This window comes from Zea mays, chromosome 2 (assembly GCF_902167145.1).
Source record: "Zea mays cultivar B73 chromosome 2, Zm-B73-REFERENCE-NAM-5.0, whole genome shotgun sequence".
Classification (NCBI taxonomy): Eukaryota; Viridiplantae; Streptophyta; class Magnoliopsida; order Poales; family Poaceae; genus Zea; species Zea mays.
The window spans coordinates 221,917,489-221,989,577 of NC_050097.1; the positions used below are offsets into that span (position 1 = coordinate 221,917,489).

The following is a 72,089-nucleotide window of genomic DNA, read 5'->3' on the forward strand; positions in this document are numbered from 1 at the left end:
GACCGTTGGCGCACCGGTGGCGCACTGGACTGTCCGGTGCGCCCACGCGCAGGAAAATGCTGGTAACAGCTAGTTGGTGGGTGAGGGCTATTTATACCCCCTCCACCCACCATATTCAATGTCTTGCACCCCACATTTATTCCAGCACATTGCTAGAGCATTGCAAGCACCAAAAGCCTAGTGAGGAGATTAGAGAATCTTAATCCGCGTTTGTTCCTCATTAGCGCTAGCGAGAGCCACCTAGAGCACACACCACTTGCATTAGGCTTCTCTTGGTCAAGCGAAAGTCTACGGCTTGTTACTCTTGGTGATCGGCATCACCTAGACGGCTTGGTGGCGTTGGGAGCTCGGTGATCACCGTGAAGATCTTGTTGGTGACCCGACTCAAGTTTGTAAGCGGTCTCGAGGGATCCACCGCGCCGGAGTGGCAAAGGATCATCTCGTAGTGAGCACTTGGTTCTTGCGAGGACCAAGGGGGAGCGATACCCTTGCGCGGGTGCTCCAACGAGGACTAGTGGAGAGTGCCGACTCTTCGATACCTCGGAAAAAATTGGAGGAGTCTTCTAAACCTTGCTTTACATTCCGCACTTAATTGAAGCACTTTACATTGTGTGTTTGTTTAGCAAGTATTTGAAGTATTGTCTTAGCATTATTGTATTTCTAGTATTATTATCTTAGTGCTAGTTGTTGGGGTGAAGTTGGGCTCTTGCTTAGCTCTTGTTTAGCTTTTAATTAGTGTTGATTTTTAGAAAAGCCCAATTCACCCCCTCTTGGGCATCGTGATCCTTTCATTATCTCAACAGCATATTGGAGCAAGAGGTATTTCTTACCTCTTTGCTCTACAGTCAATGGCCAACTGAGGTCTAGTGCTGTCTACGGTCGTTTTTTCTTTTGTAACAGGTATGTGCATATGTGTATCTAGAATCTTGGATGAGTGAGTTTTGTCAGGATTCTTGTCCCCCTTTCCTTCTTAGTATAATGATGTGTAGCTCTTGTGCGGGTTTGAGAAAAAAGCCTTTAGCCCTAGGCATGCCCCCCTTTTGTGTTATATGCTTGACTTAAGGTTATTAATTCAACTATATTGGATTGGATTATTAGTAGTTTATGTCTGCCTGATAGTTGAGATGATACAATTTGTTGATCTATTGTCTTTTTTCCATCGAATCGAGTTGGTCATGTAAGTTTTGTCTTCTTCAGAAAGCAGTGAACCTGCAAACTGGTATATAGTTCTGTTTATCTTGCTGTTTCTATCAATATCTCAGTCTTACCCAGGTTTCCTTTGATTGGCCTATCAAACAGCGCACTAGAGTTCTTATTGACATGCAAGATTACGAATTTGACTATCAGAGCAGAACTTGGATGCTCTCTGCTAGATCGAAGCGGCGGATTAACCATCCAGGAGTGTTTCTGCAGTGTGAGCAAAGCCCTCACTACTTGTCCTTTCCAATAATCAGCACGACGATAGAGTGTAGTCCATTTTCATCCACCAACGAGCAAGGACATGGTGTGACTGTCGTTCGCACCCGGATCGAAGGGGGCGTGAAGGCTATCAGCACGAACGGGACACTCGCTCTGCAGCGCGTGTGGGCCATCTATTCTCGTAGCTCTGTTTTCTTTTGGTTCGAAGGAGAGAAGTAGAAACGCATGTACACTATCATAGCATTTGGTAAATTCAGATGGTTGTCTCCTATTTGTTGTAATCTTATGATAACTCAGTGATGTTTGAATCAACAATGAACATGTTGCTTTTTGAAAGTGAGACTTGAATTGAAGAGTTCGTAGCGTACAAATTCACAGGTGGTAATGGCATCAATAAGACTTTCCTCCAATTTATGGATCGGCCGTTCATGTTATTGATTGGCTGGTTGTGATGTTTTATGTCTTGAGCGTTGGATGGTGTATTTGAACGGAGGACACGATGCATGGGGACCAATCTGGATTTTAACCTGTGCAACCAATTTCCTCTGGACCATTATAAAAGATGCAACTTTTTCTTGTATAATACTGGAAAAGTTCATCTTCCTTGGCGATCACCAGTTCATAAATGTCATTCCCCACAATCCATCATTGTGAATTTTTTCTCTAACGGCTATACAAGTATGCTAAGTTTATTGTATATTATAAGACAACGATGTAGATTATACAACAACAACAACAACAAAGCCTTTTGTCCCAAGCACGTTGGGGTAGGCTAGAGATGAAACCCCGTATGAAAACCTCAGAGCTCAACCCCCAAAGAAAACAGGGGAAACAAAGGCAAAGGAGAACCGAAAACGACGAAACGGGGGAACACATAAAAGAGATAAAACCCACAAGAACCAGCAAGGTTTAAATGGGCACAAGAAAAGGTCAAACGATTAAGGAGGAAAAGCGGAACTATAAATCAAGGTTCTGGCACGTGAATTGCACACTTCCACCCCTTCCTATCCACGGCGAGCTCTTTATCAATATTCCACTCCTTCAGGTCCCTCTTCACTGCCTCTGTCCACGTCAAGGTTGGTCGACCTCTACCTCTCTTCACATTCTCGGGACGCCTAATTATTCCGATATGCACTGGTGCCTCTTCAGGTCTTCGTTGGATATGTCCAAACCATCTCAAACGATGTTGCATAAGCTTCTCCTCAATTGGCGCCACTCCTACTCTCTCTCGTATGTCATCATTCCGGACTCGGTCTCTCCTTGTGTGGCCACATATCCAGCGCAACATACGCATCTCTGCCACACACAGTTGTTGGACATGTCGTCTTTTAGTGGGCCAACATTCTGCTCCATACAACATAGCCGGCCGGATTGCTGTCCTGTAGAATTTGCCTTTTAGTTTGTGTGGCACCCGGGGGTCGCATAAGACACCCCCCGCTTGCCGCCACTTCAACCATCCAGCTTTAATTCTATGACTGACATCCTCATCGATGTCTCCATCCTTCTGAAGCATTGATCCTAAGTAACGAAAAGTGTCTTTCTTGGGTACCACTTGCCCATCAAGACTAACATCGCCATCTTCATACCCCATGGCACTGAAATCACACTTCATATACTCCGTTTTAAACCTACTAAGCCTAAAACCTTTTGCTTCCAGTGTCTGCCTCCACAATTCCAACTTTTGCGAAACACCACTCCTACTCTCCTCAATAAGTACCACATCATCGGCAAAAAGCATACACCACGGTATATCTCCTTGTATGTCCCTTGTGACCTCATCTATCACCAAAGCGAAAAGGTAAGGGCTCAAAGCCGACCCTTGATGTAGTCCTATGTTAATTGGAAAGTCATCGGTGTCCCCATCACTTGTTCGGACACTTGTCACAACATTAGTGTACATATCTTTAATAAGATTAATGTACTTTGTTGCTACTTTGTGTTTTTCCAAGGCCCACCACATTACACTCCTGGGTACTTTGTCATAAGCCTTCTCCAAGTCTATGAAGACCATATGCAGGTCTTTCTTTTGTTCTCTGAATCTCTCCATAAGTTGTCTTAGTAAGAAAATGGCCTCCATAGTTGATCTCCCGGGCATGAAACCAAACTGATTTTGGGTCACGCTCGTCAGCTTTCGCATGCGGTGTTCAATGACTCTCTCCCATAGCTTCATTGTATGGCTCATGAGTTTAATTCCACGGTAATTAGTACAACTTTGAACATCTCCTTTGTTCTTGAAGATTGGTACTAATGTACTCCGCCGCCACTCGTCGGGCATTCTGTTTGTCCGAAAGATCGCCGAAGTGTATAATCACAATTGTTCTTTTAATATAGGACTATAAGTTTACATAACCCCTTGGTTTTTAGAGGGGGGGTCTACTTTACCCACTCACGTTTGTACCGGTTGTTTACTTCTCTTAACTTTACAAAAACAAATAAATAACCCCTAAATAATTTTAGTTGGTAGTTTTGATAATGTTGCATTGATTTAAGTGACACTTGTCGTTTTCAATTTTGTATTATATCGGTGCCCAAAATTTATATAATTTCAAACAAAAAAATATATTCGCCCTAATTTTTCTAAATTTAGGAGTAAAAGATTAATTATTAAAATAAAAACTACATAAAAAGCTTAATAATTTTGTGTGACATTGATTTTTTATCTTCTAAGGCTAAAAATTTACTAGAGCTAAAATTATTAAATTACTCATTTTTGTTGATTTTATTAAACAATTTAGAAACACCTAGCAACCAATAATAAAATGTCTCCAATTTTTACATGGACCTTTTCTTAGCTGAACTAGCATATCTAAATAGTTTCAGAATTTTCAAGAATTTTAAATCTAGACCCATATAAAGTTCTTAGAAATATTTATGTAAAATATGGGTCCTAATTCAAAATTCTCTGAAAATTCTAGAAATATTTATATACGTTGATTTATGTAGGTGAAAAATTATGTAAAAACTAGAGAGCATTTTATTACTGTTTGGTAAGTTTTAAAAAAACACATATGTATAATTAATTTAGTTACTAATAAAAATGATCACTTAACTTTCTTAATAAAATTAACAAAAAGTATACTAGTTTATTAATAGTATTATTTAGCTCTAACAAAAAATTTATTCTTATAAGATAAGAAATTAATAAGACACAAAAATATTAAGTTCTTTTTACGTAGTTTTAAATTTTTAGCAATTTATCTGTTACTCTTAAAATTTTAAAAAATCATGGAAATATAATACCTAATTACCTTTTTTAAAATTATATACATTTTGAACACCAACAGAAAACAGAATTGAAAAAGGACAAAACTGGTACCTATTATTAAATCAGTGCTACATTTAAGTGTTTGGCCATCACCATTCATACACAGGATTAAAAATTCAATTGGGCCATCATCATACAACCCTAGAAGCATACTTACTGAGCATAAGTGGGGCAACCAGGGGAAAGTAGGCCTCATGCAACTTCGGACTACCAGATGACTTGTAGAATGGCTGAGCACCTACTAAGCTGCACCATAGAATATATATAGATCATGACATGTCAAAGTGTAAATGATAACACCGTGGTGTCAAACTATTGTTTGAAATGTATATAACCACCCACCTAATTATCACCATTTCTTATAACCGTACCTCATTCAGTACATTGTCTCAGGGAAAACACTATGGAATCGATAAGTATCCGATAATTCCATCGCATTTCACTATTATGCTCCCGGCTGCAACTTTTTGTTGCCTCAAAATGAGAACATGCATTTCTTTCATCTTTTACATCAACACGGTAGAAAAACGGCACAAAACACATCGAGAGGGAGGGAGCATAACGGAACCATATTTCAATATATTACAATGTAAAGCATAATTTATGTATTGAGATTTAACTATAGATCATTGTTGAGAGATCACAAAACTGAACAGGCAAAACTTCCTCGATTGATCCTCTTGGCAGTTCACAAGCCACCATGTATTTGTGTTGCTGTGATGGTGTCAGAAGGATATTCAGTGTAGCTGTTAACAATTCCATAAGTCGCCTCTAGAGTCCTGGCATTACCTTTTAAGGCATATAATTCAAAACTGTGATCCAGGTGAGGTTGCTCTTTATTCCTTTTTGTTTTGGAAAAAGAATTTCAATTCCTACGGAGATCCACCATTTATAACTATATGGAAGCTGAAATTCACTGGGAACGGTTATGCCAAAATGAACAAGGTTGTTCGCATCATCTACTTCCTTCAGCTACAGCAAAGGTCCATGCCCAGTAGGGAAATGACTAGGATGAACAGCACGTTTTGGCCTCTCATTACCATACCGTCTAATTTCAACTGGACCCCAACCAAGAATACCTGCAGAACTACTAGATTCCTGCAACCTATTTCCATTTGTCATAATTGGAGGTTGACACAAAGGCTGGGTGTCAAATTGATTATCTGTGTCAGCTCTCCGTCGACGCTTCCAGGCTTCAGAACTTCCAGAGCTCTCATTATGGAAAGACTCAGAATTGTACTGGAGAGACCTAGTTGGCCTTTGGTTTCTCGAAGGATGAAGTTGATTTGAGTTACCTCCCTTATTGGGAGGAATGGATGTGAAATTGCCACCATGAGATGGGCCAACTCCACCTTCCAGTTGGTCTTGACTAAGTTTCATATAGAGATCATGCAGTTGCTCCCCAGACATGTTTGAAAAGGTGGCAACATAATTCCATAACCTCATGACCATGCCTGCATCAATACAATAATTTAGACAGGATCCATCAAGCGATGCAAGTAATCAAGTATATGGCATCCAAAATTGTCTGCACAATGTTAAGACAAAGAGTCTTGTCTGGAGACTGGTTTTGGAGAAGGGGGCATACACATTTACGGGAGGTGCGACTACACTTACGGGATTGCCTATAAGATTCACTGTGTTGCCGGACAACTTCTCCAATTTTGTCCCCAATTATCAGGAGATACTTGCGAATCCTTGAAAGAACCTGAAGACAGTAAATTAAGGTAAGATTCGGATGGAAGAGTGGTTTGAGAATATATTGTCCACAGAAAAAGCAGATACCTTTTCCTTTGGGAGGTTTACACTTGTATTCTGCAGCCTATCCAGGCGCTTCAAAGTTTCCTGCTCCTCATCTAAAACTTCAGAGCACCATTCAAGCCACTTCTCCTCTTTGTCCTGACGATACCTGGTCTCTGCCTCCGATTCAGAAATTTCACCTTCTTCTCTTGCTTCAGCTTCCACTATTACCCTACGCTTCTGAATGTCATCTTTGTTCGGCTTATTATCATCTTTTTCTGGTACATCCTTTTGCCGGCCCCTCATTGATCGAACTCCACTATTACTGTCGTTATTGACTGTCTGGCGGGTGTTTCCTTTGACTTTTAAGCTCTTACCGCTAAACTTAGCATACTCCTTGACAAATACAGCTTATTGTCAGCATAATAGAATGCAAAAAAATGTAAACACATTAGAATATGCTTTTGTTTTAGCAAACAAAGGCATGAAATTCAAGGTGAAACATTCAATTGTACTCTTTTAAAATAAATAAACTCAAACATCTCGTCATCTCAAAGCAACTAAAACATGTGAAGCAAACAAATAAACAAATCTCTGTATTATTTTTCTTGGTTGTCATATTCGCTGCAGCATTACAAATGCATCATTTTAAAATAGTTGGATTAGAAAACAAAAATAGGATAATGCATTTAAACAAGCCCTTAAATTTTAAAAAAACGGCCGGGGAGGGAAAGACCGCCCTCCCGGTATTATATTAAGAAGAAACCAAAACATGGTCCCAGACGAGAAACTCCCCGAACCCTGACCCCCATCACTAGCGGGCCATCACCGCTCACTCTACAACGGCCCAGCCAGAGGGTGGCGCGCAGGACGTAACCCGGGAGCGGACGGGACACAACGAGGGGATTTTTTTAAACAAGCCAAAATTCGTCCCCGATGGGGATCGAACCCAGGACCTAGAGGTGCTACTCGGAAGCCTTAACCATTACGCTAGAGGCCCTCGCCCCTTAAATTTACAATCTCAAGGTAACACCTAAACGCCACTCTACTTGATCCATCCTATGAGGCATTCAGGATTGCAACTCAATGACCGTTCAAAACATAAACGCATTCAATGATCAGAACATGAAAGAAGGCTTCAACTATTAGTTGTCCATAAATTAGATAACCACACACTGGAAACCAAGAATTGAACAATGTCCAGAAAGTAAACTGATCCCATGTACATTTTAAAATAAACCAGAGGTTCACCTCCAGTTAGAAAGAGGTACCTTTTGCAGGAGAGCACTAGCGCGGTTATCCAAGTTGGGAGCACGTGGTAAAAATGTCTCCCTTTCTCCAAGTGTTGCTGGCGCAATTTTTGTTGTCAGGCCAAGCTTTGGATCCAACCTTATTTTCTCCCAATTCCCGTAGCCATACCAATGAATTCCAACCATCAATCTAGCGTCATCAGCTATAACCATACAAGAAACAAACTATAAGATCCCAGTGTTTTATAGGATGCCTAAGCAACTAGGGTTGAAGTGCAATTACTTTCAGTCCATCCACAGCTTGCTGACCACTGAGGCTTTTTATAAGGTAGCTGGATGCGGTACTGCTTGATTGGATCTTTGTAACGTGCAATTCGCTTTGCCAAGAACTGAAGCTCTTCAACACGAGCTAGCAATTCATAGGCCTTTACAGCTACACCGAAAAAATCCAAAACTGTGCCCTATATTGGAAGTGCACAAGTGAACTTAACAAAGATGATGTCACAAAATAATCTTTAGAGTTAACAAAAAGGAGAGTTATTACCTTAATGTCTGTATTCTCCTTAACTGCTTCCTGACAACCATCAACCAGCAAATCAAATAGTTCTATCTGCGCTTCATGCGGTACCTTCGCAAGTACACCACCAACATCATCCACAATTAATCCAATCTGGGTTGCATTCCCAAATTTTTTGACCTAAAAATTTCACAGGTCAGAGTGAGAGGACATCAACACACATATTGCTTCACAAACAATGCCAGATAAAGTGCAACTAAATCAGACTAACTGATCCCATACAAAATCTTTCCATGAAAAAACTTGAAAAATCAAACTGGCAATCACATGTCAATAGAATTGGACTAATATAGTTACTTGTTCTATAACCATCATAATGCAAAAGTATTACAATCAATCAAAGCAAAGCAAAGGAGATGGTGCAATGACATATTGATAGCATGCTTCCAGGCACTTGTATATACAATTAAAAATCGATTACGAGAAGTACACGGTTCAACTGAAAGACAGAAAAACGATAGATAGATATAACATGCATATTACCGCTCGTACAAAACGAGAAGCGTCCTTCTTTGGAACATTACCAAAAGACCACTCTCGTACTTGAGCTACTGCTCCATCAACCAATGGTAATGAATTAACTGTTTCCACAGTTCTGCCAGAAAGCCTCCTTGGCTTTTCTTGTGTTTCAACTGCCCGTCTTTTCCTGTTATTATTTTTGTCAAGCTGAGGATCTTCAATATAGCTCTTTTTATTTCGTGCAGCACGAGGTGCCAAAGTTTCCTGAAGAATATCAGTCATCACTATCTGATAATGTCTACAGAAAGAAATGACTAAAGCAGGTTATAATAACTGGGCAATCTAGCTAGCTAATCAATACCTGAACTATATCTGCAGGATCTGGCTGTATTAACCTACTCCAGAACGTTGCATCATCTTCGACACTGGAAAAGTTTGCGACCTACCCAAAATATGAAGAATAATAAGTGTGAATACAGAATAGGTCCTGTTCAGCATCAGTAACTTGGGTATAGCATACACATCACATGCCTTGAAAGCGCTAAGAAGCTCATTTCCTTCCTCCCCTTCACCACCCTTTGTCTCGACTTTCTCAGCTCTCTCAAGAATTTCATCAATGTCCAAACTTTCAAGGTTCCTCTTGGTCTCTTCATCAGTCTTGTCTTCCTTGAACAATTCCTCTGCACCGAACCTCAAGATAGCTGAAAGTTCGTTCTGTCGAGTGATGCAGCTTACATCAGAATAGTAAAACAGCGTAAAAGGAAAATAGGGGAGAACACGAAAATACAGTATCTTTTTTTCCTTCTCACAAGTTTATTGTGTCATGTATCCTGATAGAAAGCAAAAGGAACAAGCAAATTCATTTAACTTCTAAACTGAACAAAATTATTATGATAGACACTTCAGGTTTCAGCATTTAATAAGCTGTATATAAATTTCTTCAAGCAACATGTTACAGCATGTTTCAATCAGAAGCTACATTCGATAGCCACCCTACAAAACTTCGAGAGTAATTCATGCCAAACAGTTGGCCTAAAACAAGGAAACAAGATATTCGGAACCAAAACCTACCTTGTCAAATATGGGGCCACCTTTTTTGGATTCTTTCTTCTCAAGCCTGCCCTCAGCGTTTAGCTTCTGAATGACCAAGTGATCAAGAACCTGAAATATATAAAAAAGGTAAAAAGTACAGTTCAATAATCCTACTAAGTACATGAACTATGCAGTTTGACAACCATCTTTTTCTTTGCGCGTTCCAAAATATCCTCCTCAACACTTTTGCATGTGACGAAGCGGTAGATATTAACTGTCTCCTGTTGGCCAATCCTATGTGCCCTACTCATGGCCTAGCAAGAAATGAGCCATATTAAGAAACATAGGAAAGATAAGGAAATCTTCACAAGTTAAACACAAACTCACTTCCAGGAGCGAGGGGAAAGAGAGAGAAGAGAACCTGCAAATCATTTTGTGGATTCCAATCTGAATCAAAAATTATCACTGTATCTGCAGTTGCTAGATTAATACCAAGTCCTCCGGCACGTGTGGATAAAAGAAAACAGAAATCATCACTTCCAGGAGCATTAAAGTGTTCCATGGCTTGATGACGAAGATCTGCTCTTGTACTACCATCAAGCCTCTGAAACTGAAATCCCCGAAGAGAGAGGTATTCTGCAAGGATGTCCAACATCTTAACCATCTGCAAGGAATCATGAAGTAAACCACCTGAGGCGCAGATGCTTTAAAAAATAGTTTTCTTTCCAACATATTGATGATAGCACAATAAGAAAATAGGTATGTAATTTTTAACTTCGAAGGAAGTCACGGACAAGATTCTCTAAAAACGAATCTACTCAATCACAAAGAGAACTGCGCAAATAAAAAAGAACCAATGCAGCGAAATAAGTAGACTACTTTTCCACAACGGCCGAGACAAATTTCATTACCATGAAGAAGAAAAATTAGATTAAAATGTTTAAGTTAGAGCTTAACAGAGTTACTAAGAAAAATAAGAAAGTGTCTGCCTCTGAACACGAAGGCTTCATTCGGCAAGGCAAACATTAAACAAATTCATTGTTTTGGTTTCCAAACGCATGTCATTTAGAAATAACTTTAAGTTCATTCAAGCACTTTTATTTGGTTTCCGATTCTTGACATTTTGAAACATGCCCATTCTTTTGTTATCATACCATGATGTTGATATATTCTGGAAACCAGCTGCCTCTAACTTAAGTTTCTGGTTAAAGACTCCGAATGGTTCCTGCGTTGTTCGAGAAAAAAGACTCCGAAAGGTGTATTCGGTAGGTTGACATCCAAGTAACACTCACTTTTTTGCTTTCTCTCTTAGGGCACCCGTAGTGCGGGTTTGAACCAAACCAAACCACACTGAAGAGGCCCTTCAGAATTGATTTGGTTACAGTTTCGAATGTTCAAGGCCTCTAGAAGTCTAGAGTTGCGCTTGGTTCGTGGGACCGTGGCAGAGAAAAAAGGAAACCAATTGTTACCACTATATAGAATTTGAATAACCACATCGTGTGGTGATAAACTGGTAGATACAAACCTGTGAGAATATAAGCACACGATGGTTAGTCTCCCGCAGTCTCACCAATAGTTTGTCCAACAAGACAAGTTTCCCACTACTCATAACAATACGTTCAACTTTATTCCGATCACCGATGCTATCTCCACCATAACCATGATCGGCACTTTCAAACAAGAATGGATGGTTGCAGCATTTCTTCAATTCAACAACAATGTTAAGAAGTGATACCTGCATGTCATTAACAAGTCAGTCACATAAAACATGATAGCAGGACACTAATTTTTTGGAGGGCAGATTTGGATGTGCCTTAAGAACAATTGTTACCAAGCACACTAATTATTTGAATTTAGTAGATCAGACATGAAGTTATAAACAATCAATCCTTGCCCACATGGGAGAGCAGATTTGGCTCACAACAGCCAAGTCTTGCCTTGTGGCCTTGCCCATGCTCCAGTTTGATAGGTAATGCACGGCCAGGTGAGAAACTTCTTGAGCTAGCAATAGCAGGTGAGGAACTGCTTGACCTAGCAATAGTAGGTGAGAAAGAATAGTAACATTGTTCCAATCAAGATCCTGGCAAGCACCACAGCATTTAGCAAGAAAAATGGTCTTAGACTAGCAGCAACGGTATATATACATACTGAGACATAAGGTTCAATTTGCTACATACTGAGACAGCCAAATTGCATTCAATTCCAAGATGTGCCAACTGAAATAACTAAAGGCACGGAAAATATAAAACATAAGAACTTGATTAGAAGAACAAGATGTAACAAAAACCTGATTCCCACGAACACCTTTATTCAGATTCTGAAAATTCCGCTCTAAAATCCACTTGTAGTACCTAGTAAAAACCAAAAAATTAGCCTCAGTGTACAATAAGGGCATGTTTGGCAGCTCCAAGGTCCAGGGAGGGTTTGGAGCTTGGAAAAAAGATTTAAGAATGCGGGTTCCAATTCCATCCAAACTAATAAGAAAACTTGTCAAAAAAGATTGGTTCAAGAAAATTAGCCCGGAGTACTCACTGTTTCTGGAGGGGTGACATCTCAACACGTAGAATCCTCTCGATTTTAGGAGGTAAAGACTTCTCAACATCTTTTATAACCCGCCGTAGAATATGAGGCCTCAATTCCTTATGCAGATTCGCGAGCTATAAGAAAACCAGCAAAAGAAGTTATGGGTTTCGACTTTCGATTAACAGAAAACCAACATATTCTATGCTGATCAGCGAAGATAAAGCTTTTATTTGGAACACTACCTCAGTTTCGTTGAAGGAACTCAAATTTTTGTATCTCTCAACAAAACTATCCTTGCTGTTGAATTTGACTGGATCAAGGAAATGAAGTAATGCCCTACAAAAAAAGGTCAGAAACAAAGGAAAATGAAGGATTAAAAAAGGATAAACAAAACTGAATCAGCCCAGATGTAGCAACTACAAACAGAATGCTGTTTTTAAAAATAATATAACTCTACTATTAAGCTGCATGCACCAACCAATTCAACTCAAAAGCTTAAGCTGATAGGTGGAGGTGGGCAATTCATTTATATTATATTTCAACACTTCCCCTCACGTCGAGCCTCTCTTGGGTCTCCGGCGTGGAATAGAAGAGAGCAACAATTATTTTATTTAATTGCGATAGTCAGGATCCAAACTCGTGACATCTAGCTTTGATACCATATTAAGTTGCATGCACCAACCAATTCAACCCAAAAGCTTAAGCTGATAGGAGGAGGTGAGCAATTCACTTATATTATATTCCAACATCCACACAAGAGATGACATATTCACATATAATATAAGTCAACTATTAACTGCACATAAAAGATGCCGTACCAAAGCTCTTCCACACTGTTCTGCAAAGGTGTTCCCGTGATAAGCAGCTTGTTCTTAGTGCTGAATTCCTGTAGAGCAGTAGAGGCAATACAAAATTAGTCTAATCATTATCCCAGTAAAAGTTACATGATGCAGAAACTAAGAAATTGTTTCATACCAAAAGGGTTGTATACAGTGACGCTTCACAATTTTTCAACCGGTGGGCTTCATCAACCATAAGATAGTTCCATTTTATCTTGGAAAGAACCGCTTTGTCTTTGAGAATCACCTCGTACGTAGTTATCAACGTGTGGAATTTTACATGACGCCCACCTTTTTTGTCTGAAAAAAATTCATGCTGCTGGCACATCTGTGGCAAATAGCAAAAGGATGCAACCAAGGTGAATAAAACAAAAATAGAAAGTGTATTAGTTAGAATTTTGTGCCTTATGATCCTTCACGCTAACTAATTCATATTTTTACCTAAAAAAATATAACACAATCAAACAAAATGAAAAGGGAGCCAAGAAAAAGAACACAATTCCATACCCTAAAGAAAAGGCAAAATGCTACGCAGTACGCACATCAATATATAAAGTTTTTGTGCAGAGATCCATGTTATGAAAAGGTTTCATCTCAACAACATGTGAGGTTATTATAACATAGATGGAACAGTCCTGTTTTGAAGGAAGATAGGAAGCCCTGTGAGGGCTTTAGAAAGTAAGGAAAAAAACTCCGGGGAGGGAAAGACAGCCCTGCCGGTATTATATTAAGAAGAGACCGAACCATGGTTCCGGCCGAGAAACCCCCCGAACCCTGGCCCCCCAAAATCACCAACAAGCCGATCAACTGTCCACTCTGCAACGGCCCAGCCGGAGGGTGGCGCGCAGGATATCGATCCCCAAAAGCGGGCGGGGCAAAGTGAGGGATTTGCCCGAAATTCGCCCCCGAGGGGGATCGAACCCAGGACCTAGAGGTGCTACTCGAAAGCTTTAACCATTACGCTAGATGCCCTTTCGCATTTTAGAAAGTAAGGAATGCTATGTGTTTTCAGAAGTTGATCTGGAAGGAATATAAATATGGCGCTGCTAAAGATTTTTGTCATGGTGCAAAGTTGGAAACTGCTTTGCCCTTAAGACAAGATCCAGTTCTTAAACTCTAAAGTTGGAAGAGCTAAAGAGGTTGGCATCTATGCCAGCCAGGAATTTCTGGCTGGACAAGGTATCAAGGCTTGAAGAAAGCTTCACGTATGAGAACACAGGTGACTGGCAACCCCAAAGGAGATGGACTTACTGAGCAGTGATACTTTTTTAAGAGATAGTCAAGTCAGGGAAGTGGCTCAATCTGGTGGTTTTTGGTCTTTGTGGAGCATAGGAAGTTCTGTGAGATTCTTAGTTGTTTGTCGTAATCAGTCTTTTTGGTTAAGGGTTGGGGAGGTGGATGGTGACTGTCCTGCACTTTTTGAATGGTAAATTGGTAAACATTGACGGTCTTCAGCTTTGCTAAGACTGAGGTTGATCCCTTACAACAACAACAACAGCATAGCCTTTTAGTCCCAAGCAAGTTGGGGTAGGCTAGAGTTGAAACCCAACAAGATGTCACCAAAAGGAGAAAGAGAGAGAGAGGTGGGAAAAGCTTTTGAGAGCACTAAAAGGAAAAAGGCCTAATCACGGTTCGGGCACGTGAATAACTTCTTTCCAAGCACTTCTATCCAAACACAACTCCATTGGGATATTCCATTCCTTCAAGTCCCTTTTGATTGCCTCCTCCCATGTCAAGTTTGGTCGACCTCTATCTCTCTTCACATTATTGTCCCGTCTTATGATGCCTCTATGCACCGGTGCCTCTGGGGGTCTCCGCTCTCCGGTGGACATGCCCAAACCATCTCAACCAGTGTTGAATAAGTTTTTCTTCAATTGGCGCTACTCCTAACCGATCGCGTATGTCATCGTTTCTCACTCGGTCCAATCTTGTGTGCCCACATATCCAACGCAACATACGCATATATGCAACACTTAGTTGTTGGATAAGTCGTGTCTTAGTAGGCCAACACTTAGCCCCATATAACATAGCAGACCTAATCGTTGTCCTATAGAACTTGCATTTCAACTTCTGTGGCACTCTCTTGTCGCATAGGACTCCCGATGCTTGACGCTATTTCATCCACCCCGCTTTGATTCTATGGCTAACATCTTCATCAATATCACCATCTCGCATAGGACTTCTGAGGTTGATCCCTTAAACTCTAAAAAAAGATAAGAAGGTCTGACAGTCCTTTTCCTTTTGGACATTCGATTTTCTCCGGCTTGTCATATTGATTTCTCTGAACTTATTGAAATCATAAATATTGAAATGGAGGTAATAAATGCAGATCCATCATAGAAAGTGATCTAGGTTAAAAGTCATGATATTGTTGAGTTATCACAAAAAAATATGAAGCAGGTAAATTCTACAAGATATTATTCTATTGAATCAGCCTTTTACAATACTAATACTTCTTTTCTACGAAGGGTGAAAGGGCCTCTAGTTGAGTTAGTTAAGTGGTCTCGGTAGCACTCCTCGGTCCTGAGTTCGACTCCCCGTGGGAGCGAATTTCAGGCTTTGGTTAAAAAAATCCCCTCGTTTCTCTCACGCCAAAAGCACAGGTCTAAGGTCCAGTTTCGGTCGCGGTCGTTTCTCACATGGGCTACAGTACCATTGTATATGGGTAGGGCAGGGGTTCGGGGATTTTTTTCGACCTGCGTGAGAACTGAGAAGGTCCTCTTCTTAATATAATACCCGAGGGCTGTCTTACCCCCCCCCCCCCGCCCATAGGTCGAGTTTTTTTTCATGAAGGCTTTTAATTTCTAACACTTCAATTTACAAGGTGGTGTCTGAAGTTACTAACCAGCTCAAAATATTCGTACAGGAGGAGCAGTCTCTCTTACAGATGATAAGGAATACTAGTGCTAATAGCGTATAAATTAACTCTCAGGTAATGATTATATTTACCGAAAGTAATAATAATACTGTTTTAGTCGATAATTCTTGTTGCCAACATTTGACAATGGCAGCTATATCACATACGAAAAACAGATGGAGAACTGATTTAATAATTTTATATACCTCTCTGCTGGCACGGTTGCCAACATAAACAACAACATTCATGTTGGGCAGCCACTTCCGAAATTCCTTTGCCCAGTTCGACAATGTTGACAGTGGCACGACTACAAGAAATGGGCCATTGATTTCTTGAGCATTCTACAACAGATGTGTCAGATATTAATGTTAAAAGACAATTTTATTCATCGTAATGATGACAAGCAAATACAATGAGAAATAATTACATGAAGGAAGCCAAGCATGGATACAGATTGGATAGTTTTTCCCAGACCCATTTCATCAGCAAGTATAACATTAGTATCGTTTCTCCACCTGTGTTACCAGTCAAACAATCAGAAAACAGAGTATTTGCATTCTGCTGTGCATATATGCAGATCATATTGATCTTACGTACCCATTGACGAGAAAGTTTAGTCCTTCCAGCTGATAATCACGAAGCTTGCCAGCTTTTAGCCATTCTGGCTGACCATCAAGCCTCCTCAAACTAGCTGGAAACATAAAGATCGATTCAGACATTCAGTTAAACCCAACAATAGTGATCCACTGGTGCTAGAAAAAATACATTGGATCCCCTAAAAAACAAGAAAAGGGTAAGAAATTGCAAATTCATATTCAAACTATGACCAAAAGAACATTGTAGATTCCCCAGGATAAGGATCAGTTAATTTGATAACAACACATGGTAAATACCACACTAGTTGAAGACTTTATAACAAAGACCAAAGGTGAAAAACTACACAGAAGGAACAAAATAGCATAGAACATTTTTTAAGTAGCATCTCTTATGTATTAAATATTTTCTGGACCAATAACAAGTAGTAATCCGATACCTTTGCTTTTCTTTCGTTGGAAATCTACTGTTTTCCCAAGTATAGCTGAGGCAGCTTCACGAGCCTACCATTTAGTGTAAAGCCAGTCATGATACAAAATTACATGCTCAGGTACAGTTACAGAAACTCATATAGGGTACTGAGTACCTTACCTTATATTCATCAATCGCATCTTGAGCAAAATCAATATCTGTATCTTTTTCCCTGAAACAACGCACCAAAAACAAGGTCAGCAAGACTAATGCATACTCCCTCCGTCCCAAAATATAATTCATTTTAGATTAAACATACATTCATTAATTAACCTATGAATGTAGTTTGTATGTATGTTACATCCATTATCGTTCATTCGAATGTGGACGGAAAAAATGGCTAGAAAGAACTATATTTTGGGACGGTGGGAGTACTAATTAAACAGTAAAGGTGCATTCCTATTTCCTACAACAAAGATATTAACATCCGCCAGATAGAATATAAAATGTATGAAAGATCATCACACATACCCATACTATGAATCAACAGAGGTAGAGATATTGTGTTTGTGATCGAAGCTCATCCATGTGCAAAACAATAATCATAAACATAAAACTGGATACCATGCCACGAAAAATTACCAGGTAGATTCTGCATAAGGAAGTCCTTGCCATTTTACTAAATATTCGGGAACCAGATCATCTCCATCAGCTTTGCTGACCCTATCAGCAAATATCCGTTCAACCTGAAGATTCAATGTTAGACAATATGCAAAGCGATAATGAACAGTATATATCAACAGTCAACCTGACTATATTGTTTAATAAGATCCAGCTCCATCTCCTTGCCCACGTCATGTACCTCAACCTGTTATATGAATATGTTAGCATAACGAGAGAAACGTATCGAATTAATCACAATATGTTGCCAGGTAAAGAATCCTACGCATGCAGGCAAATATCACTCAATAATCACTAATTAATAGCAGCAAATATAAACCTAACTTAACTTAATTTTGAACATCATCAGGATAACACTATGCAAAAAACAGGAACCTTCCATAACAAGAAGAGGCACAAACTATTTCTTTACATTTTGAAGTTTAATCATAGAGTTACTATTTATACTCCGGATGCTAAGATCCAAAAGGTGAAATGCACTCATGCTTTCATGTTAAATTTGAAATGAAAGGTCTACTGGTTTTACCTCTTCACGTGATAGTGCCCTCTTGTACCTCTGTTCCTCAGAAACTCTTTTCGTGTAGTTTATTACCTTCTTGAATCCACTAACCTGCCATGTAGAGGTTATATGAATGAAAGATTTAGAACAAAGATAATGAATTAAGCATATACACCTAACTAACATACAGATAACATAATCTATATGTAGATAGATAAGTACTTACACTTTGGAGCTCTGATAGTATCTTCCATTGACAATGCAGGTAAGACTGGCCTTTCCATTTTATATAGAACTCTAATTCATCCCATTGTTGGTCAAAGTCCGATGTTAGGCTGGCAACAGTAGGTTGAGCTGACCGGTGATTCCTTATTGCCTCTTCTGCTACACCCTTGGGTTGATGCCACAGAACTTTTTCAATTGTTTCTCCATCCTCCTCTTCCGGTTCCTCCTTGATGAGCTAGATTACATTAAAACTTGTTATGGTGGCCATAGTGTATGGATTGATTTGGTCAGAAGAAAGTAACTTCAATTAACAGGGTAATAACGATGACTTAGACAATAAAATAAAGAGGAAATTTAGAAGACAGATATCTGAATTCTCTATTGTCAAAGAAGCAACTTAAAAGTGAGAATCAGGAACTGGATGACATCAAGAATATAATACATATGAAACTCCAGAATGATAGCAAGCCTTACATGACAAGAACTAGTTAGCTAGTTATCCATTATGATTCCTCAGTGACAAAATTGCTATTTCAATAATAGTTTGTATTGACCTCACCTTTTGTCGCTTATTTGACTTCTCCTCACTATCATCACTTTCTTCGCTTTCAGCATATGAGATCTTTTTCACCGTCCTCCTCCTTCCAGAAGTTCTAAGCTCATTATGAGAACTGATTGGGGCAACATCACTGCGGCCCACAGGTTTCTGATGCAACCTGTCAGGTTTTTTCGGTATGTGTTTGAAATCCGAATCGCTGGGAACATCTGAGTCTTTTCCTGAAAAATATTCTTCATCACTGTGAGACACCCCTCGTTTTGGTTGAACTGGCATGGGCAACTGTCCTCCCTTGGAAGTTTTAGTTGCTACAATCTTAAGTCGTTTAGGTTGCCTCCGATTCTCAACAAAATCATCTTCATCATCTGAGAGTTCAAGGTCATCATCGTCGTCGCCGTCAGAATTCTCACTATCCATAAACTTATCCTGTGAGTTGAGTGTTCCAGAGGTTAGATAATCAAGCAAAAACCTCCAATAGATCAAATACAATACAAATAATAAATTTCCTTGAGTGGGCCAATAGAAAACTCAGCAATCCAGAACATAATAACACAATATCATAGCTGTGAAACATTTTTTATATATAATAATATAAATAAATAGGGCCTTAGTGATCACAGGCAAATGTCCAGCTCCTCCATAAAATTGGAGATGAGTGCTTTTTATGGTGTAACGCTGGAGCTAATAATCTGCAGGAGCTCCTTAAAGAGTTGTTGATGCCAGCCAGTTAGGTGCTTGGGGTCGGTAGTTTGTGTGGTTTTTCTATGTAAGACCCTGGGGTGTTATGTACTAGGGGTGGGCCACTTGGTCCTCCCCGATGTTTTTCTTCTACCTTAATGAAATGACACGCAGCTCTCCTACGTCGTTCAAGAAAAAATAAGTGGACAATTTGTAGGCCAAAAAGCAAGGGGGAGAAGTTCATAATGTGTCTTCAGATGATCACCGTACAAATAAATAAGCACCATAAAATGCTGCAGAACTGATAACATGAGAAAGGTCAAGTAAATTAGAATGACACAAAAAGATCCAAATAGAAGTACTCCAGGACTTGGTTAGGAAACAACTACAGACTGCAGCTGATGCAGTTAGGATAGCCCAGAGAAATCATGTCTGGCATATTTTATCACCTTGTTCAAGGATACCTAAGAACCAAATTCATCCAAGGTTATGGCCATTCACATCAATTTTGCTTGCATAAGTTCATTCCATATAGTATGAATATATTTCCTCTAGATTACCTATCTGATGCTAAGAGATAATTTGTGTTCTTGGGTCTTTTACACCAACTGAAGAAACATTCCATTTTACGTAAGTTGGAGTTCAACTAAGGCACTCTTTTTTACAAAAAATAAAATAAAATAAAATGCAAACAACTTCATAACCGAGCAGCGGCATGTATAGAGTTATAGATCTCAAACAAGTTGTAACAAACTTTCACTGCACAAGCTAACCCAAATAATAAAAGGAGGATGTAGCTTAATATGTTGAAACTGTGGCATGTTACAGTTATATGTCATTACATGCAGAGCAATTAAGTAAATAGATGACCTTATCAGTAGCCTTGTCTGTTTCGCCGTCTGGCTCAAAATCCATGTCAGCAGGATCATCTTCTACAAATATAAGAAAAATGCCAATCAACTTGGGTTGTAACACCATGTATAGAGACACAACTAAAGCAATAACACATTTATTTTGTTAAGCACGAGGCTCCATGTTTCAATATACCATCTGCATCGCTGTCATCATCATTCTCATCATTATACTCATCGTTATCATAAGCATTGTACTTTGACATCTTCTTCATTTGTCGTGAGCCAGACTTTGCTGCTCCACCAGAAGTGGAACAGCTTGACTGCTTCATCCCGCCACGATGCAACGATTCAATCTGATCCTCTCCGTCCTGCTCGTAATAGTCATCTGAGAGCATTTCCTCAGCAGGCACCTCACCATTTGCTCTATTCAGTTCATCATCCTCTCTGCTACCATCCATGTCATCATGCGAGTTAGCAGCATCCATTCCTCTACCGCTATTTGATGCAACTTCCTTGGCCGTCTGTTTGGACCTGGAATCCTTCAGAAAATTTGTGCCCCATGGACCACCAGACGATCTGCCTCCTCTCTGAACATGCTGCCTTGATGCGTACAAACCTGACTGGCCAGACTCATATTGCTCTGCTTCGCTGTGGTAAGCATCCTCTGCTTTCTCATTTAAGTTCCACTGCCTAGAGTTCAGGCCATCATTCCCATCCCGGATTGACTCGTGTATGCCATCATCATCGGCCTTTTCATTCAAGTTGTACCCTTCTGAATCGGCCTTGCTCCCGGAGTTGCTGAAAAATGCCATCACAAATTATGGCATTACATGGAATACCTCTCACAGTCTCAGTGTCACTCCTGCAGTTCATGAGACGAAGTCAATTTAGAACGTGGCTATTGATCAACATGCCTTGCCCTAAACAGGGCAATCCAACTAAAATCTAATTAATCTATGATGCTCTTTGTTAGGGGTCGATCGTATGAATGTCAAATGGATTAAAATTTTCAGGTGAGGGACGTGACTCGACCCCAGCTCTAATCAAAATCGAGCAGCAGAAGCAGAGATACACTGGGGAGCAGCCTCCAGTGCGCAGAATCCAAACTGTATTCCGAAACCCTAAATCCCAACCGATTGACGCGCGGCCGCGCAGATCGGCGCGTGCGGCCGCCGGCGGCCAGATCGAGCCGCCGCCGGGGCGGATCGGACGGGCGGTGCTCGAACCGACGCCACATCACGCGCGCAGCGCGCCCATGCCTCGGAACGAACCACTGCCCACAAAAAGCAGCGAGGTAGCAAGGGGACGCACCTCCTGCCGCGGCCGACGAGAGGAGCAGGAGGCGGGTGGGCGACGGGCGCTCAGTCCCCCCGACAGAGACGAATGCTCGGACCGGCACGAGGCAGGTTTTCTGGCTCGCCGCGGGGCACCTATTAGTCTGCGCGATCGCCGTCGCCGGCGGTGGGAGGGGAGCAAGGGAGCGGGGTGCAACGCCCGTGCGATTTATTCAAAAAGGACCGGGCGATTTTCCGCGATTTTTTGCGGTATTTTCCGCGATTTTTCGCCTAGGATTCGGATCGGAGGAGGGTCAGTAACGGGGCTGGAAGGCGGCGATCGCCGGAGACAGGCTCCCGGCGCGGCAGCGCGGCGGCGGCGCGCGCGATAGAGAGGCGGCAGATAAGTTTTTTCCTTCTCTCTCTATCCTCTTTCTCCCTCTCCGGCTCTCACCTTTTGGCTCGTGTATTTGTCTCGGTCTCGACTCGGTCGGGTTGGGAAAAAATCATATGCGGCGGTGGTGCCCGCGTGCCTCACGGTCCGAATTTTTTTTTTTATTTTAGCCCTTAAACTTAAGTAAAATCACGTTTAGACCTTAAAAAATTTTAAACTCAGATTTGGACCCTTAGCTCGGCGCCATACCCTATGGCGTCGAGGTAACACATGTCGGCGTCATAGGGTGTGGCGCCGAGCAATAACGTGGCGAGACCGACGCGGCAGGCTACGTGGCACCTAGCTCGGCGCCACAGATCTTGGCGCCGAGCTAGGATGAAATCGCGCGGCTACCTCCTCACCGCGGTTTTCTGCCCAGTCTCTGTTTTCTCCGCCGCCGCTATCGCCGCCCGAGCCGCGCCGCCGCTGCCTCGCCGCCCTCTGCCGGAGCACTCCACGCCGAGGCGGCTCCCACGCCGGGCGCTCCCTCGCCTCCACGCCGAGCGCCCTCCTCGCCGGCTGCTTGCTCGCCGCCCTCCACGCTTGTCCCATCGCCGCTCCCTCGCCGGCTGCTCGCTCGCCCATCGCCGCTCTCTCGCCGGCTGCTCGCTCGCCGCCCTCCACGCCGGCTGCTCAAGGTATTTTAGTTAGTAATTTTAAAATATTCTATATGTATTTTTTTAATGTTTAGTTTGTTTTTAGTTATGTATAATTAGTTCTCATGTGCCATTTATTTGATTTATGTATTTATTGGTTAGTAATGAGTTAGGTTTAGGTTATTTATTAGTTTTTAGTTAGTCGTTAGTGAGTAGTTATTTATTTTGTAGCCTAGTGTAAGGTTTGTGGTTTACTTGTAAGCAGTAGCTACAGTTTATTAACATTGTTTAGCATTTATTTTGTAGCATTTATATGTTCAGCCATCGCGCTGAATGTTTATTTGCAGGTTTTAGAAACCTGACCATATAGGGGAGGTGTTGCCCAATTTTTTTACTATATAGTGTTAGTCACATACCATATTAAATGGATATTGAGTTAGTAATCCATTTTTGCAATAGATGGACAGCCTAGTAACACTATACCATGGAGGAAGGGTGGAGATAGATGCTTATAGGAGTGTTACTTTTGATGGTATGAAGATCGTGACCATGTTGTTCGATGAAAGACCATCTTTTGACAAGCTTTTGGCTCGAGCTTGTGAGGAGATTAGTTGCGACATAAACGACCCTAGAATATCAATTCAGGGTTTGTTGTGCCATATTACATATGGAACAGTTGTCCGACGGTTGATCTCCATTGCCTCAGAAGATGATTGGGTGATATATTTAAGAATTGTGAAGACGATGGTTCCACCATGTTTGGATGTGGTTGTTCAAAAGTTACCTGTTAGTCATTGCGATGGTCCAGTCGGGTTATCTCCACAAATGCCAAATGCATCTCGTATTGAAGCTCCTTTGGTAGAGCTTCATGAAGAAGTGGTTGTTGTGCCCGATGCTCAATCGGGTCCGCACGAGTATGGGATTTCTCGTCCTCTTCCTGGCGTTTGTGGGGCTTCTAATGTGGTGGTACCCCCCAAGAGATCCCATTGTCCCAGGATCCAGTTCACGATCATCCTAGTAAGTGTCTTCGACACGTTGTTCGTATCCATCGTTATTTCGTTTGATTAGACTTTTTAATGTGGTTTTTCTTGCTCCGACCCGATGCAGGATCTCCACATATCGATAATGCTGCTTATCTTGATGTGCCTGTGTCATATAATATGGACAACATATGCAGGGCATCCAATAGTGTTGATGTTCAGATTGAGGATGAGGAGGAGCCATATGAGGCTGCACGGGCCTTAGATTCTGATGATGACCGTCCGGTTCAAGAAATGACCGAGCAAGAAATTGAACTCATAAGACGTTTGTGTCCGGAGCGAGACCCTGCAGTACATGAATTTAGCAGTTTAAGTCATTCCACCCGTGCTTATGCTGAAGGACGTGACGATGAACTGCTAGAGGCTCCGGATAACGCCGACAGCATTAAGATTAAGGTAGGCTTATTTTTCAAGGACCTGCCTACACTGAGACGATGGCTACAGGAATATTCTGTGAACCGGAAGAGGCCGTTCAAGGTGAGACATTCGTATGCACAGCGTCGTTACACTGTTGTGTGCGAGGTGTCCGAATGTAATTGGAGGGTATGTGCCCGAAGGCAGAAGGACACCGGAAAGTTTAAGATCACCAAAATTGTAGGTTCACACACTTGTGCCCAGACAGAGCTGAGCTCTAAGCATCGTCAGTTGACATCTACCCTGATTGCGAAAAGGATATTGGGGATATTGAAGGGTCAGCCAAACTTGAAGGTGAAGTCAATTATGACCATGACTTCGGAGCTGTTTGGTTACAGGATCAAATATGGGAAAGCATGGAGGGCAAAGCAGCGAGCATGGAAGATGATATACGGGGATTGGGAGGAGGGTTATGAGAAGTTACCAGCATTGTTCAATGCAATGAAAGCAAAAAACCCAGGCATGCATTACGAGTACATCCCCAAACCTAATGAATGGAGGAACGGCAAAGAGATATTTTTTCGTGCTTTCTGGTGTTTCTCGCAGTGCGTAGAGGCCTTCAGACATTGTCGTCCCGTGCTCTCTATTGATGGTACTTTTCTGCTTGGGAAGTATAAGGGCACATTGTTGGTTGCCATATCATGCGACGCAGACAACGCACTGGTTCCTTTGGCATTTGCTTTTGTGGAGAGGGAGAACAGAGATAGTTGGTCTTGGTTCTTGCGGCTTGTACGCATCCATGTCGTAGGCCCTGGACGCGAGGTTGGTGTCATATCTGACAGACACCAAGGTATTCTTAATGCAGTGCAAGAGCAGATTCCTGGCTACGCACCCATGCACCACAGATGGTGCACTCGACATCTAGCAGAAAATCTTCTTCGAAAGGATCATAGCAAGGCTAACTTCCCCCTTTTTGAGGAGGTATGTCGACAGTTGGAGGTTTCGTTTTTCGAGGATAAGTTGAAGGAACTAAAAGATGCAACAAATGCTGAAGGTAAGAACTGGATTGCAGGATTGCTGAGGGAACCGCAGAAATGGACAAGGGCCTACGACGAAGGTGGCTGGCGGTTCGAGTTTCAGACTAGCAACATGGCCGAGTCATTTAACAGTGTGCTCAAGGGTATACGGGGCATGCCAGTCAATGCTATAGTAACATTCACTTTTTATAGGCTTGTGGCTTGGTTTAATGATAGACACGCGCAGGCCAAGGCAATGCAGACCCGAGGGCAGAGATGGGCACCTAAACCAACATCACACCTTAATAATGCAAAGGAACGTGCCCATAGACATGAGGTACAATGCTTTGATGAGGAGTTGGGTAAATACGAGGTAACAACACTAGGCGGCATAACTTCCGACGATGAGGTGCGACCTTCGAGGACACATGTCGTGTTACTTGATGCATTCTGGTGCGGATGTGGTAGACCTAGACAATACCATTTTCCATGTTCTCATTATGTTGCGGCCGCACGTCATCGTAACTTTGCATTTGAGAGCAGAATACCTTCTGAGTTCAGTGTAGAGAGCTTAGTACGTACCTGGAGCCCTCGTTTTGAGCCATTTCTTGATGAGTCACAATGGCCAACGTACACTGGTCCGGTATACGTTGCTGATCCAGCGCATCGATGGGACAAACGTGGTAGTAGGAAAAGGAGTCGGTGCAACATGGTTATGGATCAGGTTTCCGGTCGCAGTAGGAGAGGTCGAGCGTCCCCCTTTCTCGTGGACCCAGAGCAGAATGAATGCGGAAAATGCGGTAGACTTGGCCACAACTCACGTACATGCATTTGGACACTTAGTCAGGTGTGATATATTTTTTATACACAAATTTTATTCTAATATGTCGATGTTTTTGTTACACTTTGTACACAACTTATATTCTAATATGTTGATATCTTAATTTGCAGGATGGCGCAGTTCCACTTGCTGGACCCTCACTACGACGAGCACCACAGGGGCCGTCTCACCGCAGAGGGAGAGGTAATATTTTGTACATAAATTAAATTTTCGAATTAATATATGCGACCTATATTTGAATAATGAAAATTCTTTTGATTGCTAGGTGTTGCCCGTTCTGCAGGTCCGGACCCACGACCGGTTTCTGGAGGAGATGAGGTACGATGAGAGGTACACTCCTCTCCTACAGAGGGCTGGCTTGGACGTCTTATCGTACCAGGTCCGCCGTGGGCTGCCCACTTTCAACCCAGCGGCGTTGACAGCTCTGGTCGACAGGTAAAGACTTCTCTAGTTGTTTAATATTTACAATTATCAAATCTACTTTGCATACTAATGATTTTGTATTCGTTTGTCTTCCAATAGGTGGCGGCCAGAGACTCACACTTTCCACTCCAGGCACCGACGCTCTTGGGGCCAAGGGCAAGGGTAAGACTAGGAGGAAATGAATACTTTTGTGATGTTGGTCTTATCCTGAAAACTGTGTGATTTGGACTCATGCTGGAGACGTTGTAATATGAACTATGTTATGTGTTTTGGACTATGTGTTGTGGAACTTGTATTTTGGACTTTGTTTGTGGACATTGTATGAAGAACTATGTTCTGTGGATGTTTTTATATTCAATATTATTTTGTGATGTATTATATGTTGAAATGCTTATATGTCTTATAATATGTGATTATTTGAACTGTGGTTGTTAATAAAACAAGGGGAACTCTTGCAAATTTTTTTGTGAATTGTAAAAAACATAATAAGCAATAAGTAACGCATCTTTAGAGTTCTAAATTATTTTTGATATGTAAATACTACATAATAGGCTACAATTCTTCAGTCTGAATCACAATCTATGAGTAACTCATATTCGGAGTCATCCGTCGCGCAATCCTCAACGACAACCTCATTCCACTTGCTGCATTGTCCTGCATCACACTTGTCACCAATTCTCTTGTAATAATTGGCTTCTGCTTCATCTGCAGCTTGGGAGAATAGCTCATCCTCAGCCTCAGCCTCATCAGACTTCTTCTTGTAATAAGCTGCCTCTACCTCTTCGGCGGCCTGAGACATAAACTCATCCTCTTCCTCTTGAGCACGTAATCCTGCCTCAGCTAGTGCGATGAGCTCACTCAACCTTGATGTGTCATCCTCCTCTTCTTCATGTAATCCTGCCTCTGCGAGAGCGATAAGCTCACTCAATCTAGATGTGTCGTCGTCCTCCTCCTCCATCAGCTCAACCGTTGCCATTTTATCCTGAACATATCTCGCATGCGCCTCATCGGGCAAATAGTTTACGCCGCTTCCAATCTCTGCAAATATAATGAGAAAATTAAGTTAGCAAAGTCAAGATAAATAAATTGTACTAACATAATTATAATATCATTTATCTCACTTACTTCCCTTGAGGCGATCAGCAAGATTATCCAACATCTGTTTCTCGGCTTGAGCCGCTTCCCATTCTCTTGCATCCTGTGCTCTCTTCTCATCTGCCGCCTTCAACCTCCTATACTCTGCACGCTTCGGGCTATCATAAAACATAGATTTTGCTTCCCTACATATGTCGTGTATGTGATCGTTAATGTACGAATCGACGAGCCGAGATCCACAACGCATCTTCTGTCCCATTATTCTCTTGGACTCTATTGTGCGCATCACCTCTCCTTTGTCGTCGTAACTCTCCCAACTGCATTTCCTCGTCTCCTACAAAAAAATAGTAAGTACCGCTATAACATTACAGCTGGTGCAAAAAAAATACCAACCTCATCGTAATCGACCATATGTCCACAAAAATATCCAACACCAAGCTCCGAAGGAACTAATCCTTTACCACATTTGCAGAGTACTGGATCAAATTTGACCTCTTCTGCCGCCCACCCGTTGTATCTCTTTTCCTTTACCTCTAGCTCTGGCCAATGGGACAAAGGACCATACAACCACTCTCTGAAACGACACTTACGCCACCCGTATGGCTGCAGGAGAAAAAATTAGTAATTTATTGTAAATAAAAACTAGTTCATACATTTAGCGTATCAATGGGCTCACATAATCAATATTCGGACAACAGAACTGCTTGTCATAGTCTTCGTCGATGACAACACGGTCTCCATAATCGCATCGAGACGGTGAGTCCATCCGTCTTTCTGTTGCTACCTCCGTCTCCGCATCCGTCATTGGTGGAGGATTCGGGGGAGGAGGTACCCAACGCTTAAAACGCTCATGACTGGTCTTTCCACTCAACCAATTAACGAAAAGAAGATATCGAGGGTCAAATTTATCAGGACCATCGATCCACTGGAAAAAGAAACACCTCTGATGTCCCTAAAATAATGGAAAGAAGCACTATTACATATCTACAAAATAATGAATGCAAACAAAATTAAGTGACAAGTCATAAGCTACGTACGTCCAAACTGCCACAAAGGTAGTAGCAGCGAGCAGCCGTGTCTGGATGTTGTGATTGATGTGCCTAAGCCAGTCTGCCACAGTCACAGTTAGGCACGGGGAGTTCAGGAGGAACAGGAGCATCCTTACTAGATACGTCCGGATATAACTCCCAAGGACGACCTCTCTTCTGCCACAATGCCTCTCGGTACATGTCTTTCATCTAATAAACGATTATAATTATCACTTGTACCTATTATGCTTTATAATAAGTTTACACAAACTAATAATCGAAATGATAATATAATAGGTGTATACAAATTATTAAACTAACAACCCAATATACAAAACGAATCAGTTAGAAATCATACCTTGGTCTACGAAGTGAACCAACTCAAATCTTTGAATCCAGCAAATTTTGACGAAGTTTGGAAATGGGATGAAATGAGCTGCTCTCGGCCAGCCGCGCGGGCGTTTTTATAGGAATTCGTAGCTCGGCTCCAAGATCTGTGGCGCCGAGCTACGAGGCCGCGCCGCCACCACGTCAGAGCCAGGTCAGCCCTAGACGCAACTAGCCGTTGCTGCCACGTCATAGCTCGGCGCCACAGGCTATGGCGCCGAGCTAAGGGTCCAAAATTGAGTTTAAATTTTTTTTAGTCTAAACGTGATTTTAAACCTGATAAAGGGCTAAAATACAAAAAATTCGGCCTCACGGTAGAGGGGCGTGCGCCACTGCCCGTGCCCAATCGCAGTATTTCATGCAGTTAACGATTTGATCCAACTGGAAGTTGTTTGTTGGGGGAAAAACACCTTACCCGAGAAGTGGGTGAAAATCAGTTCTAAACACCCATTTGAACATATTTGAGCTAATTAGAGAACATGGAAAGCTTAAGTTTAAGTTTTAGTACTTTTGGAGCTAAATTTAAGTCGGAGCCAAAAATTTCAGATATCTTGCAAGATATGTTTGATGGTGTGACTTGGCCTTTTACCCTGCCATCGAGCTCGACGGTCAAGTGGGATGCTACCTCTGCAGGAGAGGACCGAGAGGAGTAGCTTGGCCAGACTTTGTCATGTTACTAATTTAACTTTGATAGTTATTTCTGTCGGGTACCGTAATTAGAGGTACCCCCAACACTCCTAAACACGACTGCTAACCACCATCAGCACAAGCTGCAGAGACTAATGGGCACGATTCAGGTCAAGGATTCGTCTACCCAAGGGACGCGATCTCGCCTCGTCCGAGCCCAGCCTCGGGCGGGAACTGTAGTCCCGGACGAAGTTACGTCTCGCCCGAGGGCCTCCTCAAGCGGTGGGCGCACCCTCGGCACGCCCGAGGCCCAACTCGGGCAGGCTTCGTCGAGAAGCAACCTTGGCCAAATCGCCTCACCAACCGACCGTATCACAGGCACATTCAATGCGAGAATCGCCTGACACCTTATCCTGACACGCGCGCCTCAGTCGGCAAGGTCGAAGTGACCGCAGTCACTTCGCCCTTTCGCTGACCGATCTGACAGGAAAACAGCGTCGCTCACCCCGCTCCGACTACTGTGCCATCCACCCGGGCAAGGTTGACAACAGCAAGTTCAGCCTCAGGCGCAATAGGAAACTCCGCCTCGCCCGACCTTAGGCCTCGGCCTCGGAAGGAGGTCTCTGCCTCGCCCGACCCCAGGGCTCACCCTCAACCTCGGCCTCGGAAGGTGGTCTCCGCCTCGCTCGACCCCAGGGCTCGCCCTCAACCTCGTCCTCGGAAGGTGGTCTCCGCCTCGCCCGACCCCAGGGCTCGGCCTCAACCTCGGCCTCGGGAGGAATCACGTCCTCACCCGACCCCGGCCTCGGCCTCAGGAGAAGTCTCCGCCTCGCCCGACCTTGGGCTCGGACCGACCGCGCCACGGGGGATACATCATTACCATACCCCTGGCTAGCTCATGCTACAGGGAAACAAGACCGGCGTTCCATCTGGCTCGCCCCCGTAACAAGTAATGATGGCTCCCCGCGTGCGTCCATGACGACGGTGGTTCTCAGCCCCCTACGGAAGCAAGGATACGTCAGCAAGATCCTAGCAGCACTGACAGTTGTGCTTCTATAGGGCTCAAGCACTTCTCCGGCGGCCACGTTATCGTCTACGCAGGGCTCTAGCACCTCTCCGACAGCCATGTTGGCATGTACACAGGGCTCAGGCACCTCTCTGCCAGACACGTTAGCGCCTAGCTACATCCCCCATTGTACACCTAGACCCTCTCCTTGCATCTATAAAAGGGAGGTCTCGGGCCTTCATGCGAGAGGGTCGCGCGGGAGAACGAGCTAACGAACAGGCTCACTCTCTCTCTCTCTCTCTCTCTCTCGAACGCTTGTAGCCACTACTACGAGCACCCCCCTTGGTGTGAGATAACACGAGCTGCGTTTCCCTCTTGTGTTCCATCTTGCGCCAACCCATCTGGGCTGGGACACGCAGCGACAAATTTACTCGTCGGTCCAGGGACCCCCCGGGGTCGAAACGCCGACAGTTGACGCGCCAGGTAGGGGCCTGCTGCGTGTTAACGAACAACTTTCCGTTGAGTTCCAGATGGGTAGTCTTCAGCAACCTCTTCAGCCCGGGACGGTGCTCCGCTTCGGGAGTCTCGAGTTCATGTCCCTCGACGGCAGCTACGACATGGTACTCCTCCCCCCGCAGCGCGACAACAACCACGACGATCGTCAGCACGCCCAGCGGTGGCGGACTCGACGACGTCTTCCCCCGTGGCGGAAGAGCAGCATCCGGGTTTGTCCCGCCACCCTCCTCGCCACAGGAGGAGAAGACGAGGCAACCGTGGCCAGGCAGGAGGCGGCACCACGTCGGCTGCGAGCGAGTCGACGACGCCGGTACCCCAGCGGGGGACATGTCGGGCGTTGTCCTCGCACCTGAGACAACGACGGATGTCGTTTCCCCACAACGTGCCAACCCCAAGCGGACAGATGACGCCAGCACACTCGTGAAGGGCTTGCTGGGCGTTAGCCTCGTACCTGAGATAACGGTGCAGTCTGTCCCCGACGCGACTTCGCCACCGTCCATCGATCAAGAGGCACCGTCTGTTTTCCACCATGTGCCTTCTAGATTCAGCTTCGATCTGCCAAGCGACCCCGCTTCGGTGAGCGCTTTCGTAAAGGCATACCCTAACCTTCCGGGGTACCATATGTGGTCAACCCAGGACCGACTGACGGTCGTCTCAACCTATGGGCCCCGGGTTCCGAGGAAGAGGACGATCCCGACTCCGGTTGGGATTTCTCCGGGCTCAGTAATCCTAGTGCCATGCGAGACTTCATGACCGCATGTGACTACTGCCTCTCCGATTGCTCCGATGATGGCCACAGCCTTGGCGACGAGGGTTGTGGCCCAAGTCGTGAATGTTTCCACATCGATCTAGGGGGTCACGACGAAGGCAACCACCTCGGTATGCCGGAGGGTGACGATCCCCCTGGGCCTGCGCCTCGCGTTGACATCCTGCGGGAGCTAGCTGTTGTCCCAGTCCCTACGGGGGGTCAGGACACACAGCTCGAGCAAATCCGCGAGATGCAGGCCAAGCTCGACGAGGAAGCAGGGCAACTTGTGCAGCTCCGGCAAAACATCGAGCAGGAGTGGGCAGGCCGAGCACTCGTCGGAGAAGCGTGTCATCAGGATCGGGACGTCCAGCGTCGTATCATTGATGATGCTAGGGCAAGGCTGTCCCCGGCCTCCAGCGAGGTCGACCAGAATCTGGCTGCAGCGGCAATACTACTCCGAGCAATGCCGGAGCCATCCACCACCGAGGGGCGGCGTATCCAGGGAGAACTCAAGAATCTCCTGGAGGATGCCGCGGTCCGACGGGCCGAAAGCTCTGCCTCCCGAAGGCAAGGGTGCCCCCCGGAGCATCGCACAACGACTTCCCGACTCATGCCGGAGGCCTCCGTCCACACCGGGCGCACGCGGGACGCAACGCCTGCAGCCCCGGGTCGCCTCGGCAACGAGCACCACCGCCGCGACCGTCGAGCCCGCCTCGACGAGAAGGTGCGCCGAGGCTACCACCCTAGGCGTGGGGGACGCTACGACAGCGAGGAGGATCGGAGCCCCTCGCCCGAACCACCAGGTCCGCAAGTCTTCAGCCGGGCCATACGACGGGCGCCGTTCCCAGCTCGGTTCCGGGTCCCGACTACCATCACCAAGTACTCGGGGGAAACAAGGCCGGAGTTGTGGCTTGCGGACTACCGGCTGTCCTGCCAACTGGGAGGAACAGACGACGACAACCTCATCATCCGCAACCTCCCCCTGTTCCTCTCCGACGCTGCCCAGGCCTGGTTGGAGCATCTGCCTTCTGCGCAGATCTCCAACTGGGACGACCTGGTCAAGGCTTTCGCTGGAAACTTCTAGGGCACATACGTGCGCCCTGGGAACTCCTGGGATCTCCGAAGCTGCCACCAGCAGCCAGGGGAATCCCTGCGAGAGTACATCCAACGGTTTTCAAAGCAGCGCACCGAGCTGCCCAACATCACCGACTCGGATGTCATCAGGGCGTTCCTCGCCGGCACCACTTGTCGCGACCTGGTGAGCAAACTAGGCCGCAAGACTCCCACCAAGGCGAGCGAGTTGATGGACATCGCCACCAAGTTTGCCTCTGGTCAGGAGGCGGTCGAAGCCATCTTCCGGAAGGACAAGCAGCCTCAGGGACGGCAGCAGGAAGACGTCCCCGAGGCGTCCGCCCAGCGGGGCACAAAGAAGAAGGCCAAGAAGAAGGCGCAAGCAAAGCGCGACGCCGCTGACACGGATCTTGTCGCTGTTGTCGAGCACAGGAACCCACGGAAGCCTCCCGGAGGGGCCAACCTGTTCGACAAAATGCTCAAGGAGTCGTGCCCCTGCCACCAGGGTCCCGTCAAGCACACCCTTGATGAATGTGTCATGCTTCGGCACTACTTCCATAAGGCCGGGCCACCGGCGGGAGATGGCAAAGGCCAAGACAACAACAAGAAAGAGGGCGACAAGGAAGAGGAGTTCCCCGAGGTCCACGACTGCTTCATGATCTACGGTGGGCAAGTGGCGAACGCCTCGGCTCGGCACCGCAAGCAGGAGCGCCTGGAGGTCTGCTCGGTGAAGGTGGCGGCGCCAGTCTACCTAGACTGGTCCGACAAGCCCATCACCTTCGACCAAGGCGACCACCCCGACTGCGTGCCGAGCCCAGGAAAGTACCCGCTCGTTGTTGATCCCGTCATCGGCAACGCCAGGCTCACCAAGGTCCTCATGGACGAGGACAGCAGCCTCAACATCATCTACGCCGAGACCCTCGAGCTCTTGGGGATCGATTTGTCCACGATCTGGGCTGGTGCCACGCCCTTTCATGGGATCATCCCCGGGAAGCGCGTCCTGCCCCTTGGACAACTCGATCTGTCTGTCTGCTTCGGAACTCCCTCCAACTTCCGAAAGGAAACCCTCACGTTCGAGGTGGTCGGGTTCTGAGGGACCTACCACGCGGTGCTGGGGAGACCGTGCTACGCCAAGTTCATGGCCGTCCCCAACTACACGTACTTCAAGCTCAAGATGCCAGGCCCCAACAGGGTCATCACCGTCGGATCCACATACCGACACGCGTACGAATGCGACGTGGAGTGCGTGGAGTACGCTGAGGCCCTCGCCGAGTCCGAGGCCCTCATCGCCGACCTGGAGTGCCTCTCCAAGGGGGTGCCTGATGCGAAGCGCCACGCCGACAACTTCGAACCGGCTGAGGCGGTTAAGTCCGTCCCTCTCGACCCCAGCAATGACGCCTGCAAGCAAGTCCGGATCAGCTCCGAGCTTGACCCCAAATAGGAAGCAGTGCTCGTCGACTTTCTCCGCGCAAACGCCGAAGTTTTTGCGTGGAGTCCCTCGGACATGCCCGACATACCGAGGGATGTCGCCGAGCACTCACTGGATATCCGAGCCGGTGTCCGACCCGTGAAGTAGCCTCTGCGCCGTTTCGACGAAGAAAAGCGCAGAGCCATAGGCGAGGAGATCCACAAGCTGATGGCTGGAGGGTTCATCAAAGAGGTATTCCATCCCGAATGGTTAGCTAACCCTGTGCTTGTAAAAAAGAAAGGTGGGAAATGGAGGATGTGCGTAGACTACACTGGTCTAAACAAAGCATGTCCGAAGGTTCCCTACCCTCTGCCTCGCATCGATCAAATTGTGGACTCCACTGCTGGGTGCGAAACTCTGTCATTCCTCGACGCCTATTCAGGTTACCACCAAATCAAGATGAAAGAGTCTGACCAGCTCGCGACTTCTTTCATCACACCTTTTGGCATGTACTGTTATACTACTATGCCATTTGGCTTGAGGAATGCAGGTGCAACATACCAAAGGTGCATGAACCACGTGTTCGGAGAGCACATCGACCGAACGGTCGAGGCTTACGTCGATGACATCGTTGTCAAGACGAGGAAAGCCTCTGACCTCCTCTCCGACCTTGAAACGACATTCAAGTGTCTGAGAGCGAAGGGCGTGAAGCTCAATCCCGAGAAGTGTGTCTTCGGAGTCCCCCGAGGCATGCTCCTGGGGTTCATCGTCTCCGAGCGGGGCATCGAGGCCAACCCGGAGAAAATCGCGGCCATCACCAACATGGGGCCTATCAAAGATTTGAAAGGAGTACAAAGGGTCATGGGATTGAAAGGGAAATGTGCCCTTGGGCCATTTCTAAGTATTTTGGTGATTTAGTGTCCAACACAAGTGCCTAAGTGTAAAAAGGTGGACAAAGTACAAATCAAGGATAAAGGTATGTTTCTCAGACTTAGTACATTGTTTATGGACTAATGTATTGTGTCTAAGTGCTGGAAACAGGAAAAATCCAATTGGAAATGTCTTGGCTCGAGCAGCCAAGACTCTGCTGAGTTTGGGAGCACCGGACTGTCCGGTGCGCCAGGCTGGCTCGAGCGAAGTGGCCGCTCTCGGGAATTCGATGGCGACGTACGGCTATAATTCACCGGACTGTCCGGTGTGCACCGGACTGTCCGGTGAGCCAACGATCGGCAGGGCCAACGGTCGGCCGCGCGATCTGCGCGGGACACGTGACCGAGCCAACGGCTAGAAGGGGCACCGGACTGTCCGGTGTGCACCGGACATGTCCGGTGCGCCAACGGCTCTCAGGCTGCCAACAGTCGACTGCGCCATTTTTGGAAGGAAATCGGGCACCGGACTGTCCGGTGCGCCAGTCGACAGAAGGCAAGATCAGCCTTCCTAGAATGCTCTCAACGGCTCCTAGCTGCCTTGGGGCTATAAAAGGGACCCCTAGGCGCATGGAGGAGTAGACCAAGCATTCCTACAACATTCCTAAGCACCAAGACATCGATTCCGCGCCTTTGATTCTTTGCGATAGTGATAGTCGCCTAGAGGGGGGGTGAATAGGGCGAAACTGAAATTTACAAATATAAACACAACTACAAGCCGGGTTAGCGTTAGAAATATAATCGAGTCCGAGAGAGGGCGTGAAAACAAATCGCAAGCGGATAAGCAAGTGAGACACGGAGATTTGTTTTACCGAGGTTCGGTTCTCTCAAACCTACTCCCCGTTGAGGAGGCCACAAAGGCCGGGTCTCTTTCAACCCTTCCCTCTCTCAAACGGTCCCTCGGACCGAGTGAGCTTCTCTTCTCAAATCAAAGCCGGGAACAAAACTTCCCCGCAAGGGCCACCACACAATTGGTGCCTCTTGCCTTGATTACAATGAAGTTGTGATCTCAAGAACAAGTGAGAAAGAAAAGAAGCAATCCAAGCGCAAGAGCTCAAATGAACACGACAAATCACTCTCACTAGTCACTAGGGCTTTGTGTGGAATTGGAGAGGATTTGATCTCTTTAGTGTGTCTAGAATTGAATGCTAGAGCTCTTGTAGTAGTTGAGAAGTGGAAAACTTGGATGCCATGAATGGTGGGGTGGTTGGGGTATTTATAGCCCCAACCACCAAACATGACCGTTGGCTGGAGGCGTCTGCTCGATGGCGCACCGGACAGTCCGGTGCACACCGGACAGTCCGGTGCCCCTGCCACGTCAACACTGCCGTTGGATTCTGACCGTTGGAGCTTCTGACTTGTGGGCCCGCCTGGGTGTCCGGTGCACACCGGACATGTACTGTTTGATGTCCGGTGCACCGGCATGGGCGATTCTGACTTCTGCGCGCGCAGAGCGCGCATTAAATGCGCGGCAGAGAGCCGTTGGCGCGGAGAAGACCGTTGCACCGGAGTCGCACCGGACAGTCCGGTGCACACCGGACAGTCCGGTGATTTTTAGCGGACTAGTCGTTGGCGATTCCCGAAGCTGGCGAGTTCCTGAGGCCGACCTCCCTTGGCGCACCGGACACTGTCCGGTGTACACCGGACAGTCCGGTGAATTATAGCCGAGTCGCCCTGGAAATTCCCGAAGATAGCGAGTTGGAGTCTGAGTCCCCTGGTGCACCGGACAGGTACTGTTCACTGTCCGGTGGCTCACCGGACAGTCCGGTGCGCCAGACCAGGGGTGCCTTCGGTTGCCCCTTTGCTCCTTTGTTGAATCCAAAACTTGGTCTTTTTATTGGCTGAGTGTGAACCTTTTACACCTGTATAATCTATACACTTGGGCAAACTAGTTAGTCCAAAGATTTGTGTTGGGCAATTCAACCACCAAAATTATATAGGAACTAGGTGTAAGCCTAATTCCCTTTCAATCTCCCCCTTTTTAGTGATTGATGCCAACACAAACCAAAGCAAATATAGAAGTACATAATTGAACTTGTTTGCATAATGTAAGTGTAACGGTTGCTTGGAATTGAGCCAATATAACTACTTACAAGATATGCATGGAATGTTTCTTATATAACATTTTGGACCACGTTTGCACCACATGTTTTGTTTTTGCAAACTCTTTTGTAAATTCTTTTCAAAGTTCTTTTGCAAATAGTCAAAGGTAAATGAATAAGAGTTTGCAGAGCATTTTTAAGATTTAAAATTTTCTCCCCCTGTTCCAAATGCTCTTCCTTTGACTAAACAAAACTCCCCCTAAATTAAATCCTCCTCTTAGTGTTCAAGAGGGTTTTGATATACCATTTTGAAATACTACTTGCTCCCCCTTTGAACACAATAGGATACCAATTGATAAATACTTCTTTGAAAACACTAAGTTTTTGAAATTGGTGGTGGTGCGGTCCTTTTGCTTTGGGCTCATTTCTCCCCCTTTTTGGCATGAATCGCCAAAAACGGAATCATTAGAGCCCTCGAAGTAATTTCTTCCCCTTTGGTCATAAGTAAATGAGTTAAGATTATACCAAAGACGAAGTTCTTTTCTTTGATGCTCATTTCTCCCCCAAAGAATAGAGAGATGCTTGGAGTGATGGCGAAGTATGAGTTACGGAGTGGAAGCCTTTGTCTTCGCCGAAGACTCCAATTTCCTTTCAATACACCTATGACTTGGTTTGAAATAGACTTGAAAACACATTAGTCATAGCATATAAAAGAGATATGATCAAAGGTATATAAATGAGCTATGTGTGCAATTTAGCAAAAGAAATTGCGTGAATCAAGAATATTGAGCTCATGCCTAAGTTTGGTAAAAGATTGTTCATCAAGAGGCTTGGTAAAGATATCGGCTAATTGATCTTTAGTATTAATATAAGAAATCTCGATATCTCCCTTTTGTTGGTGATCCCTAAGAAAATGATACCGAATGGCTATGTGCTTAGTGCGGCTATGCTCGACGGGATTGTCGGCCATTTTGATTGCACTCTCATTATCACATAGCAAAGGGACTTTGGTTAATTTGTAACCGTAGTCCCGCAGGGTTTGCCTCATCCAAAGCAATTGCGCGCAACAATGACCTGCGGCAATGTACTCGGCTTCGGCGGTGGAAAGAGCGACCGAATTTTGCTTCTTTGAAGCCCAAGACACCAAGGATCTTCCCAAGAACTGGCAAGTCCCCGATGTGCTCTTCCTATTAATTTTGCACCCCGCCCAATCGACATCCGAATAACCAATCAAATCAAACGTGGATCCCCGAGGGTACCAAAGCCCAAACTTAGGTGTATAAGCCAAATATCTCAAGATTCGTTTTACGGCCGTAAGGTGGGATTCCTTAGGGTCGGATTGGAATCTTGCACACATGCAAACGGAAAGCATAATGTCCGGTCGAGATGCACATAAATAAAGCAATGAACCAATCATCGACCGGTATACCTTTTGATCTACGGACTTACCTCCCGTGTCGAGGTCGAGATGCCCATTAGTTCCCATGGGAGTCTTGATGGGCTTGGCATCCTTCATTCCAAACTTGGTTAGAATGTCTTGAGTGTACTTCGTTTGGCTAATGAAGGTGCCCTCTTGGAGTTGCTTGACTTGGAATCCTAGAAAATACTTCAACTCCCCCATCATCGACATCTCGAATTTCTGTGTCATGATCCTACTAAACTTGTCTTCAAAGCCGGGAGGTTGCTCAAGATAGACCTCTTCCTTGATTGGTCCGTTGAGGAAGGCACTTTTCACGTCCATTTGATAAAGCTTAAAGCCATGGTAAGTAGCATAGGCCAATAATATGCGAATTGATTCAAGCCTAGCTACGGGTGCATAGGTTTCACCGAAATCCAAACCTTCGACTTGTGAGTATCCTTTGGCCACAAGTCGAGCTTTGTTCCTTGTCACCACACCATGCTCATCTTGCTTGTTGCGGAAGACCCATTTGGTTCCTACAACATTTTGGTTAGGACGTGGAACTAAATGCCATACCTCATTTCTAGTGAAGTTGTTGAGCTCCTCTTGCATCGCCACCACCCAATCCGAATCTAGAAGTGCTTCCTCTACCCTGTGTGGCTCAATAGAGGAAACAAAAGAGTAATGTTCACAAAAATGTGCAACACGAGATCGAGTGGTTACCCCCTTATGAATGTCGCCGAGGATGGTGTCGATGGGGTGATCTCGTTGTATTGCTTGGTGGACTCTTGGGTGTGGCGGCCTTGGTTCTTCCTCATCCTCCTTTTCTTGATCGATTGCATCTCCCCCTTGATCATTTCCATCATCTTGAGGTGGCTCATCTTCTTGATTTTGCCCTTCATCAACTTGAGCTTCATCCTCATTTTGAGTTGGTGGAGATGCTTGCATGGAGGAGGATGGTTGATCTTGTGCATTTGGAGACTCTTCGGATTCCTTAGGACACACATCCCCAATGGACATGTTCCTTAGCGCGATGCATGGAGCCTCTTCATTACCTATTTCATCAAGATCAACTTGCTCTACTTGAGAGCCATTAGTTTCATCAAACACAACGTCACATGAGACTTCAACCAGTCCAGTGGACTTGTTAAAGACCCTATATGCCCTTGTGTTTGAGTCATAACCAAGTAAAAAGCCTTCTACAGTTTTAGGAGCAAATTTAGATTTTCTACCTCTTTTAACAAGAATAAAGCATTTGCTACCAAAAACTCTAAAGTATGAAATGTTGGGTTTTTTTACCGGTTAGGAGTTCATAGGATGTCTTCTTGAGGATTCGGTGAAGATATAACCGATTGATGGCGTAGCAGGCGGTGTTGACCGCTTCGGCCCAAAACCGGTCCGGTGTCTTGTACTCATCAAGCATGGTTCTTGCCATGTCCAATAGAGTTCGATTCTTCCTCTCCACTACACCATTTTGTTGAGGTGTGTAGGGAGAAGAGAACTCATGCTTGATGCCCTCCTCCTCAAGGAAGCCTTCAATTTGAGAGTTCTTGAACTCCGTCCCATTGTCGCTTCTTATTTTCTTGATCCTTAATCCGAACTCATTTTGAGCCCGTCTCAAGAATCCCTTTAAAGTCTCTTGGGTTTGAGATTTTTCCTGTAAAAAGAATACCCAAGTGAAGCGAGAATAATCATCCACTATTACAAGACAATACTTACTCCCGCCGATGCTTATGTAAGCGATCGGGCCGAATAGATCCATGTGGAGTAGCTCAAGCGGCCTGTCGGTCGTCATGATGTTCTTGTGTGGATGATGGACTCCAACTTGCTTCCCCGCCTGGCATGCGCTACAAATCCTGTCTTTCTCAAAATGAACATTTGTTAATCCTAAAATGTGCTCTCCCTTTAGAAGCTTATGAAGATTCTTCATCCCAACATGGGCTAGTCGGCGGTGCCAGAGCCAACCCATGTTAGTCTTAGCAATTAAGCATGTGTCGAGCTCAGCTCTATCAAAATCTACTAAGTATAGCTGACCCTCTAACACACCCTTAAATGCTATTGAATCATCACTTCTTCTAAAGACAGTGACACCAATATCAGTAAAAAGACAGTTGTAGCCCATTTGACATAATTGAGAAACAGAAAGCAAGTTGTAATCTAAAGAATCAACAAGAAAAACATTGGAAATAGTATGGTCAGGTGATATAGCAATTTTACCCAAACCTTTGACCAAACCTTGATTTCCATCCCCGAATGTGATAGCTCGTTGGGAATCTTGATTTTTCTCATATGAGGAGAACATCCTTTTCTCCCCGGTCATGTGGTTTGTGCACCCGCTGTCGAGTATCCAACTTGAGCCCCCGGATGCATAAACCTACAAAACAAATTTAGTTCTTGACTTTAGGTACCCAAACTGTTTTGGGTCCTTTGGCATTAGAAACAAGAACTTTGGGTACCCAAACACAAGTCTTGGAGCCCTTGTGTTTGCCCCCAACAAATTTGGCAACTACCTTGCCGGATTTGCTTGTAAGCACATAAGAAGCATCAAAAGTTTTAAAAGAAATAACATGATCATTTGATGCAATAGGAGTTTTCTTTCTAGGCAACTTGGCACGGGTTGGTTGCCTAGAGCTAGATGTCTCACCCTTATACATAAAAGCATGATTAGGGCCAGAGTGAGACTTCCTAGAATGAATTTTCCTAATTTTGCTCTCGGGATAACCGACAGGGTACAAAATGTAGCCCTCGTTATCCTGAGGCATGGGAGCCTTGCCCTTTACAAAATTTGACAATCTTTTAGGAGGGGCACTAAGTTTGACATTGTCTCCCCTTTGGTAGCCAATGCCATCCTTAATCCCAGGGCGTCTCCCATTATAGAGCATACTTCTAGCAAATTTAAATTTTTCATTCTCCAAGTTGTGCTCAGCAATTTTAGCATCTAATTTTGCTATATGATCATTTTGTTGTTTGATTAAAGCCATATGATCAAGAATAGCATTAACATCAATATCTCTACATCTAGTGCAAATAGAACCATGCTCAACATTAGATGTAGAGGGTTTGCAAGATTTAAGTTCTACAACCTTAGCATGCAACATTTCATTCTTAGTTCTAAGGTCGGAAATGGTAGCATTGCAAACATCAAAATCTCTAGCCTTAGCAATCAAATTTTCATTCTCTAATCTAAGACTAGCAAGAGAAATGTTTAATTCTTCAATCCTAGCAAGCAATTCATCATTATTATTTCTATGATTGGGAATTGAAATATTACAAACATGAGAATCAACCTTAGCATTTAAACTAGCATTTTCATTTCTAAGGTTGTCAATCATCTCACGGCAAGTGCTTAGCTCACTAGATAATTTTTCACATTTTTCTACTTCTAGAGCATAAGCCTTTTTAACCTTAACATGTCTCTTGTTTTCTTTAATTAGACAATCCTCTTGGGAGTCCAAAAGGTCATCCTTTTCATGAATAGCACTAACTAATTCATTTAATTTTTCTTTTTGCTCCATGTTAAGATTGGCAAAGAGAATACGCAAATTATCCTCCTCATCACTATTATTATCATCACTAGAAGACTCATATTTAGTGGAGGAGTTAGATTTAACCTTCTTCCGTTTGCCATCCTTTGCCATGAGGCACTTGTGGCCGACGTTGGGGAAGAGAAGTCCCTTGGTGACGGCGATGTTGGCGGCGTCCTCGTCGTCGGAGGAGTCGCTTGAGCTCTCGTCGGAGTCCCACTCCCGACAAACATGGGCATCGCCGCCCTTCTTCTTGTAGTACCTCTTCTTCTCCTTTCTTCTCCCCTTCTTGTCGTCGCCTCGGTCACTGTCACTAGATATAGGACATTTAGCAATAAAATGACCGGGCTTACCACACTTGTAGCAAACCTTCTTGGAGCGGGATTTGTGTTCTTTCCCCCTCCTTTGTTTGAGGATTTGGCGGAAGCTCTTGATGACGAGCGCCATTTCCTCATTGTCAAGTTTGGAGGCGTCGATTGGTTGTCTACTTGGTGTAGATTCCTCCTTCTTCTCCTCCGTTGCCTTGAATGCAACGGGTTGGGCTTCGGATGTGGTGGCATCGTCAAGCTCGTTGATCTTCCTCGAGCCTTCGATCATGCACTCAAAACTTACAAAGTTCCCGATAACTTCCTCGGGGGTCATTTTGGTATATCTAGGATTACCACGGATTAATTGAACTTGAGTAGGGTTAAGGAAAATAAGTGATCTTAGAATAACCTTAACCACCTCGTGGTCATCCCACTTTACGCTCCCGAGGTTGCGCGCTTGGTTTACCAAGGTCTTAAGCCGATTATACATGTGTTGTGGCTCTTCCCCTTTTCGAAGCCGGAACCGACCGAGCTCCCCCTCAATCGTTTCCCGCTTGGTGATCTTGGTGAGCTCATCACCTTCATGCGCGGTCTTGAGCAAATCCCAAATTTCCTTGGCGCTCTTCAACCCTTGTACTTTGTTATACTCCTCTCTACTTAGAGAAGCGAGGAGTATTGTTGTTGCTTGAGAGTTGAAGTGCTCGATTTGGGCTACCTCATCCTCATCATAGTCCTCATCCCCTACGGATGGTACCTGCGCGCCAAACTCAACAACATCCCATATGCTTTTGTGGAGCGAGGTTAGATGAAATCGCATTAAATCGCTCCACCTAGCGTAATCTTCACCATCAAAAGTTGGTGGTTTGCCTAATGGGACGGAAAGTAAAGGTGTATGTTTGGAAATGCGAGGGTAGCGTAGGGGGATCTTACTATACTTCTTGCGCTCTTGGCACTTAGAAGTGACGGAGGGCGCATCGGAGTCGGAGGTCGATGTTGATGAAGTGTCGGTCTCGTAGTAGACCACCTTCCTCATCCTTTTGTGCTTGTCTCCTCTCCGATGCGGCTTGTGAGAAGAAGATTTTTCCTTCTTCTCTTTGTGGTGAGAAGAGGATGACTTTTTCTCCTTCCGTTTGGAGGAGTCCTTCTTCTTCTCCTTCCTCTTGGTGCAGGACTCTTCCGATGAAGTGCTCCCGTGGCTTGTAGTGGGCTTTTCGCCGGTCTCCATCTCCTTCTTGGCGTGATCTCCCGACATCACTTCGAGCGGTTAGGCTCTAATGAAGCACCGGGCTCCGATACCAATTGATAGTCGCCTAGAGGGGGGGTGAATAGGGCGAAACTGAAATTTACAAATATAAACACAACTACAAGCCGGGTTAGCGTTAGAAATATAATCGAGTCCGAGAGAGGGCGTGAAAACAAATCGCAAGCGGATAAGCAAGTGAGACACGGAGATTTGTTTTACCGAGGTTCGGTTCTCTCAAACCTACTCCCCGTTGAGGAGGCCACAAAGGCCGGGTCTCTTTCAACCCTTCCCTCTCTCAAACGGTCCCTCGGACCGAGTGAGCTTCTCTTCTCAAATCAAAGCCGGGAACAAAACTTCCCCGCAAGGGCCACCACACAATTGGTGCCTCTTGCCTTGATTACAATGAAGTTGTGATCTCAAGAACAAGTGAGAAAGAAAAGAAGCAATCCAAGCGCAAGAGCTCAAATGAACACGGCAAATCACTCTCACTAGTCACTAGGGCTTTGTGTGGAATTGGAGAGGATTTGATCTCTTTAGTGTGTCTAGAATTGAATGCTAGAGCTCTTGTAGTAGTTGAGAAGTGGAAAACTTGGATGCCATGAATGGTGGGGTGGTTGGGGTATTTATAGCCCCAACCACCAAACATGACCGTTGGCTGGAGGCGTCTGCTCGATGGCGCACCGGACAGTCCGGTGCACACCGGACAGTCCGGTGCCCCTGCCACGTCAACACTGCCGTTGGATTCTGACCGTTGGAGCTTCTGACTTGTGGGCCCGCCTGGGTGTCCGGTGCACACCGGACATGTACTGTTTGATGTCCGGTGCACCGGCATGGGCGATTCTGACTTCTGCGCGCGCAGAGCGCGCATTAAATGCGCGGCAGAGAGCCGTTGGCGCGGAGAAGACCGTTGCACCGGAGTCGCACCGGACAGTCCGGTGCACACCGGACAGTCCGGTGATTTTTAGCGGACTAGCCGTTGGCGATTCCCGAAGCTAGCGAGTTCCTGAGGCCGACCTCCCTTGGCGCACCGGACACTGTCCGGTGTACACCGGACAGTCCGGTGAATTATAGTCGAGTCGCCCTGGAAATTCCCGAAGATAGCGAGTTGGAGTCTGAGTCCCCTGGTGCACCGGACAGGTACTGTTCACTGTCCGGTGGCTCACCGGACAGTCCGGTGCGCCAGACCAGGGGTGCCTTCGGTTGCCCCTTTGCTCCTTTGTTGAATCCAAAACTTGGTCTTTTTATTGGCTGAGTGTGAACCTTTTACACCTGTATAATCTATACACTTGGGCAAACTAGTTAGTCCAAAGATTTGTGTTGGGCAATTCAACCACCAAAATTATATAGGAACTAGGTGTAAGCCTAATTCCCTTTCTGATAGCAATTAGAGCTCTTGCTGAGTGGTGAACTCATTGAGTTGTGTTGTGAGCTCTCGTTGCGACTTGTGTGCGTGGTGTCGCTGTGATTTCTTGTCTTGAGTGCGTTGCTAATCCCTCCCTTGCTCTATGCTTCTTTGTGAATTTCAAGTGTAAGGGCGAGAGGCTCCAAGTTGTGGAGATTCCTTGCAAACGGGATTGAGTAAAGCAAGCAAAACACCGTGGTATTCAAGTGGGTCTTTGGACCGCTTGAGAGGGGTTGATTGCAACCCTCGTCTGTTGGAACGCCACAACGTGGAGTAGGCAAGCGTTGGTCTTGGCCGAACCACGGGATAACCACCGTGCCATCTCTGTGATTGATCTTGTTGGTTATTGTGTTTTGTTGAAGATTCCTCTCTAGCCACTTGGCGGTTATTGTGCTAACAATTAACCAAGTTTTTGTGGCCTAAGTTTTAAGTATTACAGGATCACCTATTCACCCCCCTCTAGGTGCTCTCAATTGGTATCAGAGCCGTTCTCTTCACAAAGGGACTAATCGCCCGAAGAGATGGATCCTAAGGGGAAGGGTATCGTGATCAATGATAAAGAGAAGGAATCTTTCGTCAACGAGCCAAAGGATGACAAGCCTACCGACTTGGGCTCGGGTCATAGACGAAAAGATGGGAAGAAGAAGAAGACAAGGCGCATTAAGGAGATCGTCTACTACGACGACAGTGATGAGTCCACTTCTTCCCACAAGGACAACGACGACAACGACTACGACAAACGAAAGACGGTTAACTCGAACTTTTCTTTCGATTATTCGCGTATTCCTCAAAGTGCAAATGCTCATTTATTATCTATTCCACTTGGTAAACCTCCTCATTTTGATGGAGAGGACTACGGATTTTGGAGTCACAAAATGCGTAGTCACTTGTTCTCTCTCCATCCTAGTATATGGGAGATTGTAGAGAGTGGAATGCACTTTGATAGTTCGGATAGTCCCATGTTCATTAATGAGCAAATTCATAAGAATGCACAAGCTACTACTGTTCTTCTAGCTTCATTGTGAGGGATGAATACCACAAAGTGAGCGGCTTGGATAACGCCAAGCAGATCTGGGACACCCTCAAGATTTCACATGAGGGGAACGACGTCACCTTGCTCACCAAGATGGAGTTGGTGGAGGGCGAGCTTGGACGATTCGCGATGATAAGGGGCGAGGAGCCGACACAAACATACAACCGGCTCAAGATCCTTATCAACAAAATAAGGAGCTACGGAAGCACGCGATGGACGGACCACGACGTCGTTCGATTGATGCTAAGGTCCTTTACTATTCTTGATCCTCATTTGGTGAATAACATTCATGAGAATCCTAGGTACACCAAAATGTCGCCCGAAGAAGTCCTTGGAAAATTTGTAAGCGGGCGAATGATGATCAAGGAAGCAAGGTACGTGGACGACGCTCTAAACGGTCCAATCAATGAGCCTCAACCTGTTGCTCTCAAGGCAACAAGGAGCAAGGAGGCGTTACCCAGCAAGGTAGCACAAATTGAGGCGGCCAGACTTAATGATGAAGAAATGGCCCTCATCATCAAAAGATTCAAGACGGCGCTAAAGGGTCGCAAGGGGCAGCCAAGCAAGACCAAGACAAAGGGGAAGCGCTCATGCTTCAAATGTGGTAAGCTTGGTCATTTTATTGCTAACTGTCCCGACAATGATAGTGATCAGGATCAAGGGAACAAGAGGGAGAAGAAGAACTATAAGAAGGCAAAGGGCGAGGCACATCTTGGCAAGGAGTGGGATTCGGATTGCTCCTCGTCCGACTCCGACAATGAAGGACTCGCCGCCACCGCCTTCAACAAGTCATCCCTCTTCCGCAACGAGCGTCACACATGCCTTATGGCAAGGGAGAAGAAGGTATGTACTCGAGACTCTACTTATGCTTCTTCAAGTGAGGACGAATCGAGTGATGAGGATGAAATAGATTATTCATGTTTGTTTAAGGGCCTAGATAGAACCAAGGTAGATAAAATTAATGAATTGATTGATGCCTTGAATGATAAGAATAGGCTTTTAGAAAAACAAGAGGACTTGTTGTATGAAGAACATGACAAATTTGTAGAAGCACAAAAATCTCATGCCTTAGAAGTTAAGAGAAATGAAATGCTTTCTTGTGAATTATCTTCTTGCCATGAGACGATTTCTAGCTTAAAGAGCATTAATGATGATTTGAATGCTAAGTTAGAAATAGCTAGTAAATCAACAACTGGTGTAGAAAGTGTTGTTATTTGCAATAGATGTAAAGATTTTGATATTGATGCTTGTAGTGAACACATAACTTCTATTGCAAAGTTAAATGATGAAATGCTAGTCTTAATGCCCAACTTAAGGCTAGCAAAAGTGATTTTGATAAACTAAAATTTGCTAGGGATGCCTACACGATTGGTAGACACCCCTCAATTAAGGATGGGCTTGGCTTCAAGAGGAAAGCCAAGAACTTAACAAGCCATAAGGCTCCCATCTCCGCCAAGGAGAAAGGGAAGGCTCCTATGGCAAGTAGTACTAAAAAGAACCATGCTTTTATGTACAATGATAGAAGACAGTCTCATAGGAGTTGCAATGCTTTTGATTCACATGCATATGATTCTTATGCTATGTATGCTTCCAGTTCTTCCTATATGCATGGTAGAGATATGCCTAGGAAAAATATTCATCATGTGCCTAGAAAGAATATTGTTCATATTCCTAGAAAAGTTATGAATGGTCCCTCTACAATTTATCATGCTTTAAATGCTTCCTTTGCTATTTGTAGAAAGGATAGGAAGATAGTTGCTAGGAAATTAGGGGCAAAATGCAAGGGTGATAAAACTTGCATTTGGGTCCCTAAGGAAATTGTGACTAACCTAGTAGGACCCAACAAGAGTTGGGTACCTAAGACCCAAGCCTAAATTTGCCTTGCAGGTTTATGCATCCGGGGGCTCAAGCTGGATTATCGACAGCGGATGCACAAACCACATGACGAGGGGAGAAGAAGATGTTCACCTCCTACGTCAAGAATAAGGATTCCCAAGATTCAATCATATTCGGTGATGGGAACCAAGGCAAGGTGAAAGGTTTAGGCAAGATTGCAATATCAAATGAGCACTCTATCTCTAATGTGTTTTTAGTTGAGTCTCTTGGATATAATTTACTATCTGTCAGTCAATTATGTAATATGGGATATAATTGTCTATTTACAAATGTAGATGTGTCAGTCTTTAGAAGATGTGATGGTTCACTAGCCTTTAAGGGTGTACTAGACGACAAACTTTATTTAGTTGATTTTGCAAAAGAGGAGGCCGGTCTAGATGCATGCTTAATGGCTAAGACTTGCATGGGCTGGTTGTGGCATCGCCGCTTAGCACATGTGGGGATGAAGAACCTCCACAAGCTTCTAAAGGGAGAACACGTGATAGGTCTAACCAATGTACAATTCGAAAAAGATAGACCTTGTGCAGCTTGTCAAGCAGGTAAACAAGTGGGAGGAGCACATCACAGCAAGAATGTGATGACCACTTCAAGACCTCTAGAGCTGTTGCATATGGACCTCTTCGGACCCGTCGCCTATCTGAGCATAGGAGGAAGTAAGTATGGTCTAGTTATTGTTGATGACTTTTCCCGCTTCACTTGGGTGTTCTTTTTGCAGGATAAGTCTGAAGCCCAAGGGACCCTCAAGCGCTTCCTCAGGAGAGTTCAAAATGAGTTTGAGCTCAAGGTGAAGAAGATAAGGAGCGACAACGGGTCCGAATTCAAGAATCTTCAAGTGGAGGAGTTCCTTGAGGAGGAAGGGATCAAGCACGAGTTCTCCGCTCCCTACACACCTCAGCAAAATGGTGTGGTAGAGAGGAAGAACAGGACGCTCATTGATATGGCGAGGACTATGCTTGGAGAGTTCAAGACCCCCGAGCGTTTTTGGTCGGAAGCCGTGAACACGGCTTGCCACGCCATCAACAGGGTCTACCTTCACCGCCTCCTCAAGAAGACTTCATACGAGCTGCTGACTGGTAACAAACCCAATGTATCTTATTTTCGTGTTTTTGGGAGCAAGTGTTATATTCTTGTGAAGAAAGGTAGAACCTCTAAATTTGCTCCCAAAGCTGTAGAAGGGTTTTTATTAGGTTATGATTCAAATACAAAGGCGTATAGGGTCTTCAACAAATCATCGGGTTTGGTTGAAGTCTCTAGCGACGTTGTATTTGATGAGACTAATGGCTCTCCAAGAGAGCAAGTTGTTGATCTTGATGATGTAGATGAAGAAGATGTTCCAACGGCCGCGATACGCACCATGGCGATTGGAGATGTGCGGCCTCAGGAACAATTGGAGCAAGATCAACCGTCTTCCTCAAATATGGTGCATCCCCAACCCAAAATGACGAACAGGTACCTCAAGTGGAGGCGCATGATCAAGGGGGAGCACAGGATGATCAAGTTGAAGAGGAAGAAGCACCTCAGGCACCTCCAACCCAAGTTCGAGCGACGATCCAAAGGGATCATCCCGTCGACCAAATATTGGGTGATATTAGCAAGGGAGTAACTACTCGTTCAAGATTAGTTAATTTTTGTGAGCATTACTCCTTTGTCTCTTCTATTGAGCCTTTCAGGGTAGAAGAGGCCTTGCTAGATCCGGACTGGGTGTTGGCCATGCAGGAAGAACTCAACAACTTCAAGCGCAATGAAGTTTGGACACTGGTGCCTCGTCCCAAGCAAAATGTTGTGGGAACCAAGTGGGTGTTCCGCAACAAACAGGACGAGCACGGGGTGGTGACGAGGAACAAGGCTCGACTTGTGGCAAAAGGTTATGCCCAAGTCGCAGGTTTGGACTTTGAAGAGACTTTTGCTCCTGTGGCTAGGCTAGAATCAATTCGTATCTTGCTAGCATATGCCGCTCACCATTCTTTCAGGTTGTACCAAATGGATGTGAAGAGCGCTTTCCTCAACGGGCCGATCAAGGAGGAGGTGTACGTGGAGCAACCCCTGGCTTCGAGGATGAACGGTACCCCGATCACGTGTGTAAGCTCTCTAAGGCGCTCTATGGACTTAAGCAAGCCCCAAGAGCATGGTATGAATGCCTTAGAGACTTTTTAATTGCTAATGCTTTCAGGGTTGGGAAAGCTGATCCAACTCTTTTCACTAAGACGTGCAATGGTGATCTTTTTGTGTGCCAAATTTATGTCGATGACATAATATTTGGTTCTACTAATCAAAAGTCTTGTGAAGAGTTTAGCAGGGTTATGACGCAGAAATTCGAGATGTCGATGATGGGCGAGTTGAACTACTTCCTTGGGTTCCAAGTGAAGCAACTCAAGGACGACACTTTCATCTCCCAAACGAAGTACACGCAAGACTTGCTAAAGCGGTTTGGGATGAAGGACGCCAAGCCCGCAAAGACGCCGATGGGAACTGACGGACACACCGACCTCAACAAAGGAGGTAAGTCTGTTGATCAAAAAGCATACCGGTCCATGATAGGTTCTTTGCTTTATTTATGTGCTAGTAGACCGGATATTATGCTTAGCGTATGCATGTGTGCTAGATTTCAATCCAATCCTAAGGAGTGTCACTTAGTGGCTGTGAAGCGAATTCTTCGATATTTAGTCGCTACGCCTTGCTTCGGGATCTGGTATCCAAAGGGGTCTAACTTTGACTTGATTGGGTATTCAGATTCCGACTATGCTGGATGTAAGGTCGATAGGAAGAGTACATCAGGGACGTGCCAATTCTTAGGAAGGTCCCTGGTGTCATGGAATTCTAAGAAACAAACTTCCGTTGCCCTATCCACCGCTGAGGCCGAGTATGTTGCCGCAGGACAGTGTTGCGCGCAACTACTTTGGATGAGGCAAACCCTCAGGGACTTTGGCTACAATCTGAGCAAAGTCCCACTCCTATGTGATAATGAGAGTGCTATCCGAATAGCGGAAAATCCTGTTGAGCACAGCCGCACAAAGCACATTGACATCCGGCATCACTTTTTGAGAGACCACCAGCAAAAGGGAGATATCGAAGTGTTTCATGTTAGCACCGAGAACCAGCTAGCCGATATCTTTACCAAGCCTCTAGATGAGAAGACCTTTTGCAGGCTGCGTAGTGAGCTAAATGTCTTAGATTCGCGGAACTTGGATTGAATTGTAGCATACATGTGTTTATGCCTTTGATCATGTTCCTTATGCATTTTGTTGCTTACTATGGTGCTCAGGTTGTACAATCTCTCCCCGGACCTCACAAGTCCTTGTGCAAGTGATGCACATATTTAGGGGGAGTTGTGTTACAACTTGACCCTTTGAGACTAACCATATGCTTGAGTTTGCCTGTTTTAGTCTCAAAGGAGGTTTGAAAGGGAAAAGGTGGACTTGGACCATGAAAGACTTCCACTGCACTCCGATGAGAGGGTAACTTATTCCAAGTTCATCTCATGTACTCTTATTGCCTTTGTGTTCTTATTTGAAGATTTTGGTGAGGCAATGGGGTTTAAGGGCCAAGCTTGATCCCGTTTTGGTGCTTGATGCCAAAGGGGGAGAAAATAAAGGCCAAAGCAATAGATGGATCAGCTACCACTTGAGAAATTCTGAAAATAGTAGATTAGAGCTTTTGGGTTTGTCAAAACTCTTTTATTGTCTCTTATGTCAAAAGTTGGCCTCTTGTGGGGAGAAGTGTTGATTATGGAAAAAAGGGGGAGTTTTTGAAATCCTTGATCAAATTTCTTTGGAATACCTCTCTTTATGTCTCTACGAGTGGATTTGACTTAGAGATAGGAATTTGAGGTTGATTTGCAAAAACAGACCAAGTGGTGGCATAAAGTGATCCATATATGTCAAAATTGAATCAAAACAATTTTGAGTTCTTATTTGAATTGATTTTGTACTTGTTCTACTTGCTTTATGTTGTGTTGGCATAAATCACCAAAAAGGGGGAGATTGAAAGGGAAATGTGCCCTTGGGCCATTTCTAAGTATTTTGGTGATTTAGTGTCCAACACAAGTGCCTAAGTGTAAAAAGGTGGACAAAGTACAAATCAAGGATAAATGTATGTTTCTCAGACTTAGTACATTGTTTATGGACTAATGTATTGTGTCTAAGTGCTGGAAACAGGAAAAATCCAATTGGAAATGTCTTGGCTCGAGCAGCCAAGACTCTGCTGAGTCTGGGAGCACCGGACTGTCCGGTGGTGCACCGGACTGTGTCCGGTGCGCCAGGCTGGCTCGAGCGAAGTGGCCGCTCTCGGGAATTCGATGGCGACGTACGGCTATAATTCACCGGACTGTCCGGTGTGCACCGGACTGTCCGGTGAGCCAACGATCGGCAGGGCCAACGGTCGGCCGCGCGATCTGCGTGGGACACGTGACCTAGCCAACGGCTAGAAGGGGGCACCGGACTGTCCGGTGTGCACCGGACATGTCCGGTGCACCAACGGCTCTCAGGCTGCCAACGGTCGACTGCGCCATTTTTGGAAGGAAATCGGGCACCGGACTGTCCGGTGCGCCAGTCGACAGAAGGCAAGATCAGCCTTCCTAGAATGCTCTCAACGGCTCCTAGCTACCTTGGGGCTATAAAAGGGACCCCTAGGCGCATGGAGGAGTAGACCAAGCATTCCTACAACATTCCTAAGCACCAAGACATCGATTCCGCGCCTTTGATTCTTTGCGATAGCAATTAGAGCTCTTGCTGAGTGGTGAACTCATTGAGTTGTGTTGTGAGCTCTCGTTGCGACTTGTGTGCGTGGTGTCGCTGTGATTTCTTGTCTTGAGTGCGTTGCTAATCCCTCCCTTGCTCTATGCTTCTTTGTGAATTTCAAGTGTAAGGGCGAGAGGCTCCAAGTTGTGGAGATTCCTTGCAAACGGGATTGAGTAAAGCAAGCAAAACACCGTGGTATTCAAGTGGGTTTTTGGACCGCTTGAGAGGGGTTGATTGCAACCCTCGTCCGTTGGGACGCCACAACGTGGAGTAGGCAAGCGTTGGTCTTGGCCGAACCACGGGATAACCACCGTGCCATCTCTGTGATTGATCTTGTTGGTTATTGTGTTTTGTTGAAGATTCCTCTCTAGCCACTTGGCGGTTATTGTGCTAACAATTAACCAAGTTTTTGTGGCCTAAGTTTTAAGTATTACAGGATCACCTATTCACCCCCCCTCTAGGTGCTCTCAGGGATGCCTTGCGGCTCTGAGCTGCTTCATCTCGCGCCTCGGCGAAAAAGGCCTACCCTTGTACCGCCTCTTAAGGAAGGCCGAGCGCTTCACTTGGACCCCCGAGGCCGAGGAAGCCCTCGGAAACTTAAAGGCGCTCCTTACAAATGCGCCCATCTTGGTGCCCCTCGCTGCGGGAGAAGCCCTCTTGATCTACGTAGCCGCAACCACTCAGGTGGTCAGCGCCGCGATCGTAGTCGAGAGACGAGAAGAAGGGCATGCGCTGCTCGTCCAGAGGCCGGTCTACTTCATCAGTGAAGTGCTATCCGAGACCAAGATCCGCTACCCGCAAATTTAGAAGCTACTGTACGCAGTAATTCTGATGCGGCGAAAGTTGCGACACTACTTCGAGTCTCATCCGGTGACTGTGGTGTCATCCTTCCCCCTAGGAGAGATCATCCAGTGCCGAGAGGCCTCAGGTAGGATAGCAAAGTGGGCAGTGGAACTCATGGGCAAGACAATCTCGTTCGCTCCTCGGAAAGCCATAAAGTCCCAAGTCTTGGCGGACTTCGTGGTTGAATGGGTCGACACCCAATTGCTAACAGCTCCGATCCAACCCGAGCTTTGGACCATGTACTTCGATGGGTCGCTGATGAAAACGGGAGCAGGTGCTGGCCTGCTCTTCATCTCACCCCTCGAGAAACATCTCCGCTACGTGCTGCGCCTCCATTTCCCGGCATCAAACAACATGGTCGAATACGAGGTTCTGGTTAATGGGTTGCGCATCGCCATCGAGCTAGGGGTTCGACGCCTCGACGTTCGTGGCGACTCGCAGCTTGTCATTGACCAAGTCATGAAGAACTCCCACTGCCACGACCCGAATATGGAGGCCTACTGCGACGAAGTCCGACGCCTGGAAGACAAGTTCTATGGGCTGGAGCTCAACCACATCGCTCGACGGTACAACAAGACTGCGGATGAGCTGGCGAAAATAGCCTTGGGGTGGACAACGGTTCCCCCCTGACGTCTTCTCCAGAGACATACATCAACCCTCCGTCAAGATCGACGACACGCCCGAGCCTAAGGAGGCCTCGGCTCAGCCCGAGGAGGCCTCAGCCCAGCCCGAGGTATCCTCGGCCGCCGAGGGTGAGGCCTTGTGCATCAAGGGGGAGCGGAATGGGGTTGCGCCAAACCGAAACTGGCAGACCCCGTACCTGGAATATCTCCACCGAGGAGAGCTACCCCTCGACAAGGCCGAAGCTCGGCGACTGGCGTGGCGTGCCAAGTCATTTGTCTTACTGGGTGATGAAAAGGAGCTCTACCACCGCAACCCCTCGGGCATTCTCCAACGATGCATATCTGTCGCCGAAGGACAGGAGCTATTGCAAGAAATACACTCGGGGGCTTGCGGTCACCACGCAGCACCCCAAGCCCTCATGGGAAACGCCTTCTGACAAGGTTTCTACTGGCCAACCGCGGTGGCCGACGCCACTAGGATTGTACGCTCTTGCCAAGGGTGTCAATTCTACGCAAGACAGACGCACCTGCCCGCTCAGGCCCTGCAGACAATACCCATCACTTGGTCGTTTGCTGTGTGGGGTCTGGACCTCGTCGGTCCCTTGCAGAAGGCACTCGGGGGCTTCTCGCACCTACTGGTCGCCATCGACAAATTCTCCAAGTGGATCGAGGTCCGACCCCTAACCAGCATCAGGTCCGAGCAGGCGGTGGCGTTCTTCACAAACATCATCCATCGCTTTGGGGTCCCGAACTCCATCATCACCGACAACGACACACAGTTCACTGGGAAGAAGTTCCTGGACTTCTGCGAGGACCACCACATCCGTGTGGGCTGGACCACCATAGCTCACCCCATGACGAATGGGCAAGTGGAGCGTGCCAACGGTATGATTCTGCAGGGACTTAAACCGAGGATCTACAACGACCTCAACAAATTCGGCAAGCGGTGGATGAAAGAGCTACCCTCGGTGGTCTGGAGTCTGAGGACGACGCCGAGCCGAGCCACGAGTTTCTCGCCGTTCTTTCTAGTCTATGGGGCCGAGGCTATCTTACCCACAGACTTAGAATACGGTTCCCGAGGACCAAGGCATACAACGACCGAAGCAACCAGACCAGCCGAGAAGACTCACTGAACCATTTGGAAGAGGCTCGGGACATGACCTTACTACACTCGGCGCGGTATCAGCAGTCTCTGCGACGCTACCACGCCCGAGGGGTTCGGCCCCGAGGCTTCCAGGTGGGAGACTTGGTACTTCGGCTGCAGCAGGACGCCCGAGGGCGCCACAAGCTTACTCCTCCCTAGGAAGGGGCATTCATCATCGCCAAGATTTTGAAGCCCGGAACATACAAGCTGGCCAACGATCAAGGTGATGTCTACAGCAACGCTTGGAACATCCAACAACTATGTCGCTTCTACCCTTAAGATGTTTCAAGTCGTTCATATACCTCGTTTTTTCTTTACATACACAAATAAAGTCTAACCGTCAAGGAAGGGTCAGCCTTGCCTCGGCAAAGCCCGACCCTCCCTCAGGGGCTAGAAGGGGGGAACCCCCTCTGCGTCAAAATTTTCCTCGAAAAAGTCTTTTGCCAGAACATCTTTCATACCTTTTCGACTGCTTCGATAGCGGGGTCCTAAAAACGACGAGAGTACACGTAAGCGGCAAGGCCAACCGAGCCGAGGGACTCCTACGCCTCTGAGATACGGATACCTCACTCGTCATCTTCCGCGCAGGGCAACTCACACTCGGTTAAGCGGTTCAGCTAGCCGACAGGCGATTTCTAGTGCTCGAAATGAGGAAGAAACACAGCTTCACGCCCAAATACCCAGATGTTCAGGCCTTGACAGCCACAATGAACATACACCCATGCTCAGGGTGCTATTACAAACGGGACTCCGGTTTCACTCTCGCGGGTATGAACAACCTCTACACCAGAGGGCCAGCGGGACAACAAACTCCGGGTGGCTCGCCGGCGACCGCTGCACCAACAGCGTGGCAACGACCTCTGTCTCAGACGGCAAGACAGCAGCAGCGATGGCCCTAGGGCAAACGCTACCGCTGGAAGGCCCTCGTTCACGTCCCCTCACGGGGGACGAGAACCAGCCATTAAAGCCAAAGAGTCGGAGGCCCGGAGCGCAGGTGGCACTGACGGTGTCGTCGGCGGAAGCAACCGCTTTGGCAGAGGCAGCCTCACCTCGGGCGACCACCACCTCAGCACCGACGACAGCGGCCACCTGCCCACCAACACCGCACCAGCAAGCGGCGGCCGCCCCAAAGCGCACCGGCAGGTCCTCACTCCCGCTCTCGCCACAAGAACGAGAACGGGACCATCCCAGAACACGAGTACTGCCCTCGCGGCATACGACGTGTTGTATGACCCCTGGTGTAGCCGGCGACCGTCGCTCGGGTGGAGGACGGACAGCTGCACCCTGTCTAAGCAGCAGCAGTTTGCCTTCCCCCGCATGGCTGGAGGACGCCTCCTCCGCAGAGCTAGAGGATGCCTTTCTCCCCCGAATGCCGGAGGAAGAAGCGGGTCGCCGGCCCACACGGAGGCAGGCCCCGACTTGCCCCGCCCTCCTCCCCAGCAAGGATGATGAAGATCCTTGAAGCTGAGGGCGGGGCAGAGGCCGCAGCCCGGCTTGCTTCTCCCCACCACCGAACTGGTGGTTATCATCCTAGATAACCATTGGTGAGAGGATGCAGCCGGGCTGCATGATGAAAATCCTTGAAGCCAAGCGATGGCTGAAGGGTGCCAACCCCCGCGAGATCGCGCTCCTCCAACAGCAGCAAGACGAAGGCAACGCGGGTGCCCCCCATCCGGGGGCTCGGAAGGTGGAAGGGCGCAATGCATGAGGGGAGTGCGGAGGCATGTCCACCGCCCGGGGGATCGACCCCCTTTTTAAAGGCGTCTCTCCCCACTTGCATTCCAAGCGTCACGAGCAAAGTCTTCACTGACGTGCTCCAGGGTCCTCCCCCTACGACACGGGGGCTGGGTCCCACACGTCATGCAGGCTGACCAGAAACGGAGGAAGCCAAACCACTACACGCGAAGCAGGTAACCACCCCGTGGTTATAAGCGTTCCCCCATTCTCGCTGAAACCAGCAGGCGAAAGGGCGGACCGCCATGCAGGAGGCGTGCAACCGCACCACGGTTGTGTACCCTTTCAGCTTCATCGCATCCGATGGGTCAGCGTGAAGGCCTAGGCCCACACGTCATGTAACCGGCACGCCGGTTACTACGTGCAAGAAACTGCACCGCCACTTGCGCCAATGTCGCGCCTCCTCGACTACGGAACCAGTGCCGCGACTCGAGGCAGCCCTGCGCATGACCCAACAGTGCCAATCGAGCACAACGATCACGGGTCAGTCAGCCGCGGAAGGAGGCGCGACGGTCAATATGGCCAAAAGTGGACCGGCAGTAATGGAGGCAGCAGACGAGCAGAAGTAGCGGTCAAATCGCCTGCAGGCTCGCGTCCCCTCCTGAAGCGGCAGGAGAGCCCTCTCCCACGGCGTGAAGATGACGCGCCCGTGTTCCGTTCCTTGAATGGCTCGAGCACGCGCAACGGCCGCCCCGCGAATCGCCCGTCCCGTCGCATTAACTCCTCGACAGGGCAAGCGACACCTTTGGCAGGCGAGCAGGCGTCGTTTCACCCCCACCATGATGATCGTGTCAAAAAAAGGTGCGCCACACCATTTAAATTCATATCCTTTTCCTCTTCCCCTTTCTCTCTCTTGCTACAGGGACCGGGAAAGGGGATATTTCGAAAGGGATCCTTCTTCGCGAAGGAAGCGGGCCCCGAGCCCTCCTACTGATCAGGGGTTCGAAGGCTAGCCCTCGGAAGGGTTCGACAGCCGCCCCAGAGCACTCGGGCTTCAAGCTCATTACTGATCAGGGGTTCGAAGGCTAGCCCCTCAGAAGGGTTCGACAGTCGCCCGAGAGCACTCGGGCTCCGCGCCCACTACTGATCAGGGGTTCGAAGGCTGGCCCCTCGGAAGGGTTCAACAGCCGCCCCAGAGCACGCAGAGTGAGGGATGACTCTGGGTACGTTTGTTACATGGCCGAGGCTCGGGCTACGCTCCCGAGGTACCCTAGGACATTTCTGAGACCAACAGGAGCGATTTTGTAACGGAATCCCACCAGAGGGAGGCATCGAGCCCTCAGACCCTATCGAATGGGTCCGGGTCCGGCAAATCACCTGCAGGTACTTTTGGAGCGCGCCTCTGGGCCACTAGCTGACCCTTATCGAACGGGGCACGGGCGTCCACTCGGATCACCCGTTAGCAACTCACTGGAGACACCATGTTCGGCGCCCTCCGAGGGCAACATGGCGCTTCCCCCCCTTCCTCCTTGCGGAAAGGCGACGAAGGGGCGTATAATAAAAGTCGGGACAATCCTTGATCGTCCTCTCGCTCCGTGCAGAGGCTCGGGGGCTACTCTCGCAACCCGGCTACGATCAAACCGTTGACAGCGTTAACAAACCAGCCTAAAAACTCGGAACCTGACCATGCACCCGGGCTACAATCAGGTCGCATGAGGGAACAACCAGGCCGGCCGGGGCATCACGAAAGGCATTAAGACCTCAGAGGAGTCAAACCACTCCTCCGAGGCCTCGGGGGCTACACCCGGCGGGTGCGCTCGCGCGCACCCACCGGAACAAAGTATACCGAGAAAGGTCGGTCCCCTCGCAAAAAAGTGCGGCAAAGCCTCCAAGCGAGTACCAACACTCCCTTTGAGGCTCGGGGGCTACTGTCGGGTATCGTAATTAGGGGTACCCCCAACAATCCTAAACATGGCTGGTAACCACCATCAGCACAAGCTGCAGAGACTGATGGGCATGATTCAGGTCAAGGCTTCGTCTACCCAAGGGACGCAATCTCGCCTCGCCCGAGCCCAGCCTCGGGCGGGAACTGTAGTCCCGGATGAAGTTACGTCTCGCCCGAGGGCCTCCTCAGGCGGTGGGCGCACCCTCGGCACACCCGAGGCCCAACTCGGGCAGGCTTCGTCGAGAAGCAGCCTTGGCCAAATCGCCTCACCAATCGACCGTATCGCAGGCGCATTCAATGTGGGAATCGCCTGACACCTTATCCTGACACGCGCGCCTCAGTCAGCAAGGTCGAAGTGACCGCAGTCACTTCGCCCTTTCGCTGACCGATCTGACAGGAAAACAACGTCGCTCACCCCGCTCTAACTGTTGTGCCAGCCACCCGGGCAAGGTTGACAACAGCAAGTTCAGCCTCAGGCGCAACAGGAAGCTCTGCCTCACCCGACCTTAGGCCTCAGCCTCGGAAGGAGGTCTCCGCCTCGCCCGACCCCAGGGCTCAGCCTCAACCTCGGCCTCGGAAGGTGGTCTCCGCCTCGCTCGACCCCATGGCTCGGCCTCAACCTCGACCTCGGGAGGAATCGCGTCCTCGCCCGACCCCGGCCTCGGCCTCAGGAGAAGTCTTCGCCTCGCCCAACCTTGGGCTCGGACCGACTGCTCCATGGGGGATACATCATTACCCTACCCCTAGCTAGCTCAGGCTACGGGGGAACAAGACCGGCGTCCCATCTGGCTCGCCCCGGTAACAAGTAATGATGGCTCCCCGCGTGCGTCCATGACGACGGTGGTTCTCAACCCCCTACGGAAGCAAGGATACGTCAGCAAGATCCCAGCAGCACCGACAGCTGTGCTTCTACAGGGCTCAAGCACTTCTCCGACGGCCACGTTATCGCCTACGCAGGGCTCTAGCACCTCTCCGACAGCCACGTTGGCATCTACACAGGGCTCAGGCACCTCTCTGCAAGACACGTTAGCGCCTAGCTACATCCCCCATTGTACACCTGGACCCTCTCCTTGCATCTATAAAAGGGAGGTCCCGGGCCTTCATGCGAGAGGGTCGCACGGGAGAACGAGCTAACGAACAGGCTCACTCTCTCTCTCGCGCGAACGCTTGTAACCCCTACTACGAGCACCCCCCTTGGTGCGAGATAACACAAGCCACGTTTCCCCCTTGTGTTCCATCTTGCGCCAACCCATCTGGGCTGGGACACGCAACGACAAATTTACTCGTCGGTCCAGGGACCCCCCGGGGTCGAAACACCGACAATTTCCACTGCATGAAACAAACTATGGTTTACTGTTTTAAAAACTCCGATGATGTAATAACATTTGGTACCCCTTAATCTATGGTATTAAGGATTATTGTATTTGTTTGTGTCTCATTGTCGCTTGAGCAAGTGGTATTCGATCTGGTGTAAGTGGTTTTATCGGATTAGATCCGACGGACTGACAGTTTACCCAAGCATACTTTTCAGCGCACCACAACTCTGAACCTTGACGACACGCTGTTGATTTTAGAGAAAGATTCGATCGTGTTCTTGAGGAGTGACTCTATTGTTTTGATTTATGCGCTCTCTCTTTTGCTTGTGTGTGTTGTTGCTGTGTTGTGCTCTTGTGTGTCTCTACTCCCCTCCTTAGTCCAAATTTGATTGTAATTATTTGTGTAAGGCGCGCAAGACTCTAATTTGTGGAGATTCCTCACAACGGGATATTGATATAAGGAAGACAATTGTGGCACTCAAGTTTAATCTTTGAATCACTTGAGAGGAGTTGAGTGCAACCCTTGACCAAAAGAGGTCACCACAACGTGGAGTAGACATTTGTCGAACCACGGTAAAAATCATCGTGTCTCGTGTCTATTTTACTTATTTGCAATTATTGTCTTCTTGAGTTCTCCAAAATGTAATAAATGTAAGACTTGCATTTGGGTTACAAAATCTTATGTAACTAACCTGATAGGACCCAACACAAGTTGGGTATCTAAATCCAAGCCTAAATATCTTGCAGGTTTATGCATTCGGGGGCTCAAGCTAGATCATTGATAGCGGATGCACAAATCACATGACGGGGGAGAAGAACATGTTCACTTCCTACGTCAAGAACAAGGATTCTTATGACATGATCATATTTGCAGATGTGAATCAAGGCAAGGTAAAGGGGATAGGTAAAATAACGATTACTATCGAGTATTCAATTTCTAATGTCTTTTTGGTAGAATGTATTTGAAAGGGAAATAGGGTCAAACCTTTTCCTAAATGATTTTGGTGGTTGAAATGTTCAACACAAATAATTGGACTAACTAGTTTGCTCTAGATCATACATTCTACAGGTGCCAAAGGTTCAACACAAACCAATAAAAAGAACAAGTTAGGCTTCAAAAGAAAGGAGCAAAAAGGAAACCGAAGTGTTCCCTGGTCTAGCGCACCGGACTGTCCGGTGTTCCACCGGACAGTGTCCAGTGCACTAGGTTGAATCAACTCAAACTCCTTATCTTCGGGTTTCCCAGGCGCCGCTCTGCTATAATTCACCGGACTGTCCGGTCTGACACCGGACTGTCCGGTCTGACACCGGACTGTCCGGTCTGACACCGGACTGTCCGGTGCACCAGCGGAGCAACGACTATCTGCGCGCAACGGTTGACTCTAACGGGTGAACAATGCAGCACAGTGTCGCGATAGAAGTCAGAGCAGCAGGTCAGAGTGGCACCAGACTGTCTGGTGTGACACCGGACTGTCCGGTGTGACACCGGACTATCCGGTGCCACACGAGGATAAAGCCTACAACGGTCGACCAGCTCCAAGCCCTAACGACAAGATGACGTGGCGGCGCACCGGACACTGTCCGGTGCGCCCATTGCCAGCAGCCTTCTCCAACGGCTACAATTTGGTTGGTGGCTATAAATACCACCCCAACTGGCCACTTCAAGAGGGGGAGCCCAAGCAACATTCCAAGTCATATAGTTGACATATCCAAGCCCTCCCAACCACCTCTATTCATTTATCCATCCTATACACAAGATTTAGACCACTATAAACCACACAAGTGCCACAAAAGAGAGAGCAAGCAAAAGAAAGCCTCTTGTGAGAGTTTAGCTCTAGTGCCTTGTGAGATTCATTGAGAGAAAGTGTGTGCTACATCTTGTGTTTATTTGTGCGTGGAGTTTTGACTCCCATTGAACTTCCTCCAAAGTTTTGGAGGCTTGTAAAGATAGCAAGAGACACCTAAGTGTGTGGTGATCCTTGCGGGGTCTTAAGTGATCCTTGAGAAGAAGAAGAGCTCGCTGATCTTGGGGATCGGTTGAGAGAGGGAAAGGGTTGAAAGAGACCCGTCCTTAGTGGACTCTTCAACGGGGACTAGGCCTTCAAGGGCCGAACCTCGGTAAAACAAATCTCTCGTGTCTCTTGTATTTATTGCTTGTGATTTGTTTGTTCTCTCCCTTTCTAAGTTCTCTTGCGCTACTCTTTGCTAATATTATTTTGTGTTTCTTCAAGTTAAATTCTCATTTATAGAAGAAACTCCTTGCAAGAAAGAACTTGAGTTACTCCTCTTCTTATCTAAGCCTTCTTGTATTATTCTCCACTAAGAATTCTAGTAGTATTGCTATTGATTAAATTCCGCACTCTTTAAACAATACTCGTTGCAAGCAAAAAAGACTTAGTTTTTTATACTCCGATAATTGTGAATCTTGTTCTAACCACTAATTAAGGGATCTAGTTGGGGTGTAAAGTTATAATTTTTAGGTTTCGCCTATCCACCCCCCTCTAGGCAACTTTCAATATTTGTTGGAGAGGAAATCTCCGGCCGGGTGGCGGAATGCACCCGCCCTAAATCCTAAGATGAGGAGGGGCCTAAGTGTTTTGCCTATCTGCTAAGCGATGAACGAACACAAGAACACACAAGGGTTTAGAGTGGTTTGGGCCGCCGGAGCGTAATACCCTACTCCACTGTGATGTATTGAGCTTGAGAGCTTGTATGAACTTGTGAGCCTGGGCTGTGTCTAAGTGTGTCTGAGTCTTGTAACGTTGTGTGCCTCCCCTTTTATAGCTGAAGGGGGGCACGTACAAGGGTGCTGAGCCCCGACATGCGGGCCCAGGGACATAACAGATGTAATACTTGGAGCAACTAATGCTGGTTGCCAGTGCAATCTCCTTGCGCCACGATATCCGCGATCTGCGTAGCATTGGCGTGCAGCGGAAGCCTCCCTAGCTGGTCTCGTATGAATGATGATGAGCACAGTGTATGCCGTGGCACAGTTGTACTGCCTGCCACCAGAACGGACGGGCACGCCGCCTGCAGGATGGCCTAGTCGCCGCCCGTCAGCAGAGTGGACAGGGCACATTAAATGCTGAGGCGGCACATCGCTTGTTAGTGGATTAGACAGGGCGTATTTAATGCTGAGGCGGCACATCACCTGCCAGTTTAACTGGCGACGTGCCTCCTCCGCAATAAATGCAGGGGTCGCGCGGCCCAGAGCCTTACGTATGGCTCTGCCCACTGGCTTACGTCACGGGCAGTGGGCCACGTGGAGGCATCGGGTCTCCGCCTGAGCAAGGAGTGGGAGTGCACGCGGTATGGTCCGAACATGTGTCAGCACCGGACCCCCCGCATGGCCTCGATTAAGGCCTGGGTATTCTTTGCTTTGGGATCCCGGGACCCTACTATGAGCGGCCCGGACCCCCTGAGGGGTCCGGGACCCGTCCCAGGGGTCCAGTTTGTACCTGTGGAGGTCATGAACCTCGCCCGGAGGTCCGGGCTGTGCATCCAGGGGTCCAGCACTTTCCCGTGGGGGTCCGGACCCACTGTCGCCACCTTGGAGTATATCGTCTCCACTGGCCACGTGGCGGCCCCGGAGCCGCCCACGTGGAGGGGGCGGGTGCTGTTCACCGCTCGACTAGAGATAGCCGCGCGGGCACCGTGTCTTCATACTATAGTAAGGGGTACCCCTGATTCAGGGTACCGATAGTGGCCCTCGGGCCCGCCTCAGGGGAGGATATGAGCCTGCAGGTGGGGCCAAAGCTTGATCGGTGCGCCGCTTCCGTGCGCTTACTGACGTAATCACTGTCAGTCCGTCTTCGGTTTCACCAACTGCTACGCTTGTCCCCACGGCTGACTGACCCGTGGTCTCCACACTTGATGGCTTTGCTGGGCCACGCGCGGGGTGCCTCGATACCGCTGCATTGGTTTTGAAAATTCACCTTCTCTGTCTTATGTGGCGGCCCCGAGGAGGCGCGGCACTGGCGCGAGCGGCGGTTCGACTTCTCTGCACCCAGGAACCAGCGCCCAAGGAGGATGGCTCGTGGGCTCGGGCCCCCATGCCAGAGACTGGGCTGTCAGTTTCGGCAGAGGTGAAGAGGCGCACTACCGTAGGCGGTGGCGTGCTCCTCGCGCGGCGGTTCGCCTTCTCTGCACACGGCGGTCGATGCCCGAAGAGTATGACTCGTGGGCCCGGGCCCCCATGTCAGAGACTGGTCCGCTGCTTTCGGCGGAGGTGAAGAGGCGCACTACCGCAGGCGGTGGTGTGCTCCTCACGCGGCGGTTCACCTTTTCCGCACACGGAGGTCGACGCCCAAGGAGTATGACTCGTGGGCCCGGGCCCCCGTGTCAGAGACTGGTCCGCTGCTTTCGGCGGAGGTGAAGAGGCGCACTACCGCAGGCGGTGGCGTGCTCCTCACGCGGCGGTTCACCTTATCCGCACACGGAGGCCGACGCCCAAGGAGTATGACTCGTGGGCCCAGGCCCCCATGCCAGAGACTGGTCCGCTGCTTTCGACGGAGGTGAAGAGGCGCACTACCACATGCAGTGGCGTGCTCCTCACGCGGCGGTTCGCCTTTTTCGCACACGGAGGCTGACGCCTAAGGAGTATGACTCGTGGGCCCGGGCCCCCGTGCCAGAGGCTGGGTCACCCTGGCGCGCATCGGGCGAGACCTTTAGCGGCGTCTTGGGGCGTCAGTGGGGGAATCTTTCTTTAAAAAGGGATACCCCCGAGCGCGGTAGTCATTCTCATCACTCGCACCGCCCTTTCGCCCTCGAGTTCTCCGCGCTCTTCTACCGTGGTACTCGACTTGGTGCGCAACCTGCTTGGATGGGGTGTGCCGGCGTTCGCCGGAAAGATCCGTGTCGGTGCCTCACCTCACGGTGATCTCACCGCCGGAGAGTTTGTGCTCTTCGTCTCCAACCTCCCCAGCGGGTTGGCGCTGCCAATCTCATCTTTCTTCATGCTTCTGCTGGAGGAGCTCGGCCTCCAACCTCAGCACTTCAGGCCCTGCTTCATCCTTCAGGCGGCCATCATCGCCAACCTCTGCAAGATGTCTGTGGGGGCGATGCTTCTTCCCGCTTCTTCCTCCAGCATTCGGAGGAAAGGATGTTCACCAGCCTTGTGAAGGTGGAAGGCGAGCTGAGCTGCGGCTTCATCTTTCGCGCCTCCATCTCTTTGGCTTTAATGGCTTCGGTACCGCCTCCAACGGTGACCGCTGGCTCGGCTGCTGAAGACGCCACCCAGGAGGTCGTACAAGATGTCGCAGAGATGGCAGTCGCGTGCTTTCAGCGCAACCCTACTGATGTCGAGTAGGTCATACCTGTAGACATAAGGCTAGGGTCCTGCTTGAAGGCGGATGTAATAACTTTGTTTTTGTAAGGTACTTTTGAGTATTACTTATCGAGCAGTATTAGCACTTATCTGCATACTATTTGTCCCTGTTGTGTGTGGCATTGCCGACTCCTCCCTGGTACCTGGCCCCCTTGGGATGTAGGCTCGACGTGTCGAGGCTGGATACCAGTATACCTAGAAGAGTTGGCAGCGGCCCCTAGGAGGCAGCCTCGACTGGGACCTAGACCTGAACACAGCTTCGGCTAGGGAGCGTTTGTAGCACACCCATAGGGCCCATCGCCTGATACTAGCCATCCTTTGATATAGGCACAGGACCTGCAAGATTTAGTCTGGGTGTCCGGACCCCCTGGACCGCGGTTCTAGATACTAGGACACCCGTCGCAGAGTGGTGGAGTGTGCAGGCTTATGGTACGGGACCAGGCTAAGCGGCTACATGACTCCGGACCACCCCAAGAGACAAGTGTTCGTTCTCTAGAACCGGATCCTAGGTTACCGGACCCATAGGACTATAGCTCCAAATACTAGGGTACCCGTCACAGAGTGGTGGAGTGTGTAGGCCTAGGGTACGGAACTGAGCTAAGCGGCTACGCAACTCTGGACCACTCCATGTAACGAGCTCCCGTTCTCCAAAGCAGGCCCCAGGCTGCCGGACCCTCCCGCTTTCGCAGAGGGGTCCTAAACTGCAAGCCTGGCTACTCAATTCAGTTGTCATCATGTTAGCAGGGATGGGAGACCGTATGGGTGGGTTAGATAAAAAATAATAATATTTGGAATCTGCAGCAGAATAAAACCATCACAGGGGCACATCTGAGGGGGTAGATGCTTTCCTTATAACTTGACATGCATGAGTGCATATCAACAGGCCGGGCTTATGGGGGCGGACCCCACAGGGCTGGCGTACACGTATGCACAACCTAGTTACAAGAAGAAATCATAACCCCTCGGACTTGCTTCTGTGGGTAGGACTTACAGGAATACTCTATATTCCGGGGATTGGGAAGAGGCACCCCTTCAGTTGTGGCGAGGCGGGCACTCCAGGGTCGGCATACTTCCGTCACCTTGAAGGGTCCTTCCCAACTGGGGGAGAGTTTGTGGAGCCCTTCTTGGTTCAGTACTCGCCGTAGGACTAGGTCCCGGACTCTGAGCTCCCTACTATGCACGATCCGCTGGCGGTGGCGCCCGAGCGCTTATTTGTATCGTGCATTTCAGGTCGCCGCTTGCCATTCGCGTTCGTTGATGAAGTCCACGTCCTCACGCCGCAGCTATTCCTACATGGACTCGTTAAAATACTGGACCCGTGAGGAGCCCATAAAGGTTTTCGAGGGAAAGCAGGCTTCAGCCCCGTAGGCCTGGAAGGACGGGGTCTCCCCGATGGCCCGACTAGTTGTCATCGCCGGAGTTGGAGTCTCCGGTGAAAACGTCCTTCAGGACCCCTCGGGTGACTGATACTCGAGGCTTGGTTCTCCCACAGCCACCTCACCGCTGTCGGACCTTTCCTTGCCAGGTCGGCGACGAGGAGGGGAGCCGTCCTTGGAGGTCTGCTCGCGCCGCTCGCTGACGCACTTTGCGAAATCGATGATCTCGCGACACTCCGCGGCGCTATGGCGACTGTTGGGGTGTACAGGGCATAGGGATGAAAGTGGTAATCCGAATTGTTAGGACAAATTTAATATTTTAAAATAGATATGTATAAAATTTGATGTTGATCTTTTCTTATGTTATCAAGCACATTAGTACAAATATGAATAAAATATTACATAAATTGTTTTATGTATTGTTTGGTCCCTACAATACAAATAGTTGAAAAAATTACCGAATTTATTTCCGAATCCATACCGAAGTTTATACCTATTATTTGATAAAATATAAAATGGATTTAAAGTTTATCTTTTATGAATCTTTACAAGTTGGATGTGAAAAACAAGAATATAAATTTGTATTATAAATTCTATATCTTATTTATTCGTAATCAAAGAAAAACGACTAAAAAACTGATTACCGAATAAATACCGTTTCCGACCGTTTTCATCCCTAACAGGGCATGAGCTGTTGTTACCCCTCTGCGGTCGTGGGCGCTTGTTTTGCTCGTTTCGGCCCCAGTCGCAGCTGCGACGACTGGAGCAGCAGACGACGGCCTCTCGAAGCCGCGGTTCTTTTTCTTCTTCTTTTTGTCGTCATGAGAGACGGCACCCGAGCCACCCATCTGGGCAACCCCGGTCTGTGGTGCCAAGTGCCATGCACGGCCCTCGGCAGCCCTGGCGCACTTGTTGGCCAGAGCGAAGAGTGTGGTGACAATTTTCATGTCATGTGTGGCCAACTTCTCCAGCATTTTTTCATCACGCACCCCCTGGCGGAAGGCGGTGATGATGGAAGCGTCGAAGATACGAGGTATAGTCCCTCGTACCCTGGTGAAGCGGGAGATGAAGGTCCGAAGAGTTTCCCCGGGCTCCTGTCTCACTGTATGGAGGTGAGCCTCCACACCATGCCGTTGATAAGCACTAGCGAAGTTCGCTGCGAACCTCGCGCAGAGCTCTTCTCAGGAGTAGATTGATCCTGGGGTAAGGTTCATGAGCCAAGTCCGGGCAGGCCCAGACAAGGCAACACGAAAATATGTTGCCATTACGGTGGTGTCTCCACCTGTTGTCGTAATGGCGGTGACGTACACCTGCAAGAATTCCGACGGGTTGGACGTACCATCGTACTTTTCCGTCAGGTGCGTCCGGAACTTGGGGGGCCAGGTCGCCGCGCGGAGATGATACGCGAGCGCAACGCAGCCCACGCCGGCCAATGGGACACCCGCCTGGATCCGAGCACCCGTTGGGGTCTGCGGTGCGACCGCAGCAAAGTCTTGATCGAGGTTGCGACCCTCGATGTTTAGACGGCGCTCATGCGCCCTCTCTAGAGAGACCCGAGCGTCTTCGCGACCCTCAAAGTTTTGTCGGCGCTCCCGTGCCCTCTCCAGAGAGACCCGGGCATCCTCTCCCATACGCCTGCGGTTGAGCTCTGCCCGAAGGTCGTTGGTCTGTGCCCCCCTCACCGAGGGTGAGCGCACAGACGCTGTCGCCTCATGTTGGCGCCGGGATGACTGTGGCCTCGACCTAGTCGAGCCGGAGTGCGCCATGCCGAGCAGTCGGTCGACGTCGTCACGCCACTGCTTCATGGCCCCCCGGTGAGGCCGTGGTGCTTGGGGGTGGCGCAGCAACTCCCTGGCTGCAGACAACGCTCCCGGAGCTGCCCTTGACGGAGTCCAGAATGTTTGCGCAGCTGTATGCTGCTGCGCAGCGTGCACAACAGCAGTGCCCGGCACTAGGCGGTTGGGAACCTGTGGCATGGAAGAAGCAACTTCTTTCTCCACCAGGAAATCCACCAAAGTCTCGGCGCGGTGCTCAACGGCGCGATGCTCAACGATTTGCACCATCATGCTGAGCAGGAAAACAAGCAAAAACCTAAAGCCTAAGACCCCTACCTGGCCCGCCAAATGTCGGAGAGGAAATCTCCGGCCGGGTGGCGGAATGCAGCCGCCCTAAATCCTAAGATGAGGATGGGCCTAAGCGTTTTGCCTATCTGCTAAGCGATGAACGAACACAAGAACACACAAGGGTTTAGAGTGGTTCGGGCCGCCGGAGCGTAATACCCTACTTCATTATGTGATGTATTGAGCTTGAGAGCTTGTATGAACTTGTGAGCCTGAGCTGTGTCTAAGTGTGTCTGAGTCTTGTAACGTTGTGTGCCTCCCCTTTTGTAGCTGAAGGGGGCACGTACAAGGGTGCTGAGCCCCGACATGCGGGCCCAGGAACATAACAGATGTAATACTTGGAGCAACTAATGCCGGTTGCCAGTGCAATCTCCTTGCGCAATGATATCCACGATCTGCGTAGCATTGGCGTGCAGCGGAAGCCTCCCTGGTCTCGTATGAATGATGATGAGCACAGTGTATGCAGTGGCACGGTTGTACTGCCTGCCACCGGAGCGGATGGGCACGCCGCCTGCAGGATGGCCTGGTCGCCGCCCGTCAGCAGAGTGGACAGGGCACATTAAATGCTGAGGCGGCACATCGCTTATCAGTGGAGTAGACGGGGCATATTTAATGCTGAGGCGGCACATCACCTACCGGTTTGACATGCGGCGTGCCTCCTCCACAATAAATGCAGGGGCCACGCGGCCCAAAGGCCTTACGTATGGCTCCACCCGCTGGCTTACGTCACGAGCAGCGGGCCACGTGGTGGCATCGGGTCTCCGCCTGAGGGAGGAGTGGGAGTGCACGCGGTATGGTCCGGACATGTGTCAGCACCGGACCCCAGCATGGCCTCGATTAAGGCCTGTGTATTCTTTGCTTTGGGATCTCGGGAACCTACTGTGAGCGGCCCAGACCCCCCTGAGAGATCCGGGACCCATCCCAAGGGTCCATTTTGTACCTGTGGAGGTCTTGAACCTCGCCCGGAGGTCCAGGCTATGCATCCAGGGGTCTGGCACTTTCCCATGGGGGTCCGGACCCACTGTCGCCACCTTGGAGTATATCGTCTCCACTGGCCACGTGGCGGCCCCGGAGCCGCCCACGTGGATGGGGCGGCTGTTGTTGAAAGGGAAATGTGCCCTTGGGCCATTTCTAAGTATTTTGGTGATTGAGTGCCAACACAAGTGCTTAAATGTGAATCTATACCCATGGATGGACAAAGTGCAAATCAAGAGTAAAGGTATGTTTCTAAGCCTTAGTACATTGTTTTGAAGACTAATGTATTGTGTCTAAGTGCTTGAAACAGGAGAAATCGAGTCAGAGAAAAGTTGGCTGTGTACAGCCAAAAGGCTGTTCGGTCTGGAGCACCGGACTGTCCGGTGGTGCACCGGACAGTGTCCGGTGCGCCAGGCTGACTCGGCGTGAAGTGGCCGCTCTCGGGAATTCGCCGACGGCGTACGGCTAAAATTCACCGGACTGTCCGGTGTGCACCGGACTGTCCGGTGAGCCAACGGTCGGCCGGGCCAACGGTCGGCCGCGGAATCCGCGCGCGACACGTGGCCGAGCCAACGGTCGGAAGGGGGCACCGGACTGTCCGGTGTGCACCGGACATGTCCGGTGCGCCAACGGCTCCCAGATCTGCAACGGTCGGCTGCGACATTTTAGGAAGGAGATCGGGCACCGGACAATGTCCGGTGTGCACCGGACTGTCCGGTGCGCCCGATGACAGAAGGCAAGATCAGCCTTCCAGAATTGCTCTCAACGGCTCCTAGCTGCCTTGGGGCTATAAAAGGGACCCCTAGGCGCATGGAGGAGAATCCCAAGCAACCTTAGAGCATTCTTGATCATCCACACTCAGTCTTTGCGCATTCGTTTGTCATTCTTAGTGATTCGAGCTCCGTTCTAATGAGAACTTTGAGATAGTCTTTTGAGCTCGATTCTTGGCCGTGTGTGTGCGCATTTTGCTGTGGATTTGTGTGTGTTGCTTCCCTCCCTTACTCCGTGCTTCTTTGTGAACTTTAAGTGTAAGGGCGAGAGACTCCAATTTGTGGAGATTCCTCGCAAGTGGGATAAAGATAAGCAAAGCAAAACACCGTGGTATTCAAGTGGGTCTTTGGACCGCTTGAGAGGGGTTGATTGCAACCCTCGTCCGTTGGGACGCCACAACGTGGAGTAGGCAAGCGTTGGTCTTGGCCGAACCACGGGATAACCACCGTGTCATCTCTGTGATTGATCTTTGTTGGTTATTGTATTTTGTTGAGGATTCCTATCTAGCCACTTGGCAACTATTGTGCTAACGATAAACCAAGTTTTGTGGCTTAAGTTTTCAAGTTTCACAGGATCACCTATTCACCCCCCCCTCTAGGTGCTCTCAATTGGTATCAGAGCCGTTCTCTTCAAGAAGGGACTAATCGCCCGAAGAGATGGATCCTAAGGGGAAGGGAATCGTGATCAACGACAAGGAGAAGGAGTCCTTCGTCAACGAGCCGAAGGATGACAAGCCTACTGACTCGGGCTCGGGCCACAAGCGCAAAGACGGGAAGAAGAAGAAGACAAGGCGCATCAAGGAGATCGTCTACTACGACGATAGCGATGAGTCTACCTCTTCCCAAAAGGACGACGACAACGACTACAGGAAGACGGTCAATTCGAACTTTTCATTTGATTATTCTCGTATTCCACATAGTTCGAATTCGCATTTGCTTTCCATTCCTCTTGGCAAACCTCCACACTTCGATGGGGAAGACTACGGATTTTGGAGTCACAAAATGCGTAGTCACTTATTCTCTCTCCATCCAAGCATATGGGAGATTGTAGAGAATGGAATGAAATTTGATAGCTCGGATAGCCCTATGCTTATAAATGAACAAATCCATAGAAATGCACAAGCTACTACTGTTCTATTAGCATCT

General features: G+C 47.8%; 1 protein-coding gene across 2 annotated transcripts; it reads right to left on the reverse strand.

Annotated features, from left to right (window-relative positions):
• Window positions 1-5,090: 5,090 nt before the first annotated feature.
• LOC103647912 (protein CHROMATIN REMODELING 5) lies at window positions 5,091-22,270 on the reverse strand. 2 transcript variants are annotated; one of them, XM_008672404.3, is made up of 31 exons: window positions 21,771-22,270; window positions 20,653-21,321; window positions 20,476-20,537; window positions 18,931-19,353; window positions 18,373-18,606; window positions 18,174-18,257; window positions 17,775-17,834; window positions 17,609-17,712; window positions 17,147-17,198; window positions 16,995-17,058; window positions 16,559-16,652; window positions 16,389-16,476; window positions 16,168-16,302; window positions 13,241-13,432; window positions 13,084-13,151; window positions 12,508-12,601; window positions 12,275-12,399; window positions 12,030-12,093; window positions 11,268-11,477; window positions 10,164-10,406; window positions 9,946-10,056; window positions 9,782-9,871; window positions 9,242-9,424; window positions 9,072-9,152; window positions 8,735-8,974; window positions 8,219-8,371; window positions 7,958-8,135; window positions 7,696-7,877; window positions 6,470-6,820; window positions 6,302-6,392; window positions 5,091-6,138 (listed from the first exon to the last, which is right to left on the reverse strand). In XM_008672404.3, exons 2-31 carry the CDS (start codon window positions 21,269-21,271, stop codon window positions 5,657-5,659), a joined length of 5,157 nt encoding a protein of 1,718 aa, XP_008670626.1. In that variant the 5' UTR covers window positions 21,272-21,321; window positions 21,771-22,270; the 3' UTR covers window positions 5,091-5,656. The 2 variants fall into 2 exon arrangements, with proteins under 2 accessions (XP_008670626.1, XP_008670628.1); XM_008672406.4 differs by having other exon boundaries at window positions 5,100-6,138; window positions 20,476-20,534.
• Between the last annotated feature and the right edge of the window lie 49,819 nt (window positions 22,271-72,089).

Coding starts and splice junctions, on each gene's coding strand:
- LOC103647912 (XM_008672404.3), bottom strand. CDS start 21,271: ATGGCATTTTTCAGCAACTCCGGGAGCAAGGCCGATTCAGAAGGGTAC. Junction 16,653..16,994: donor CCAACGAAAGAAAAGCAAAG/GTATCGGATTAC, acceptor TTATGTTTCCAG/CTAGTTTGAGGAGGCTTGAT. Junction 12,602..13,083: donor AACAGTGTGGAAGAGCTTTG/GTACGGCATCTT, acceptor CTTTTTTTGTAG/GGCATTACTTCATTTCCTTG.